The following is a 55,243-nucleotide window of genomic DNA, read 5'->3' on the forward strand; positions in this document are numbered from 1 at the left end:
CATAAAAGCATCTCTGCAAGCCTGGTGGGAGTTTCTTAAAATTAATGGGTCTTCGCTTACTCTTTGCCAAAACACACCTCTCTGGAACAATCCAGACATTATACAAAACAAAAAGGCAATACACTTTCCAACTTGGCATATCAAAGGGATAACACATCTGACACATGTTTTCACAAGAGACAAGTTTACCTCTTTTGAAGAACTAGTGTCTCACTATGAAATCACTAGTGCCAATTTCTTAGAATACCAACAACTAAAGTCAATACTTAATGCAAAAAGTAAGAATACTGCCATCCACATGCAACCACCACCAGTAATAGAGCGATTTATTGATATATCAGGGAAAAGGACAGTATCCAAAATCTATATCTTAATTTCCAATGTAGACCAGACAGTGAGCCTTCCGATCTCTAAATGGGAAGCTGATCTCAATATCACCACTAATTACACGTTCTGGAATAACATATGTTCTAATTTATTCAGAATGACAAAAAATACAAATTTACAACTAATACAATACAAAATTCTTCATAGAACTCACTATACAGGACAAAGGATGTTCCAAATGGGTCTCACAAACTCAAATATTTGCCCTCACTGTACAGATAACACAGCAGATAGATTCCTACATGCATTCTGGTCATGCTCACCTGTGCAGCAATTTTGGCAAAGAGTATGTGAACACCTGTCAACCAAGTTAAGCTATCCAATCCCAGCAGCCCCTGCACTTTGTCTTCTAGGAGATCTAAGTGGGCTTGATCTAGAGACAAACTCATCACACACACTTCTTTCTGCCCTCTGTGTCGCAAAGAAAATCATCCTCATGAACTGGAAAACTAAAAAAAAATTAAGCATTACTCAATACCTGAACAGCTTGTTAGATTATACCACCTTGGACACATTGTCTGCTTCATCAAATCAATGACCAAAACTATACTCTGATTGATTCCATTTCCAGGTAAGGATGCGTGGGGCTCGGGTGCTGCGTCATGTCTGGCACAGTGGTGGGGGGGTGACTGGTGGTTGGTGGTGCCTGCCTGAGGAACCGGAACGGGTTGGTGGACTCAGGGCTGGCCGCATGGGTCCCCTGCGGTGGGGGTGTGGTGGCTGCTGGGACCGGCGGCCCTGTGCCGGGGTGGGACCATTTTGAGGGTTGGCGTGTGCCTGTCTCCGGGGAGCCGGAGGCGGGCCTCCCTGCCGGTGTGCGGGGGCGGACCTGGGGGTGGAGACCTGGGTAACCTGCGTCCGGGGGACTCCCTCTGGGGGTGCCTGCCTGTGCCCGGAGGGGTGTCTCTCCCCTGGGGCGCTGCCCCTGCTCGGGTGGGGCGCTGCCTGCCCTAGCGGTCCGACGCCCTCTGGTAACTGCTCGGGCCTGTTGCAGGGGGGGTTGGCGGACTACTCAGGCTAGAACCTTCATTGGGCCCTGGGCGGAGGCTGGCCCTCAATGCACAACCGCAGAGTATGTGTGTGGGTTTGAGTGTCACACTACACGGGGCGAGCATGGGCATACTTGAGCGAGAGAATGGGTAAGTGTGAAAGAAGGGTGAGGATGGCTCTGGCTGTGCTGCGTGTGGCGCCTGGGCAGTAGTACTGCGGTCCCTGGGTCTCGGCTGTCCCTTCCTGGCTGGGGGTTGTGGGGGGTGGTGGGATAGGTAGCAGAGCCAGTCGGGAACCTGGCTCTGCGGACCCTGGTGCTCTGCTTCCCAACTACATTTCTCCGCATTCATCCACTTAGGTCTGCAAGGGGCGTCCTGCTGATGGAGGGACCAGGGCTACTGGGAAGTGGTTCCGTCCCTTCCAAGTGGGATGCTCTGCAGTTTTAATTGCATTAGTCATACACACTTGTCCAGGAATCTGGGGGCTCCTTCCGGGGGGGCCAGTAGACTTCCCATTGATGGCTCTGTCTGCTGGACCCCCCGGAGAATTGGGTATCTCCCAAAGTTCCTCATACTTAGCTACATACACATACATTTAGGGCCGGGGGTGGGCTCTTTCACTGGGGCCTGGGGCTCAGGCCAGTTGTGGCCTCGGCCACTGGCCCTGATGGAGAGATCACCACCCAGTTTTAACTGCAAAAAGACATTTAGGGTGAGGGGGGGCACTGTCCGGGGGACACACCGTCAGCCAGCGGTTGTGCTCCTGGAGGTGTCACCCACCTTCAGTGCACTTTAGTTCCACACACTCACGTCCAAGCTGGGTTGCAGGGTTCTGGGGTACCTATTTCTACTGCCCTCTGCCTCCCCCGGGTTGGGGGGGTTGGTCGGGGCTCGGGAGGAGCTGCGGTCCCTGCCTGGGGCCACATGGACGGCAGGCCGGAGACCTACCCTCCCCACGAATGTGATCAAGCGAATGGTGTGGGTGGGAGAATGTATCTGAGAGTGCATTGGTTCACGTATGATTGACTAGTTTGTTGTGAGAGAGTCTATGGTGTGTGTGTGTGTTGATGTGATGATGTGTGTTGCACATGTGGATGGGTGTATGCGTCTGTGTTTGTGTGAGTTGGTATGCGTGTGGTGCGGTTGAAGTGTGGGGGGTCCGGTTTTTCGCCCGGGGTACGATGATCGTCTGCCTGGGTGGTCTCTTTTCTGCTGACCCCACCAATTGCTGGCCTTGTGCTGCAGGCCGCTGTAGCGCCAGGGGATGAGGTCGGGCCGATGGGGTAGGCCCCGCTCCGCCCGTGTGGGGGTGGTGGGCTAGGGGCGGGCCCCACTCTGGGCGCGGGGGCATCTTCTGGCGGGCTCCCTACGGACCGTGGGTCCTCGGGCTCTACTCTTTCGGGCCGACCCTCCCGCCGGGGGGAGTGTTTGCCCCTGGTTCTCATGGGGCGGACAGCGTTGACCCCCGGTGGCCCACTCTGGCCTCGGGTGCTGTCTCTGTGGCTGCTGCAGCTCTGCCTGGGGGGCTCTGTGTGGGCGGCTTGGGTCGCAACACCTGCCCTCCTGGAACTGAAGGTGTGTGGGCTCCCTGGCTGCTAGGATTCCTTCCTCTGCTTGCTGGATGGGCGTAGTGGCGGAGCCCCTCACATCACCCTGGCTTCCACAAGTGGCATTGTTCATGCACCAACGTCTGCCTCACCCTTTGGGTGAATAATGATAAGCTACAGCCTTACTAACCTTGTAGTGGGACACTTTCCAAATCCAACTGTAAGTATTATTGATACTTATCACTACCGATATGAATAATGTGTGAATATGGAATTTGTGGTGTTGTATGTCATGACTTTTATTAAGTAGTATGGGATATGTATAATAATGCACATATGTATGTATATTGTATGTATATGTTTGTATTAGTATGTGCACATACCTTAGCACTATTATTGGTATTAGTATTAATCTCCAAGGTAAACCACAGTACAAAAATTGTTTAGTTATGAATGTGTTAGCCTACGGTACATCCATGCTTCTTATTTATTTATTTTTTTTGCTCCGATTATTTGCTTAACGGATTTGCTTGGTTTCAGCAGCTGGTTGCACCCCTTATCCCCCCTCCCCCCCACCCTCCCGCATACACACCCTAAAGCAGAAACCTAACCTGTCCACCAACACAGCAACATCACACACATTTTGGATTAGCTAAATAAACCATTAAATAAACCATAAATCAGGAAGAGTATATATATTCTATATATACTCTTCTTGTTAAAGCAAAGCTGTCCATCACAATATGGCATTCAGCGTAATATATGCTGCTTGCTTAACTGCTGGACAGAACAAAAAAAAAAAAGAAAAAAAAAAAAAAAAAAAAAAAAAAAAAAAAAATAACATTTCAACACTAAAACACGAAAAGGCTGAATGGTTGTTAGGAATGAGGAAGAACATCTAACTGTTGCATTTTTTGAATTGAATGAGTTTAACTGACTTTGACTTTAGTAGACAAGCCTCTAGTAAGTGACACAACCCAACAGAGCAGCTCATTCTCTCTCCTCTTTGCAGTTTCACCCACGACAGTGAACGTCACTGAAAGATCAGATAATTCATTTGAGTGTATGACTGAAGCCAACCCAGCTGCCAGCTTCACCTGGAGCAGGTACGGTGCTGCTGTCTGATCACAAAGAGCATCTTAATAAGTTGCTTTCAGGTGTTTGTGCTACAGGAACCTTTGTCTTGTGTGTTTCAGAGCTGACAAGTCCTGGCCTCAGTCTGGTGTCACTGTGGTCGGACCAACGCTGCAGTTTGTGAGGAACACCGCTGGCGTCGATGGCCTCTACCAGTGTGAAGCCTCCAACCAGTACGGGAGGAGTCATGGTTACCTCTATGTGCATGTGACATCAGGTGAGGCCTGTGCTCCAGGATGCACACTCATATTTGGAGGCTATAAATGTTAGCACAGTGTTTTATTATGCAAAGTAAAGTAAAGGACAGACATGAGGAGCATTTTTCAGTCTTAGGATTTAAAATGAATCAATTGAGACTTAGAATGTAAAGTTTTACGTTTGGTTTACAATATGTTCCTGCTCATTATGTGTCATACAGTAGTAAAGTTATATGTTCGGTTTATAATAACTGTCTTTGGTTCCTGTTTGTTTTGTGTCAGAGTAATGTCAGCTGATCTGGGCTGAAATAAAAACTCCTGCTTTGTCTGTGTCTGTGCTAAAAACGTTAATGGTATTTTCTGTTGTCTTTGCTTCAGACTCTGACCTACGCAGGTCGTTCTTTCTGTCCTGGCAGCTCTAGTCCTCCTGTGTATTTGTCTTACATGTGCTCTGATTCCCTACAGGCTCCTGCACGGTTTGCTGGGTATTATTTAGCCTTTTGCTCGTCCTTTTTTTGTCATTGCCATTGGTCTTGCTGCATGGTACTACCTTTTTTATATTCAGGCCCAAACAAAGGTACAAAATACAGTAATACTGCATATTATACTGGACATTTAATTTAAGTTTATAAATATATAAATTAATTAATTGGTTTCTTTTCCAGCAGAGAAGAGAGCACACCTGCATGGATGCAGCCTGTCCCTACAGAAGAAAGTGAAGCTGTAAAGCTCATGTTTAATGTAAACTCGGCATTACTCAGAGACAAAGTGTCTCATTAACTACTTCCCCAAGTGCAAACACAGTATCAGTTCATGACGCAACAGTTTAATTCTCTGTGACTATTTGAGTACAGTTTTCCTTTTTGTTTTTTGAGTACTTTTGTTTTGCTTTGGCAAGTTTACCCTCGTGCTGCAGGACAGAACAATGAGTGAAGGTGTAACCTGCATCCGTGCAGTGTGTCAATGTGCGAACAGACCTCACCATGGCTCCAATGTTGAAAGGATGCGGGTTTTTTTTTTTTTTCCAACCATCAGCCTTAACTGACGTGATTTTAATAATAGAAGAGGAGCGCTTAGCACATATAGCACATACAAAGTCAACCAGGTTATACTAGCAGAGATTATCTCAATTCTCTGAAGTTAGACACGTTACACATGTAAACTACATTAGTGGTCACTAGAACTTTAAACAATTTAACAAAACTCCAACAAACAAAAACATGCAGCATTCTGCAGCAAAATCATAGGTCTTCAGATCTTCTTAAGTTCACTGTGACAAACCGGCGGCTGACAAAGCAGCGGCCCCGGACTGGGCACACACGGTATTCACACACCAACTCATTAGCCGCCAAGAGCGGGTGCACACGCCTTCGTGCCGGCACCTGGACATTTCACCACCGTTCCACCACTTCCAGTTGTTACACCCTGAACTATTCACACACTTTACACTTTGTTGTAGAGTTGTGACGTTCCGTATCAGGCCTTGCAGCCCTATGGCAGGCGGTATTGCGTAACTGATTCAGGAAGTTGTTCAGATTTTGCCGTGGGCTCCAACACTGGGAGAATCAGAAATACTGTAAATCTATTCCCATTTATGTAAGTTAGCGGTGGCAAAACCCTGTGACGGCTGTATTCCAAAGCAGAAGAAATAATGTCAAAAAAAAAAGATATCGTCTGAGACCTGCCACAGAGGAAAAGCTTTTTAAATAATGAAAAAAAACAATGATGTGTCTCCTAAACCATAATCATTGGCCATGCCCCAACTACCCTCACGTCATTGTAAATAATCATTTCCATTTTCATCTTTTCCAAATAAATATTTTCCATAATGCCTGTATGTATATATGTGTGGACTTCAGCTCTGCCTTTAATACCATCCCCCTTGTAATACTCCACTATAAACTGACCCAGCTCACCGTCCCCAACCCCACGTGCCAGTGGATCAGTAGCTTCCTGACTGACAGGAGACAGCAGGTGAGGCTGGGCAGCATCACATCTGGCACCCGCACCATCAGCACCGGTGCACCACAGGGATGTGTCCTCTCCCCACTGCTCTTCTCCCTGTACACCAACAGCTGAACAGTCAACATGACCGTCATTGGGCTCATTCAGGACGGTGATGAGTCTGCATACAGACAGGAAGTGGAGCAGCTGGTCCAGTGGTGCAGTCAGAACCAGCTGGAGCTCAACACGCTCAAGACTGTGGAGATGATGGTAGACTTTAGGAAGAACTGCCTGCCCCCCCTCACCATCTACAATAACACAGTGTCTACCATGGACTCCTCTCAATCTCACAGGACCTGAAATGGTCCCCCCACAAAGACACTGCCCGCAAAAAGGCCCAGCAGAGGTTGTACTTCCTGAGCTGTCTCAGGAGCTGCTGACCATCCTCTACACGGCCATCATCAAGTCTGTTCTCTCCATCACTGTGTGGTTTGGTTCAGACACCAAGCAGGACAGACACAGACTGCAGAAGGTGGTCTGATCAGCAGAAAAGATCATCAAGACTGAGCTTCCTTCTATTGAACGCCTGTACCTCAGGGACTCAGGAAACGGGCTGTCAGCATCACTGCTGACCCCACACACACTGAACATAAACTGTTTAAACGCCTCCCCTCAACACAATGAATCAATGACTATGTGCAATAACAAAAGTGATATAGTGAGCTGCAGTTTATATTATTTTTTTCTTTATTTTATTTGTCCTGTGCAAACTTGGCGATTAAAGCTGATTCTGATTCTGATGTACTGTAGGGTTTGTCCAAGATGGCGGTGCGTACGGACCCCCACAAATCTTTACCCTTTTATGCTTCTACTGTCTTTTGTATTTGTTTTTTGCCCCATCCTACAACAAATTAATCTTCAGTCGAGAAGATCTGATAGCCATAGAATAGCAACAGAGGTTACTTTGCTCAGACAGGTTCTGTTCAAGATGCGAGAACTTATTTTTTTTATATTATTTTGTCTTATTTTATCTCTCTTTTTATCTGTTCAGTATTTCTTATATAGAGCTTTCATTCTCTTACTATAAACTGCTGCTGAGTGAACCTGTAATTTTTTTGTACCTGTACAATGACAAATAAACTTCTATTCTATATACAGTATAACATACAATATACATGTTTGCATACTTCTTTATTTTGCTGACAGTTTAATTCACAGGCTTTCTCCAAATCGCAACACACTTCAAATGCCAACTGGCAGCAAAGACCACGACAGAGAAAGACTGAACAAGCTGGTGAGGAAGGTCTGCTCTGTCCTGGGTGGTCCACTGGACTCTGTGGAGATGGAGGGTGAGAGGATGTCGGCCAAGCTGACGTCCAGCATGGACAAGTCTCCCACTGTATCAGACAGTGGAGGCTCTGAGCAGCTGCTTCAGTGGCAGACTGATCCACCCCCAGTGGAATTTGGAATTTCCAGAATGTGGGATGAATAAAGATTATCCACCATATGTACTATTACCAGCCACACCTAAATGAGGAAGAACTCAAGACGTTCATGAATTGGCTGTAAGAACAGTTTTAGTTTTTGTGTTCCACTTTGAGCTGTCGGGACAATGGATGGACTGTAAGCAGCTCTATACTCAGAAACAAAGCGATGCTTGTGTTTAAAACGGTACACAAAAGCATCCAACGGGTTTATGGGATTTCTGTCTGGTGGAAGATTCAGTAGAGAGAAGTGACGAAGTAATGAATAATTTAAGTTAATATGAAAGGAATAATCAAGAGCTGCCACAAACAGAGAAAGAGAACCTGAACCCATCGTGCTCCTCTTTTAGTGATAAAAAGGAAGAGGGCGTAGACAATGATACCCTAAAATAACACGTTGTTGTGAGGCGAGAGCTTTGTTTTATTACGACCAGAAAACGGCACCGCGGAGAACAAGTGTTGTGTGTCTACATCTCCTTGTTAGGGCACAACCATATTTGTTGTTTTAACACTAAAATATTATTGAAAAATATGCAACATGACTATATAATCTAGCCACAGGGGTTGCAAGCCAGTGACCTCTGATCCAGTCCCAAGCCTGGATCAATAGAGTGTTGCGTTAGGAAGGGCATCCGGCGTAAAAATTGCCAATAAAAACCATGTGAATTGTCAATAAGAATTTCATAACGGATCAGGCGAGGTCTGGGTTAACAACAGCAACAACAACAACAGGGTGCCGGTAGAAATTGGGCTACTGTTGGTCGAAGAAGGAGAGCAGGCAGAAGGGTGTGTTCTACCATGGTGTGGATAGAAAGAGAAACGGAGTAGGAGTGACCCGGAAGGGGCTGTTTGTGAAGAATCAACGTCTTCACGTGCCGAGCGGTCTCATTCTGTGTCGGCGTAGCGAACGCGAAACGCGGACCGATTGTCTGGAGATATTTTACCTGAATGTCTGTTGAATGTCCAATATCAAACCGCGACGTTCACCAGAACCACGGCTACATGACCGCAGTCTTACACGAGGATAATCATCTATAAAGGATCCCACTATGAGGCGTTTTTTTCCTGGGATCCTGCTCTTCCTGTTGCTGCTAAACCTGAGCTGGACTGTAGAAGGTGCGTGAACAACACTTTTCTTTACTACATTTGTACATGAGGGCATCGGTCCTTTACGTAGGTCAGACCGCTGCATCACCTACAATAAACAACAAAGCAGCAGCTGTTTGTATTTAGAGATAAACTAGGTTATAATCAAATGAAGGTCGCAAAGAACTGCTTCAGTACTGGACGACAGAAGCAATAAAGGCCACAGAGACGATAGAAGATATTAAACTATGTTTAAAAAAGTTAAAATCGAAAAAGAAAAATAGTGAGGTCATTGATTTGTGAAAGTGGAAAGGCGAAGCTCGAGGGAAGATCGGTGTTTTGGAATAACTGGGCTAAAGAATGTAAAGGGGATTTCCCCCCGTAACTGGAAAATAAGATTAGCTTCATTTTATTTTCTAGTTTTAAACTAGAAAGTTTAAAACAAAGGTAACTTTTACTTGACTTAGTTCCTTTTAACAAATGTCCTAGTTGCTGCAAACACATTTTGATAAATTGTAGCATCTGAGGACGTTTGTTTATTGTGTTGCCACAGGAAATTGTTTTGGATTTGGAAATGGCGGAGTCAGGTCAGTGAATGTGCCACAAAGTTTGTTTTTCACGGCCTTGAAAGCGCCACAACAAGCGAGAAAGCTGGACACGGCGCTGAACGGAAAATAATACAGGGGAAGAGACGTTATGGAAGAAAGAAGCAAATTTCAGCTACGGTATTTTTGTTTTGTTTAGCTCCGGTCAAAGTGGCAACGAGATGAAGCTTAATTATGAAGGATAAGATTTTAGCAATTGTCTTGAAACTGTCTATGAAGTCTCGTGGTCACCACCTGATGTTAGTCAGGAATCAAGGTGAGGGACCCGAATGCACAGTACGCACATACAATGACTTCAATTATATTGTTGTACATTGACACAGTATCAATACAGTTTTGCAGTGTGTGGAAACGCTTTATGACGCCTCATCCACCCATCACTGCAGATACCGTTTGTGGAGGTTTAACGCAGGCTCTTGGTCAGACAGGCAGAGGTCTGTACACAGAGTGTCATGGAAGGCAATGGTACAGACAGGGATTAGGCAAAGCGCGCGATCTCCAGGCTTGCTTCAATAACTAAGCAGAGTAAGCACAATGCTGAGGTCTTTACATGTGTGTTTCTCTTACTCTAGAAAAAAGGAAACAGGCTGTTTTAGAATGTTTGATTAAATTGAACCAGTATATTTTTATCCTATAACTCACCACAACAGCTGTGACATTCAGCCTCCACGCCGCTAGAGGCGCTCTTGGGACTTTTGCTGTGGGTCTGAGTTTTAATTTCCTGTGTAATTAGTTGACCCACCTGTTTTGGTTTGTATATAAGGGATGTCTTTTGTTTCACACATTGCTGGTGTGTACGCGGTTGTAGCCAGATGCTACACCAAGTTATGTCTAAAGAGAGGAGAGTAAGTAGTGGAGTTCCTGCGTTTTGATTTGATGTCCTGTAAGGTTTGTGAGTGTCTTATGTTTCATGTTGAGGATTTTTGCCCGTAGTGTACGGAGCGTTTAGTTTGAGATAGTGAGTTAGGTTAATGATCACGTTTACCTGCATCGCAGTGATTTTTAGTTCTTCCTTTTGTGTTGACTGAGTCCTGCTGTGCAGAGAGTTTATGTAGTATTTAAATAAACCACTTTATGTTAACTGTTAAGTCACTGTGTTTGGGTCGTGCATTTGGGGTCTCCCCCCTCTCCTGTGTTTCCCTGCGACCTGGTCTGCCGGTTGCGGCCAGGTGTCTGTGTGAGGGATTACACAGAGCTGTGTGCTGGAAGCACGTCGGCCGTGGTGCCTGAAGCCTCCGCTCAGTGTGAGCGCGTTCTCCTCCCGGCTCCGTGAGAGCCGTAGTTCTCCCCGCTTGGAGCGGGTGCTGTCACCGTCTCTCTCCACCGCATCTCCTCTCCTGCCCAGGGTTCCGTCAAAGCCCCGCCGGTTCGGAACCGACGGGGCGAGTTCGTAACAACAGCTGCTGTCACATGTGTGATACTTTTATTGATGACATGGTTGTAATGTGATCAGAGACAACTTTAAAACACAGTAATTTAAAGTATTGCAGTGCTATAAGTTGTAGTTCAATGTACAAAAATAATTATCTCATTATAATTAGTTGTGTTGTAAGTTCTTTGGTTAATAAACCAGGTATCAGATCCAGACATGTTAAATCCTTTGTTGCCACAATGAAGTAAAGCAGTGGGAACAGACTTTTTTTTTTTTTTTTTTTTCTGACCCTCCTTTTTCACACACCAGTCATTTCACGCATTTCAAGTTGTATTGTTTTCAGGCCTCATTTAAAGGAATCAAATGGACAAGATGACAGCGTTAAATTGGATTACTTTTACAAATGTCTACTGATTTAGCAGATAGTTTTGTAACAGTCACAACCTCCAGAGACTGAAACCTCTTGTGCTTCTGCTCGTGTTTGTTTCCTGACTTTCCATTTGTCTTTCAGCTGTCCGGGTGGTGGGAGGAAACGTGTCGGTGGTTCTTGGAGAGAGCGCTACGTTACCCTGCAACCTCCTTGACACCACAGAGACGCTCACACAGATTTCATGGCAGAGAATGACTAAGGGGAAGCCAGAAAATGGAAATTTCATTACGATTATGGCTGATAAAACACACAACACCAATGGAGCTGACTATCGGTTCAGGAACATTGGAAACTTTACCAAATACGATGGAACCCTCCAGTTATCAGACGCCACGTTGCTGGATGAAGGCAGCTACTCGTGCATATTCACTCTGTTTCCCAGCGGAAATTTCAGGACAGATGTTACACTAAACCTGCTCGGTATGATAAATGTGTGTGTGTGGAGTAAACAGATAAAAGCTGGAGTCCCACACTGACCTTTGACCTGTGTGCTTCCTCTTGTAGTCCCTCCAGTCGTAACGGTGGAGGACGACGCCCCTCTGTTGGGGGGTGAAGAAGCTTCCCTTGCTACCTGTACGGCGGCTGGTTCCCGGCCTCCTGCTGAGGTGAAGTGGATTATGGGTTCTCTGGAGGGCTCGGTCCGTTCAACCACCACCTCCACCCTTCACGATAACGGAACCACCACCACGGTCAGCTCGCTGCTTGGAGTCCCTACCAGAGACGTCAACCAGCGTTTGGTGAGATGTGTCGTCACCAGCGCGGCGCTGACACAAGCAAAGAGCCTGCCCTTCACGTTACAAGTGTTCTGTGAGTATAATGATGTCATACGCTGCACTGGAGTCGGTGGAAATTCTCAATTATCCGGGTGACGTTTTGTGAAGGTTGAATCATTTCAACTGGATTTCTTCTTTTCCGTGGAAACGTTTTACCCTCGATTCAGGTGCTTGTTTTTCTTCAGTCTGAGTAAAGTTGACTTAAATTACAAGGCAGTGGATTTCAAGTGTGTGGTTGAATAGAACCACTCCACCCTTCTGACATTTCAACACATGCCTCCACTAAAACACATGTAAAGGCTAAATGGTTTTTAGGAATAAGGAATAACGTCTAACGGTCACTTTTTTGAATTGAATGAGATTAACTGACTTTGACTTTAGTAGACAAACCTCTAGTTAGTGACACTACGTACGCTGCACTGGAGTTAATATCCGTGGAGATTCTCAGTCATCCAGGTGATGTTATCTGAAGGTTGAGTTGTGTCAACTGGATTTCTTCTTTTCCGTGGAAACGTTTTGCCATTAATTTAGGTGTTTGTTTTTCTTCAGTCTGAGTAAAGCTGACTGAAGGCCACATATTTATCCTTCAGAGAGGTTTCCTCCACTACCTGTAGATGATTGTCTCATTATGTGAGCAAAGAGCTGGGGGCCGTGAGTATCTGAACTGTCAACTACTTATTTCTTGGTTTCACAGTGGACCGAGAAGAGAAGTGATTTGATAGAGGGTTGAGGGAAGAGTGATAAAATATGTACAATTTAAAGCACCCTCCCTCAACAGAGTAGGAGGCCTCAGACACAGTCTGGCTCCCATTTATCATGCTGCTATTTCATCTATTCCTGAGAAGATTAACACACACCACAACCCTGTAACGGTGGAGGAACAGCCAAGTAGTTGAGACTTCACAGCTGCTTACTGATACCTTGCTGTGGGTGGGGTGCTCTGCCTCACAGCAACACATTGTTACATGTCTGGTTGATTTATGGTCCTAAACACCTTAACAGTGTTTTTTTTAAGTGTCTGTGTGGTTGAATGGAACCACTCCACGCTTCTAACATTTCAACACTAAAACACGAGAAGGCTGAATGGTTGTTAGGAATGAGGAAGAACGTCTAACTGTTGCATTTTTTTAATTGAATGAGTTTAACTGACTTTAACTTTAGTAGACAAACCTAGTGACACAACCCAACAAAGCAGCTCATTCTCTCTCCTCTTTGCAGTTTCACCCACGACAGTGAACGTCACTGAAAGGTCAGATAATTCATTTGAGTGTATGACTGAAGCCAACCCAGCTGCCAGCTTCACCTGGAGCAGGTACGGTGCTGCTGTCTGATCACAAAGAGCATCTTAATAAGTTGGTTTCAGGTGTTCGTGGTACAGGAACCTTTGTCTTGTGTGTTTCAGAGCTGACAAGTCCTGGCCTCAGTCTGGTGTCACTGTGGTTGGACCAACGCTGCAGTTTGTGAGGAACACCGCTGGCGTCAATGGCCTCTACCAGTGTGAAGCCTCCAACCAGTACGGGAGGAGTCATGGTAACTTCTATGTGCATGTGACATCAGGTGAGGCCTGTGCTCCAGGATGCACACTTATATTTGGAGGCTATTATTATTATTATTAGCACAGTGTTTTTATTATGCAAAGTAAAGGACAGACATGAGGAGCATTTTTCAGTCTTAGGATTTAAAATGAATCAATCGAGACTTAGAATGTAAAGTTTTACGTTTGGTTTACAATAAGTTCCTGCTCATTATGTGTCATAGAGTAGTAAAGTTATATGTTCGGTTTATAATAACTGTCTTTGGTTCCTGTTTGTTTTGTGTCAGAGTAATGTCAGCTGATCTGGGCTGAAATAAAAACTCCTGCTTTGTCTGTGTCTCTGCTAAAAACGTTAATGGTATTTTCTGTTGTCTTTGCTTCAGACTCTGACCTACGCAGGTCGTTCTTTCTGTCCTGGCAGCTCTAGTCCTCCTGTGTATTTGTCTTACGTGTGTGATTCCCTACAGGCTCCTGCACGGTTTGCTGGGTATTATTTAGCCTTTTGCTCGTCCTTTTTTTGCCATTGGTCTTGCTGCATGGTACTACCTTTTTTATATTCAGGCCCAAACAAAGGTACAAAATACAGTAATACTGCATATTATACTGGACATTTAATTTAAGTTTATAAATATATAAATTAATTGGTTTCTTTTCCAGCAGAGAAGAGTCTCCTGCATGGATGCAGCCTGTCCCTACAGAAGATGAAGCTGTAAAGCTCATGTTTAATGTAAACTAACTCTGCATTACTCAGAGACAAAGTGTCTCATTAACTACTTCCCCAAGTGCAAACACAGTATCAGTTTATGACGCAACAGTTTAATTCTCTGTGACTATTTGAGTACAGTTCTCCTTTTTTGTTTTTTGAGTACTTTTGTTTTGCTTTGGCAAGTTTACCCTCGTGCTGCAGGACAGAACAATGAGTGAAGGTGTAACCTGCATCAGTGCAGTGTGTCAACGTGCGAACAGACCTCACCATGGCTCCAATGTTGAAAGGATGCGTTTTTCTTCTGTGTTTTTTTTTTTTTTTTTTTTTTTTTTTTTGTTCTGTCCAGCAGTTTAGCAAGCAGCATATATTACGCTGAATGCCATATTGTGATGGACAGCTTTGCTTTAACAAGAAGAGTATATATAGAATATATATATATACACTCTTCCTGATTTATGGTTTATTTAATGGTTTATTTAGCTAATCCAAAATGTATGTGATGTTGCTGTGTTGGTGGACAGGTTAGGTTTCTGCTTTAGGGTGTGTATGCGGGAGGGTGTGTGGGGGGTAAGGGGTGCAACCAGCTGCTGAAACCAAGCAAATCTGTTAAGTAAACAATCGGAGCAAAAAAAAAAAAAAAAAGCAGGGATGTACCTTAGGCTAACACATTAATAACTAAACAACTTTTGTACTGTGGTTCACCTTGGAGATTAATACTAATACCAATAATAGTGCCAAGGTATGTGCACATACTCATACAAACACATACATATAATATACATACATATGTGCATTATTACACATATCCCATACTACTTAATAAAAGTCCACAAATTCCATATTCACACTTTATTGATATTGGTAGTGATAAGTATCAATAATACTTACAGTTGGATTTGGAAAGTGTCTTTTTTATTTTATTTTATCTTATTTTATCTCTCTTTTTATCTGTTCAGTATTTCTTATATAGCGCTTTCATTGTCTTACTGTAAACTGCTGCTGGGTGAACCTATAATTTTTTTGTACCTGTACAATGACAAATAAAATTCTATTCTATATACAGTATAACATACAATATACGTGTTTGCATTCTTCTTTATTTTGCTGTCAGTTTAATTCACATGCTTTCTCCAAATCGCCACACGCTTCAAATGCCAAAGCCTCGATACGGAACGTCATCACATCACTAGTAGATACAGTAGGTGGCGGTAATGCACAGTGGTAGGCAAGCTGCCATAAAAAACAAGAAGAAGAAGAAAAAGGAAAAACAGGCGCCATACACAACAAATATCCTGAACCAATCGTGCTCCTCCTTTAGTGATAATAGTGAAGAAGGCGAAGGCTGAGAATCTCCAGTCAATAATACCCTAAAAGTAATGATAAAAGGGGACGTGTAATCACCGATCAGGACCCGTTGTGAGGCGACAGACTTGTTGCGTGTAGTTTTCTAAATTTACAACACACCAGTCTTATTACGAATCAGAATACGGGCACAGTACATTTTTAGCTGGGTTAACGACGGATGAAATAATGACGACTGAATGACTTCGCTACGAGCAGGTTTTCTCTAGGGATCCTGCTCCCGCTCCTGCTAAACACGATCTGGACCGTGAAAGGTGCGTGGACAACACTTTCTGTACAACATCGTATGTGCCCTATTTATGTTAGACCGCTGCAACACGTGTAACAACAAAGTAGCTGTTGTGTGATTGTATTTAGAGATAAACTAGGTTATATCAGACTGAAGGGTGTGGAGAACTCCTTCTAATACTGGACGACAGAAGAAATATGCATATATATGAAATAGAGGCGATGGACTACTTGGAATATTATGCGTTTAAAAAAGCTGATGTCAGGTCGGTAAGAGTGGCTTCATTGTTTTGTGAAGTTGGAAATGTAAATCACATGTCACATAGTTTGACTATTTCCACACCAAGTTAACATGTTTTCTATACACATATACACGTTTCAGCTAGAAAATAAATAAATGTTGCTCAGCAGGTAAGACCCAAATGAAAGGCTCTGTTCATTCAGACAGTGACTGTATTCTTCGTCTTTCTGCTGCTCAGACACGTTTTCTGACCCTCCTTTACATTTTTCCTAACACCAGGCATTTCAAGGAATTCAGCTCTGACATTGACACGATGGCAGAATTAGATTGTTTTAAACTGTATCCTAACTGTAACTGTACCTACTGTATTTTATTTACAGACACCTACCTCATGTCTGTAAAGAACAGACATGAGGAGCCCTTGTTAAGTCATAGCAGGTGAAACATAAATGTAAGACAACATTAAAACCAGCTACATTCATGAGATCTACAGGTGTCATGGCGTTCAAGGCAGCGGACCCACACGCACAGCGGAGACAGGACTTAGATAATGAAGTGTTTAATCAGGCTCATGGTCAGGCAGACAAAGGCTGCTACCACTGTGTGACAATCTGGCACTGGGCTATGGTTGAAACGGTGCTTAAATACAGGACTATGTGAGTAATGACTGATTCCATACAGGCTCCTGCACGGTTTGCTGGGTATTATTTAGCCTATTGCTCGTCCTGTTTGCCATTGGTCTTGCTGCATGGTTCTTTTATAGATCCAGGGTCAATCAGTAAAAGGTACAAAATACAGAAATACTGCATATTTTACTGCACATTTAATTTAAGTTAATTGATAGTTTCTTTTCCAGCAGAGAAGAGAGCACACCTGCAGGGATGCAGCCTGTCCATGTAGTGGACGATGAAACACCTACGTAAAGCACATGTTAAATGTAAAATCTGTATTACTCATGAACTACTTTCCCAAACAAACACGAAAACTGTATTAGTTGATGGTGCAACAGTCCAACTGTCGGTTTTTGTCAGTATTTGAGCACAGTTTTCCAGTTCTCCCATAAGTTCTGTTTTGCTTTGCCAATTTTACCCTTGTGCTTCATGTGTGTGTGTGTGTATATATATCTATATCTCCCTGGAAATACATCCGGCACCTCAGTCCAGAAAAGTGCAGTCCTAGAAACAGCAGAACAACAGAACCCTCAAGCTCCCTGGCCTCTGGTAGAGGACCCAAGCTTAGAAAGTGGATGAGACCACCCGCGGAGGGTGAGAATACAGTGGTATATTTAGTATGTTTCTGCATTAACTTTTTGACTGAAAATATCATTTGATTTAATCTTTTTTACTTTAATTGTTCTTTGCTAGGTTAGAGTTTCAGACTGACAAAGTGTATATATGTGTGTTTATATACACACACACACACATATAGCTCGCTGGATAGCTCAATCGGTAAAGGCGCAGGACTTGCATGCGGGGGGTTCCCGGTTCGAATCCCCCGTTAGGGTGAATAAGCATCCAGTGTGGGCAAGACCCTTCAAGCTACCGCCTACCACATATCATATGAGTTACCGCGTCAGGTGTTGGGAACCCAGAGCATCTTGGCGAGAAGTGGGCTACTGGAACAAGAAAGAAATGGCTGAGATGCAAGAACAAGGCTCTGTTGGAGTGCTACTACTCAAGCAACATGCAAAGAATGTGCGGTGAATGGGAACGGAGAAAACCACATTCAAGACTGACGGCAAAGCAACTAGTAGCTCAGTGTTCCAACATCCACAAACGGCAACTGCTATCACAACTTGAGATTGACGAGATACAACACAAATGCTACGGCAAGGAGGACCCAAGACGCCAGGTCAGAGGGGAGGTTTCACCATCTCCCCAACCGGAAGCGAGGCAGGGACTGACCTGAAAGATAAGATCATGGCGAGATTGAACAGGCAACCCCGAAGACAACTACAACGGCTACGTGAAGTACCATCAGAAAGTCTCATGGAAGATATGAATGCAGCATTGAGAGCGATCCCTACCACAACAATCACAGAAACCAATGAGCTGATATACGCTTCAGCATCAGTGATTAGTGATCCTAGAGGTATAAGAGCAACCATGGGAACCATGAGAAACAATACCCACCATGGAAACGAAGGTTGGAGGCAAAAATCAAGGCAGCTCGGAGGGAAGTGAGCCAAATGACAGAGGCCCAGAGAGGTGCAATGAAAAGACCGATGCCCAAGAGGTACAGACAGATGACCATACCTGAAGCACTCGAAACTGCCAAGCAAAGGCTTGTAGCCAGCCGCCTAAAGAGATACACCAGAGACAACGAAGCCAGACGAATCAACCGGCTGTTCACAACACAACCTGCGAAAGTGTACTCTCAATGGCAGGGTAATAACAACAGAGCAGACCCACCAAGGCTGGAAACTGAACAGTAAGGGATATGGGAGAGGGAGGCATCACACAACAGCGATGCACAGTGGCTGGTGGATCTGAGGGAAGATCACAGCAACCTCCCTGAACAGAATCCAGTGACTATCACAGTGGCAGACATCCAACAAAGAGTCTCAGGTATGAAAAACTGGACAGCACCTGGCCCTGACATGATCCACGCCTACTGGCTAAAGAAGCTCACTGCAATCCATGAGCGCCTGGCAGCACAAATGAACCAGGATGGGACTCACCCTGAATGGCCTAACCGAAGGGCGAACAATCCTGATAATGAAGGATCCCTCAAAGGGTACAGTCCCATCCAACTACCGGCCAATAACCTGTCTCTCCACAACATGGAAGCTCATGTCAGGCATCATCGCAGCTAAGATAAGTGGGCACATGAGTCAATACATGAGCGAAGCACAGAAGGGCATTGGTAAGGATACCAGAGGAGTCAAACACCAACTCCTGGTAGACAGAACAGTCGCCCAAGACTGCAGAGTGCGACACACGAATCTGTGCACAGCCTGGATCGACTACAAGAAAGCCTATGACTCAATGCCACACACATGGATCACTGAATGCTTGGAGCTGTACAACATCAACAGAACTCTAAAGGCCTTCATTGCAAACTCGATGAGGTTGTGGAGAACCACCCTTGAAGCCAATGGGAAGCCACTTGCCCAAGTATCCATCAAATGTGGCATATACCAAGGAGATGCACTGTCCCCACTGCTGTTCTGCATAGGTCTGAACCCCCTCAGCCAAATAATAAACAAGACTGGCTATGGATACCGACTCCGGAACGGGGACACCATAAGTCACCTCCTCTACATGAATGACATCAAGCTGTACGCCAAGAGTGAGCGAGACATCGACTCACTGATCCACACCACCAGGATCTACAGCTCGGACATCGGGATGTCATTCGGGCTCGATAAATGTGGGAGGATGGTGACAAAGAGAGGCAAGGTAATCCACACAGAAGGGGTCTCACTCCCAGAAGGAACAATAGCAGACATTGAGGACAGTTACAAGTACCTTGGAATACCACAGGCGAACGGCAACCTTGAACAGGCAACAAGGAATGCGGCAACAGCCAAATACCTCCAACGAGTAAGGCAAGTTCTAAGAAGCCAGCTCAATGGCAAGAACAAATCCCAGGCAATAAACAGCTACGCCCTGCCAGTGATCAGATACCCTGCGGGAATAATAAGGTGGCCAAAGGAAGAGATACAGACCACAGATGTTAAGACACGAAAGCTCCTTACCATGCATGGAGGGTTCCCCCCCAAATCCAGCACCCTGAGACTGTACGCTAGCCGCAAGGAAGGAGGACGAGGACTAGTGAGCGTGAGAGCCACTATCCGGGATGAAACATCCAAGATCCATAAGTACATCAAGGATAAGGCCCCGACAGATGACGTGCTGAGTGAATGTCTCAGGCAGTGGAGAACAGAGGATGAGATGCTGGAAGAGGGACCATCATGGGAGGACAAGCCCTTACACGGGATGTACCACCGGAACATAACTGAAGTGGCTGATCTCAACAAATCCTACCAATGGCTTGAAAGGGCTGGGCTGAAGGACAGCACAGAGGCACTCATCCTGGCTGCACAGGAGCAGGCCCTGAGCACCAGAGCCATAGAGGCCCAGATCTACCACACCAGACAAGACCCAAGGTGTAGACTGTGCAAAGACAGATTGTTAATTGTCTGCATCTGCATGAGTCATGTGACCGGAAGTAAAGCTCAGGCTAGACCTGGAGCGGCAGTAGCTGGACAAGCACAAAATAAAACAGGAAAAGGAACCAGAAAAAATAACACGAGTCCAGAGTATGACACAAGGCTTCCTCCTAATTAGTCAAACGCTACAGTGTCTCCCAGTGTATTAAAGTACAAAATTCACAACATCTGACACACATGGAATCAGTGTCACAAGGCCTGTGATGGAAATGAGAGTCACAATAACAGCAAACAAAAAAAAACGTTAACAGACTCTTTAACAGTCCAGTTTCTACAACAATCGGAAACATCCATTCAATTGATGATCAGTCAGTAATATGAATGAGAAAAAAATATAAAAATAAATTAAGACATGTGATTTTTTATTTGGTGCGGTGGGTAGCACTGTCGCCTCACAGCAAGAAGGTTAGGGTTCGATTCCCGGAGGCAGCCCTGGTGACCTTCTGTGTGGAGTTTGCACGTTCTCCTCGTGCTTGTGCGGGTTCTCTGGCTTCCTCCCACAGTCCAAAGACGTGCATTAGGTTGATTGGACTCTCTCCATTGCCCGTAGGTGTGAGTGTGTGTGTGAACGGTTGTCTGTCTATGTGTTGCCCTGCGATGGACTGGCGACCCGTCCAGGGTGTACCCTGCCTCTCGCCCATAGCCAGCTGGGTTAGGCTCCAGCACCCCCGCGACCCCGCATGTGGGAATAAGCGGCTTGAAAAATGGATGGATGGATGGATTTTTTATATGGGGATCTGCAGCAGGTAGTTAGTACCGTTACAGTGACATGGTGTGTTCTGCCTGAACAGCTTCAGACGCCTTCTTAAGCAGAGTTTGCATTTCGGGGATTGTCTGTGTCTTCATCCATCACCTATGGGCTCCAGAATGTATGCGTTCTTTGTGGGAAACGAGCAGATAAAGTAAGACGATGAGTGAGTGAGCTCTAAGTGTCTGCAGCTGGGTTGGAAACACATAAACAGGAGTGAGCTGGTTGGAAAAACACATTCCACACACTGAGACTAGTGTTTATCCAGATGGTTTAAAACGAAGGTCGACGTCTGCAGGCTCCATCTGCAGAGATGAGCAGCCTTTTGGGTGAAAAGCAGAACGTTTTCATCTTAATTCTGAAGACTTTTCTCTAATCCGTTAAGACATGCCCAGTTGTTGAAAGCCCAGAGTCTGTGGTAACTTCTGTTGGCTTGTTGCTATAAAAACCCTCCACATACAGCAATTGGCCACAAAAGGCCCGGTCACGTGGTGAGGTTGTTCTGGCCATGTTTATATCATTTAAATTATAGTTAGAGTGTGAAACTATGAGAGCTGTGTAGAATTTGGTACAAAAGTTATAACAACCATGCGAAACAGCTAAAATATATGTAGGTGGCTAATATATTCCAATGGTGGAATAGAGTTATGTTTGGCCCCAAACTCACTCCCATAAATGAGCAAATGTTTCCTGCTTGTAAAATGTTCCACCCAGGAGGATTTTTTTCCAACCAACAGACTGAGTCCAGGAAACATACTGCCCCCCAGTGGTGACATAGGAGATGCACATTGTAGTAATGAAGGTAACAGGATGTGACGTCTGCTTCTGATGACGGAGGCTCAGACACTGAAGGATGACAGTCTGTCATCCTTCAGAGGAGTTTACAATCATTCACCAAAGCAGCATCAACCAGTTGCTGCTGGTGTGGGTGGGCTCTGAGGTTGCTACAACAGAAGGACACTTTTAAATATCAGTAAAAGGTATGAATGTGTCTTGTCCATGCACATTATTTTGAAGGCAGTTAGTCGTAGTTGAATAGTCTATTATTATAAATTATGTAAAGTGGAATAAAACAAAATTTGTGTCCCATCTCATCAACATCCTGCTGATTCATAAAACAAAGAAGAACCACCAACCAAAGAATCCTCTCACTGAAAAAGTGAATGCAGAACACAAACACAATAAGTGAGGATTTGTTTAAGCAGCAAAATGACAAACACTAATGAATAGCTTACGCTTATGGGGTGCCAAATGTAAAAGGAGCACTTATAACTAGTTTTCTCACATTTAACTAAATGACACAACATGTTTTCTCACATTTAGTTAAATGTGCAAAAGTCTAAATGTAAATGTTAAATGTAAATGTTAAATGTTAAATGTAAATGTTAAATGTAAATGTTAAATGTTAAATGTAAATGTTAAATGTTAAATGTAAATGTTAAATGTAAATGTTAAATGCTAAATGTTAAATGTAAATGTTAAATGTTAAATGTAAATGTTAAATGCTAAATGTTAAATGTAAATGTTAAATGTTAAATGTAAATGTTAAATGTTAAATGTAAATGTTAAATGTTGGCCGAGCGTAAAACTGAATATTCATGAATGGGCAAGTAGACTCCATCCCTACCCTCAAACAGCGCTGGTCTCAGATCAGAGACGCGAACTCAATCACCTCAAACAGTGCGCGCAAACCCCGCCCACATCTGATCTGGAAACTTTTGTTTTTAGCCTGGACGTAACTTCGGCTAGCTAGTATAGTTAGCCAACTAATTCTCCACCGGCGCCACAGAAATATTCTTTTTAAACCTACTTGACTTCTCCTTAATGGTGTTTACGACAGAACGGCAGTTTGAAGCGGAGCCTCAGCCCGCACACCTGCCGTTACAGCCCGTTCAATCTCCCCCAACAGGAGGGAGTCGGAGCTGGCGGCCATGATGGCTTCGACTTCAAGCTTCTCTCCAGTATTTTCGTGCACCGATCCAGAGTCAGATGTGGGCGGAGCTATGCGTACTGTTTGACGTGTTTAAGTTCGCGTCTCTGATTTGAGACCAGCGCGAGTTTTACACTCGGCCAACATTTAACATTTACATTTAACATTTAACATTTACATTTAACATTTAACATTTAGATTTAACATTTAACATTTACATTTAACATTTAACATTTACATTTAACATTTAACATTTAACATTTATATTTAACATTTAACATTTAGATTTAACATTTAACATTTACATTTAACATTTATATTTAACATTTAACATTTAGATTTAACATTTAACATTTACATTTATATTTAACATTTACATTTATATTTAACATTTACATTTAGACTTTTGCACATTTAACTAAATGTGAGAAAACATGTTGTGTCATTTAGTTAAATGTGAGAAAACTAGTTATAGGTTCTACTTTTACATTTGGCACCCCATATACGCTCACATACCATAATATTATTTATTTAGTTTTTTATTTGTAGTTAGTAAATCCTAATGTGAAACAACACTGTATCCTTCATACACACTCATCTCTCTCTCTATATAATGTATAATAAAAAAAATGCATTCTACCTGATTGACTGCAATCAATTCGAAGTGTTCCCATATGACATATGTCATATGACATATGTCACTTTCAATTAAACAAAATCGCCACCTAGACACACCACAAATCCCGCAAACACACTGCCTCTCCCCCGTATATTGATAAAAACCTGGCGGTGACGTGAAGCGAAAGAGAAAGTTTAGCTTCAACGAGTCCACTGAAAATCTCCCAGATCCGAACAAAGAGCACGTTGTTGTGAAGTGAGAGCCTTATTGTGTGTAGTTTTAACTACAACATATCACACATCTCACCTTTCTGTGCAAACCGTAGAATGCGGTCGCACTCCGCTCTTTCAGCTGGGTCAACGACCGATGAACTAATGACGGCTGAATGATCGCAGTCTGAAATGGAGCCTCACACGAGGGCAATCATTTCCAACGGACTTCGCTATGAGTGGATTTTCTCCAGGGAGGCTCTTCCTCCTCCTGCTGCTGCTGCTGCTAAACCTGAGCTGGACCGTGGAAGGTGCGTGGACTTTATTTATCTTAGACCGTTGTGTCACCTACAAGAACAAAGCAGCAGCTGTTGTTTGATTGTATTTAGATATAAACTAGGGTATATTACATTGAAGACTGTGAAGAACTCCTTTAACCTTTAGACCCCTGCCGTTTTAATGGGCGACAGAAGCAATAAGGGCCACAGAGACAATACATAATGTTTTACATTTAGAAAAGGTTCTTGTTAAGAAAGAAACGGTGGTTTTGTTGTTTTGTGAGGTTGTAAAAGTGAATCACGTGTCACATGAAGATCAGTTTGTAGGGATGGTTGGATGTTTTGGTCTAAAAAATGTTAAGCGGATTTCCTTAGAAAAGAAGTAAATATGACTATGAGCTGCATAAACAACAATTTTAGAACAAGATAAAGGTTTTTTTTGCTATTATTGAGCAAAAATAACTCTTTCATTTGCATTTGACTTTTAACAAATGTCTCAGTGGTTCCACTCACATTTTCATACATTGTCATTTGTAACACAGTCTGGCTAAACTGTACTGAGAACAGCCTCTCTCATCCAAAGCTTCACATTTTACCATGTCATGTGTAATTGAATCATTTATAGAAGCAGTGATGTCTGTTTCTTCTTATTTTGAAGTTAATTTCCTTAAACAGGTGAGGTCCACATGAATGCTCTATTTATTCTCACACAGGTACTGTACTCTACATCACCACTCATCTGCTCAGACATGTTTCTGAACCTTCTTTGCAGTTTTTCAGCTCACAGGTTGTATCTTTCCAAGCCTCATGAATGATTGGATTACACTGTCCCTAATGGGCTGTAGGAGAGAAATACTCACATGTAGATACAAGCGAAGGTCAAATCATTAAATGAACCAGACTTGTGATTTTAAAAGCGAGGCCTTGAGTGGTGACAGACAGGATGGAGTCAGGCACATTGAGTCCTCCCTTGCTTCGTGTCTATCCAGTTTGGGAACACAGCTGTCTAGTATTATTGCAGTTTTCTATTTCCTTCAAAATCAGCCTTACCACAGTTCTTATAGTAGACACACAAATGTCTAATGATTTAGCAGATAGCTGTGTGACAGTCACAACCTCCAGAGACTGAAACCTCTTGTGCTTCTGCTCGTGTTTGTTTCCTGACTTTCCATTTGTCTTTCAGCTGTCCGGGTGGTGGGAGGAAACGTGTCTGTGGTTCTTGGAGAGAGCGCTACGTTACCCTGCAACCTCTTTGACACCACAGACACACTCATCCAGATTTCATGGCAGAAGATGACTAAGGGGAACCCAGTTAATGGCAAATTCATTACGATTCTGGCTGATAAAACACGCATCTTTAATGCAGTTGACTATCGGTTCAAGAACATTGGAAACTTTACCAAATACGATGGAACCCTCCTGTTATCAGACGCCACGTTGCTGGATGAAGGCAGCTACTCGTGCATATTCACTCTGTTTCCCAGCGGAAATTTCAGGACAGATGTTACACTAAACCTGCTGGGTATGATAAGTGTGTGTGTGGAGTAAACAGATAAAAGCTGGAGTCCCACACTGACCTTTGACCTGTGTGCTTCCTCTTGTAGTCCCTCCAGTCGTAACGGTGGAGGACGACGCCCCTCTGTTGGGGGGTGAAGAAGCTTCCCTTGCTACCTGTACGGCGGCTGGTTCCCGGCCTCCTGCTGAGGTGAAGTGGATTATGGGTTCTCTGGAGGGCTCGGTCCGTTCAACCACCACCTCCACCCTTCACGATAACGGAACCACCACCACGGTCAGCTCGCTGCTTGGAGTCCCTACCAGAGACGTCAACCAGCGTTTGGTGAGATGTGTCGTCACCAGCGCGGCGCTGACACAAGCAAAGAGCCTGCCCTTCACGTTACAAGTGTTCTGTGAGTATAATGATGTCAAACGCTGCACTGGAGTTAATAACTATCCGTGGAGATTCTCAGTCATCCAGGTGATGTTATCTGAAGGTTGAGTCATGTCAACTGGATTTTTTCTTTTCCGTGGAATCGTTTTGCCATCAATTTAGGTGTTTGTTTTTCTTCAGTCTGAGTAAAGTTGGCTGAAGTTACAAGGCAGTGGATTTTATGCATCTGTGTGGTTGAATGGAACTACTCCACGCTTCTAACAACACATGCCCCCATCAAAACACATGTAAAGGCTCAATGGTTGTTACGAATGAGGAATAACGTCTAACTGTTGCATTTTTGAATTGAATGAGTTTAACTGACTTTGACTTTAGTAGACAAAGCTCTAGTTAGTGACACAACCCAACAGAGCAGCTCATTCTCTCTCCTCTTTACAGTTTCACCCACGACAGTGAACGTCACTGAAAGATCAGATAATTCATTAGAGTGTATGACTGAAGCAAACCCAGCTGCCAGCTTCACCTGGAGCAGGTACGGTGCTGCTGTCTGATCACAAAGAGCATCTTAATAAGTTGGTTTCAGGTGTTTGTGCTACAGGAACCTTTGTCTCGTGTGTTTCAGAGCTGACAAGTCCTGGCCTCAGTCTGGTGTCACTGTGGTCGGACCAACGCTGCAGTTTGTGAGGAACACCGCTGGCGTCAATGGCCTCTACCAGTGTGAAGCCTCCAACCAGTACGGGAGGAGTCATGGTTACCTCTATGTGCATGTGACATCAGGTGAGGCCTGTGCTCCAAGATGCACACTTATATTTGGAGGCTATTATTATTAGCACAGTGTTTTATTATGCAAAGTAAATGACAGACATGAGGAGCATTTTTCAGTCTTAGGATTTAAAATGAATCAATCGAGACTTAGAATGTAAAGTTTTACGTTTGGTTTACAATAAGTTCCTGCTCATTATGTGTCATAGAGTAGTAAAGTTATGTTCGGTTTATAATAACTGTCTTTGGTTCCTGTTTGTTTTGTGTCATAGAGTAATGTCAGCTGATCTGGGCTGAAATAAAAAGTCCTGCTCTGTCTGTGTCTCTGCTAAAAATGTTCAATAATGGTCTTTTCTGTTGCCTTTGCTTCAGACTCTGACCTACGCAGGTCGTTCTTTCTGTCCTGGCAGCTCTAGTCCTCCTGTGTATTGGTCTTACATGTGCTCTGATTCCCTACAGGCTCCTGCACGGTTTGCTGGGTATTATTTAGCCTTTTGCTCGTCCTCTTTGCCATTGGTCTTGCTGCATGGTTCTTTTATAAATCCAGGGTCCAGGGATCCATCAGTAAAAGGTACAAAATGCAGAAATACTGCATATTTTACTGCACATTTAATTTAAGTTTATATATATTAATTAATTGGTTTCTTTTTCAGCAGAGAAGAGAGCACACCTGCAGGGATGCAGCCTGTCCCTACAGAAGAAAATAAAGCTGTGAAGCTCATGTGTAAACTCTGAGTACTTTTGGTTTTTATTTTGCAAGTTTACCCTCGTGCTGCAGAACAGAACAATGAGTGAATGTATATATGTGCATCAGTGTATTGGGTCAATGTGCAAACAGACCTCACCACGCACCAGGATGCGTTTCTTTGTTTTACAAGCATCAGCATTAACTGTTCATTATGGAAGAAGAGCGTGTAGCACATAAGAATAAGAAAACCTTTAATAGTCCCGCAGTGGGGAAATTACGTCTCACAACAGCAGTACAGATGAGCGAGAATACAGGTACAGAACAGTATGTGTTGGCACAGTACAATATAGCATATAGCATATAGCACATACCAAGCCAACCAGGTTACTGACAGAGATTATCTGTCATAATTCATGTTTCTTAGTTACATTTCTTAGTTACGTTTTTTAGTCTTGTCTGGTTTTATTTTGTTACTACTTCCTGTTTAGTTCACATCCAGTTAACCCAGCTTCACTTCCGGTCCTTGTTAACCTCACCTGTGTTTCATCAGTAATCAGTTCACTCAGCACTTAAGCACCAGTTCTTGCCTTGCCCAGTTGCCAGATTGTCTACGTTGTTTTCCTGACTAGCATTCCAGCATTCTTTGTACTCTTGCCTTTCGTGATTGACCATGCCTTGCCACTGATTCAGCCTCCGACAATCCAGTGCTGTAAGTCTGACCATTGCCTGTATTTTGACCTTGCCTTCGCCTGCTCCTTGTCGGATCCTGTTTGCTGCCACAACGTTTATGACCTCTGCCTGCTTGAACGTGAATATTAAAACTCTGATCTTAACCAAGCCCCCCCTCACCATCCACAACACAGTGTCTACCGTGGACTCATTCAGGTCACTCACAGGACCTGAAGTGGTCCCCCCACAAAGACACTACCCGCAAAAAGGCCCAGCAGAGCCCCAGGAGCTGCTGACCATCTTCTACACAGCCATCATCCAGTCTGTCCTCTCCATCACTGTGTGGTTTGGTTCAGACACTAAGCAGGACAGACACAGACTGCAGCGGGTGGTCCGATCAGCAGAAAAGATCATCAGGACTGAGCTTCCTTCTATTGAACACCTGTACCGGGCCAGACTCAGGAAGCGGGCTGTCAGCATCACTGCTGACCCCACACACACTGAACATAAACTGTTTAAACGCCTCCCCTCAACACAATGAATCAATGACTCTTCACAGACACAGACATAAATGTGCAATAACAAAAGTGATGTTAATGTGCAATAACAAAAGTGATAGTGAGCTGCAGTTTATATTATTTTATTCTTTATTTTATTTGTCCTGTGCAAACTTGGCGATTAAAGCGGATTCTGATTCTGATGTATGGTTTGTCCAAGATGGCGGTGCGTACGGACACAGCGGCTCGACGTTCTCCACAAATCTTTACCCTTTTATGCTTCTACTGTCTTTTGCATTTGTTTTTGCCCCATCCTACAACAGATTAACCTACAGTCGAGAAGATCTGATAGCCATAGAACAGCAACAGAGGTTACTTATTGTTTGATCAGACAGGATCTGTTCAAGATGCGAGTACTTATTTCTTATTTTATCTCTCTTTTTATCTGTTCAGTATTTCTTATAGAGCTTTCATTCTCGTACTATAAACTGCTGCTGAGTGAACCTGTAATTTTTTTGTACCTGTACAATGACAAATAAAGTTCTATATACAGTGTAACATACAATATACGTGTTTGCATACTTCTTTATTTTGCTGACAGTTTAATTCACATGCTTTCTCCAAATCGCCACACACTTCAAATGCCAACTGGCAGCACAGACCACGACAGAGAAAGACTGAACAAGCTGGTGAGGAAGGTCTGCTCTGTCCTGGTCGGTCCACTGGACTCTGTGGTGGTGGAGGGTGAGAGGATGTCGGCCAAGCTGACGTCCAGCATGGACAAGTCTCTCACTGCATCAGACAGTGGAGGCTCTGAGCAGCTCCTTCAGTGGCAGACTGATCCACCCCCAGTGTAGGAAGGAGCGGTACCACAGGTCCTTTATACCCACTGCTGTTAAACCGTACAACTCAACAGACTCAACTGCACTCTGCTGGACACTTTGCTTACTGCACCCTGTGTGTGAGGTAGATCTGTTACTGTACATGTTTATTTTAAATTCTGCTCAAAATTAAGTCCAGTACTGCATGTGTGAGTTGTACATTCTGTCTTACGTCCTTTTTAATTCTACACAAGATTTTTGCACATTTCCGTTTTCCCAAATGTTTATCTTGCTCTTTTCTTGTGGCTGCTCTGGCAATTGAATTTCCAGACTGTGGGATAAATCAGCCACACCTTCAATGAGGAAGAACTCAGAGCAATTTCATGAATTGGCTGAACAGTTTTAGATTTTGTGTTCCAGTATTTGAGCTGTCGGGACAATGGATGGACTGTAAGCAGCTCTACACTCAGAAATAAAACGGTGCTTGTGTTCAAAACGTTACACGAAAGCATCCAAGTAATGAATAACTAAAGTTAATATGAAAGGAATAATTAAGAGGTGCCACACAATATATAATGGATTGATTAGATCAGTGCTGGATTATGGAACTATTATATATGGATCAGGTAGTATAACATTACTTAAGGAATTAGATAGAATTCAAGATTCAAAAAAATTTTTTGCACACTTTGATTGCTGTCACAGTTGGAGGTATACACAGGAAGGGCAGGAGATATCAGGCTCTAAGGTTATGCTGTGGAGCAGTGTAAGACCACACCAGTATCAGCATTACAGGTGGAATAAATAAGAATGCCATTAGGAGAGAGGAGACAGCAGTTGGCAATCAATTATTGGGCCAATTTAAAAAGGACACAGGGAAAGTCATCCAACAAAGGTAGTGTTAAAGCAATGTCAGGAGAAGACCAGAACAGAGGAAATCTGGAGTTTTGGGTGGGTAATTGGAGAAATGTAAGGAGGTAAGCCCAACGATGCCACTTTTATTACCCCTAGTTCCACCAGGTGTAATAGAAGATGTAGAGGTGAATCTGAGTCTGCTAGAAAGAAAAGGAGAGGAAGGAGTTGGTGCACATAAGGTGGAAGAATACATTGGGTTAAAGTATAGAGGGTATATAAAAATATACACAGATGCATCAACAACAGGTGGGCAAGTAGGGATTTTGTGGTAACAGAGGTTAAGGTAGAGCAAAGACAAAGAATTAGTGAGTTATTGATGTTTACAGTGGAATTAGTGGTAATATTAGATGCACTTAAGTGGGTAGAGGTATGTAGGGCACAAAGGGTGGAATAGGTTCAGACTCAGGTATCTCACTGATAAGTATTAAACAAATGGAATCGGAAGCTAGATAGGATGTGGTGGTGGAAATCTTAAACACAGTGCATAGAATAAGGAGGACAGGGGTGGAAGTGATGTTTGTATGGATACCAACACATATAGGAATAGAGGGAAATGGACAAGCGGACAAACAGGCCAAGAAAGCAGTGTTGATATTGAAATATGGTATAATAAAAGAGAAAGAACAAAAAAAGTGGCAAGAATAAAGGGATAGAGGAAGTAAGGGAAGAGCATATACAACATACAAAGGAAAGTTGGAACAGTAATAGGATGTAGTGGGAATAGGAGGAGGGATGATTTGATGAACAGAATGAGATTGGGACATACAAGTCTTGATAGTACAAAGAAGATACTTAAACGCATGAAACAGGATAGTGTGATATGTGATAATCTATTGCCCAACGTATAGTGTTCAAAGGGAAAGGTTGATAGAGTTCTTAAGAGTAAAAAAAGCAAAGTTAGATTTGAATATAATATTAAATTTTAAAGCAAGTGACATGGGGTATAGAGCTGTTTTTAGGTTTCTAAGAGAAATTATTATTATTGGGTTTTTTTTTTGTTGTAAAGTTAGGAAAGAGAGTAGATGTGTAGATACTAGTGATGGGGAGATGAAGCTTTATGAAGCATTGAAGCCTTTCATCCAATAGGTTCACTTCAGCGCAAAGCTTCTTGAATCTTTATTTGCTCTAGTAGGACATCTACTGGACGCAATATCAGTTGGCATCAATTTGAAGCGTGTGGCATTTTGCAGAAAGACTGTAAATTAAGCTGTGAGCAAAATAAGTATGCAAAACATGTATATTGTATGTTATACTGTATATACAAATACACACACACACACACACACACACACACACACACACACACACACACACACAAACTGGCATTATGGAAAATGATTATTTAGAAATTATGAAAATGGAAATTATTATTTACAATGAGGTGAGGGGGTTGTTTTTTTCATTATTTAAAAACGTCAGTTTTTCCTCTTTTGACATTATTTCTTCTGCTTAGTAGATACAGTAGGTGGCGGTGAGTACGCACGCTAGTACGCAAGCTGCCATAAAAAAAACAAAAGAAGAAGAAGGAGAAGGAGGAGAAGAAGAAAAAGGCGCCACACACAAAAAATAACCTGAACCAATCGTGCTCCTCCTTTAGTGATAATGGTGAAGAAGGCGAAGGCTGAGAATCTCCAGTCAATAATACCCTAAAAGTAATGATAAAAGAGGACGTGTAATCACCGATCAGGACCCGTTGTGAGGCGACAGTCTTCTTGCGTGTAGTTTTCTAAATTTACAACAGACCAGTCGTATTACGAATCAGAATACGGGCGCAGTCCATTTTCAGCTGGGTTAACGACGGATGAAATAATGACGACTGAATGACGCGATCTGGACCGTGAAAGGTGCGTGGACAACACTTTCTGTACAACATCGTATGTGCCCTATTTATGTTAGACCGCTGCAACACGTGTTACAACAAAGTAGCTGTTGTGTGATTGTATTTAGAGATAAACTAGGTTATATCAGACTGAAGGGTGTGGAGAACTCCTTCTAATACTGGACGACAGAAGAAATATGCATATATATGAAATAGAGGCGATGGACTACTTGGAATATTATGCGTTTAAAAAAGCTGATTTCAGGTCGGTAAGAGTGGCTTCATTGTTTTGTGAAGTTGGAAATGTAAATCACATGTCACATAGTTTGACTATTTCCACACCAAGTTAACATGTTTTCTATACACATACACGTTTCAGCTAGAAAATAAATAAATGTTGCTCAGCAGGTAAGACCCATATGAAAGGCTCTGTTCATTCAGACAGTGACTGTATTCTTCATCTTTCTGCTGCTCAGACACGTTTTCTGCCCCTCTTTTACATTTTTCCTCACACCAGGCATTTCAAGGAATTCAGCTCTGACGTTGACACGATGGCAGAATTAGATTGTTTTAAACTGTATCCTAACTGTAACTGTACCTACTGTATTTTATTTACAGACACCTACCTCATGTCTGTAAAGAACAGACATGAGGAGCCCTTGTTAAGTCATAGCAGGTGAAACATAAATGTAAGACAACATTAAAACCAGCTACATTCATGAGATCTACAGGTGTTTAATCAGGCTTGTCGTCAGGCAGACAAAGGCTGCTACCACTGTGTGACAATCTGGCACTGGGCTATGGTTGAAACGGTGCTTAAATACAGGACAATGTGAGTAATGACTGATTCCCTACAGGCTCCTGCACGGTTTGCTGGGTAAATGTTAAATGTAAAATCTGTATTGTTCATGAACTACTTTCCCAAACAAACACAATAACAGTATTAGTTGATAGTGCAACAGTCCAACTGTTGGTTTTTGTCAGTATTTGAGCACAGTTTTCCAGTTCTCCCATAAGTTCTGTTTTGCTTTGCCAATTTTACCCTTGTGCTTCGTGTGTGTGTGTGTATATATATCTATATCTCCCTGGAAATACATCCGACACCTCAGTCCAGAAAAGTGCAGTCCTAGGAACAGCAGAACAACAGAACCCTCAAGCTCCCTGGCCTCTGGTAGAGGACCCAAGCTTAGAAAGTGGATGAGACCACCCACGGAGGGTGAGAATAGAGTGGTATATTTAGTATGTTTATGCATTAACTTGTAATCATAGTGATCTACACTGTCAGTGAAAACTAATTGTATGTTTCCACTAGATTTTACTGACCGTGTAAAAAATCCTGCTTTGTTTGAGTTTTTCCATTAGACAACGTGTCAATAGACATTTATGGTGCTTTAGTTCATGCTTCATGTTTTTCTTTATTGAGGCTCCTCAGAGCCTTTGTGATAAGAAACTGTCTCAAACGGCTGTTGTTTCTACACTGATATGAGCAGTTGGAGGTTGGTGGCGTCTTCTGTCTGTAACCAAGCATTTAATCTACGTCTGTGTCAATAGACCAGAGTTTGCTCAGTGAGCTATTAATGCACAGTAGCCCCTTTGTAAAGCACACTTTATATATTCACTATAAACAATAGTTTTTTCATGATGTGTGCAGTTGAAAAGTTTTTTCCAAAAGAAATGATTAAACCTTTGTGTTATTTTTAGCTTATGTTATCTTAGCTTACAGCTGGAGTCATAGCTATAATTCAAGTTTTCTTTGTATTTAATTAACTTCTCATGTTTATTACCACCATTACAAACTTGATGAAAACTGCAAATTGCTGCTGACAAAATCCACAACATTCAACATATGTATGACACAAAGTGTCTGGAGAAAAGTATTACACTTTGAAGGAAAACGTTTTGTGGGGATGATTTGATGTTTTTCTTCTGTAGCTCTGCTGCGTGATCTGATCATATGACACAATGTGACCAAGGTGTCAGGTGACTTAATATGGCGAACCCACATGCACAGCACTTGAGACAAGTAGGTACCATTGAAGGGCTTTAATCACAAGTTCAGGAATGCAGGTACAGTAATCAGACAAACAGGTGATCAGATCAGGCGATGGTACAGACAGGGTTCAGGCAGAATGGGAGTACAGGCAAGGTTCGGTAACAGGTCAGAACCAGGAGAAACGCTGAAACATGGTGCTAACCCACAACAAACTGGCAGAGGTATAAGGTGAGTACTGGAGACTAAATACAAGACAGATTGTTAATTGTCTGCAGCTGCATGAGTCATGTAAAGCTCAGGCTAGACCTGAAACGGCAGTAGCTGGACAAGCACAAATTAAAACAGGAAAGGGAACCAGAAAAAAATAACACGAGTCCAGAGTATGACACAAGGCTTCACACGTTTTACAAATAAAAGTACAAAATTCACAACATCTGACACACATGGAATCAGTGTCATAGGGCTGTAATGGAAATGAGAGTCACAAGACCAGCGAACACACGCCTGTGAATTACAATAACAGCAAACAAAAACAAAAAACGTTGACAGGCTCTTTAACAGTCCAGTTTCTACAAAAATGGGAATTGATTATCAATTCAGTAATATAAATGTGAAAAAAAATACATGTGATTTTTTATTTTGGGATCTTTATAAATTGTATTGTAGATAAATGTATGAATGTATTACAAAATCCTTATGTACAGAAATAAATTTTAGTTGGTGTTAATTTGCTTCAACTGCACAGCTTCCAAACAACACTTAATGTATGTGACTGTGTCAAAAATCTATTTTTTGCGTGTCAAACAAAACAAAGAGCTGTGTTTTTATTTTAAACATGCTTCAGAGATTCAGCTCCACGCGTATTTGAACAGCACTTTACGGTTGGGATGGGAGGTATGAGTTTTGTGGGGAGGTGGAGGGAGTGGAACATGTTATAATGGAGTGTAGAAGGAAAAGGGAAGGAATGGTGAGGAGTATGAGGGAAGCAGGAGTCAAAGATATATGTTTGAGGAGGGTGCTGGAAGTTGGAGGAGCAGGAAGTGGAATGATAGCATTGTTTAAATTTTTAAATGTTACTGGGTTGGAGAAAAGAATATGAGGGGTAGAGATATCGATAGGTGGCGGTAATGCAACAATTAGGATGCAAGCCGCCGCTAAACTCAGAAGAAGAAGAAGAACCGGAAGAGGAAGTTCAGCTTTAACGAGTCCGTCGCCACTGAACATCTCCCAGATCCGAACAAAGAGCACGTTGTTGTGAAGTGAGAGCCTTATTGTGTGTAGTTTTAACTACAACATATCAGTAAAGATGGCGAAATCGAAGCCTCATGAATCACTGAGCAACTATGACACAGTTGGGCTGAAATCAACACAATGCTCGACACCAATTTGACACAGTCAGAACATCGACATCTGCTGGTTGTGCGTTGGAACTGCATCAAAGCATACTGACCATCAAACCCTCGCTGATACGTGGTTGTTCAGGATCACAGTTTACATGTTTTATTGTCAAATAAAACATGGACTGTGATCTGGATCACAGTCCATGTTTTATTGTCAAATAATCTGGATAATAATAATAATCTGTGATCTGGATCACAGTCCATGTTTTATTGTCAAATAAAACATGGACTGTGATCCTGAACAACCACGTATCAGCGAGGGTTTATTGTCAAATAAAACATGTAATCAAAGGTGAGTAATTGTGTTTCTCTGTGGATAATAATGTATAAGTAGCCTTGATATGGTAAATATGTTCGATAGTTCGATGTTATTAGAGCTGTATTTGGTTCTACTGCAACTCTGTTTATTACTACATTGAGGAGACATATTTGTCATTTAGTTAAATCAAAGACTTTTATTTTTTCACAGAACATGACTTTAATCAGCTTCCCAACACCTCTCCAGCTTTGGAGAAGAGCCGTTTGCACGACACTGATGTCTGACTAATAAAGATATTTTTTTGGAACTGCGACTTGTCAAAATGTAGTTGTAGTCAACAACTACATTTGTGAACTTATCATAAATACATTACAGATATCCGTAATGTGAAACCTGTCTATCCTTTAGATCATCTAACATCTTATAGATCATCTCCGGACCGCTTGCCACGTTTATAAAGCTCTGGCATATTAAAAAAACGTCCATTCAAACTACAGATAAGATGCTCGGCAGTCACGTGACGTATCGACGCCTCTCGCTCTCATTGGTCACGTGATTCGGAACGCGCTCGAGATTCTGCTTACAGACACTTCTGCTTCAAAAGATCGACGCTGAGTCGAGTGGGAGGTCTCGAGTTGGACATCTCTACATATCACACGTCTTACCTTTCTGTGCAAACCGTAGTGCGGTCGCACTCCGTTTTGACGCCTGAATGATCGCAGTCTGAAACGGAGCCTCACACGAGGACAACCATTTCCAACGGACTTCGCTATGAGTGGATTTTCTCCAGGGAGGCTCTTCCTCCTCCTCCTGCTGCTGCTGCTGCTGCTGCTGAACCTGATCTGGACCGTGGAAGGTGCGTGGACAAAACTCTTTACTACATCGGCACTTTATTTATCTTAGACCGTTGTGTCACCTACAAGAACAAAGCAGCAGCTGTTGTTTGATTGTATTTAGATATAAACTATGGTATATTACATTGAAGGCTGTGAAGAACTCCTTAAACCTTTTAGACACCTGTCGTTTGACGACAGAAGAAATAAGGACCATAGAAGACAGTAAATAAGTAAATATATGACGCTGCATACAATGAGCACAACAATTATAGAACAAGATAGTTTTTTTATATATTAATAAAAAATAACTTTCATTTGCATTTCACTTTTAAGAAATGTCTCAGTGACTCCACTCACATTTTCATAAATTGTCATTTGTAACACTGTCTGGCTGAACTGTACTCTGGGAACAAAGCGTCCCTCATCTGAAGCTTTTATGTCATGTGTAATTCAATCATAGAAGCAGGATGAAAGCAGTGATGCCTGTTTCTTCTTGCTAGGAGCATCAACCCTTTTCAGGGAAGCAGCTGTGGACAGCTTCATACAGTTAATCTGAAGGATAAAATTTCAGTCATTGTCTTGATACCACCTGTTTTTCAGGTACATTACTGAGGTCTTTACATGTGTGGTTCTCTTGTACTCTAAAAAACAGGCTGTTAAGAACAGAACCAGAATATTTTTATCCTATAACTCACCACATGCCACAACAGCTGCTGTCACATGTGTGATGCTCTTATTGGTGACATGGTTGTAATGTGATCACAGACAACTGTAAAACATAAATTAAAGTATTGCAGTGCTTGTAGTTTAGCAATGTACAAGTGTAATTATCTCATTATAATAAGTTGTGTTGTAAGTAATGTTAAATCCTATGTTGTCAAAATAAAGTAAAGCAGTGGGAGCAGTCTGTTTTTAAAACATGGTTCATTATTTAAAGAAAACAAAAACCTAATGCAGTGAAAATGAACAACAGTAGATTCTCAGGGCAGCAGGTGTTTCTGGCAGTTAGACCTTTGTCTAAAAAACAAAGAAACAACAAAGAAGCTAATTTACTTAAACAGGTGAGGTCCACGTGAAAGGCTCTCTTTATTCTCAGACAGGTAATGTATTCTACATCACCACTCACCTGCTCAGACACGTTTTCTGAGCGGGTCATTTCAAGAATTTCAGCTTTTAGGTTTTATTTTTTTTTCAGGCCTCATTTAGTAGAAGCAAACGGGCACGATGGCAGAGTTAGATTGGATTACACTGTCCCTAATGGGCTGTAGGAGAGAAATACTCACATGTAGATACAAGCAAAGGTCAAACAAATGAACCACACGTGATTTTAAAACCGAGGCCTTGAGTGGTGACAGACAGGATGGAGTCGAGGAAAGTGAGTCCTCCCTTGCTTCGTGTTTATCCAGTTTGTGAACACAGCTGTCCAGTATTATTGCACTTTTCTATTTCCTTCAAAATCAGCCTTACCACAGTTTTTATAATAGACATACAAATGTCTAATGATTTAGCAGATAGCTGTGTGACAGTCACAACCTCCAGAGACTGAAACCTCTTGTGCTTCTGCTCGTGTTTGTTTCCTGACTTTCCATTTGTCTTTCAGCTGTCCGGGTGGTGGGAGGAAACGTGTCGGTGGTTCTTGGAGAGAGCGCTACGTTACCCTGCATCCTCTTTGACACCACAGACACCCTCAGCCAGATTTCATGGCAGAAGATGACTAAGGGGAAGCCAGTAGATGGGAATTTCATTACGATTCTGGCTGATAAAACACACATCTTCAGTGCAGCTGACTATCGGTTCAAGAACATTGGAAACTTTACCAAATACGATGGAACCCTCCAGTTATCAGACGCCACGTTGCTGGATGAAGGCAGCTACTCGTGCATATTCACTCTGTTTCCCAGTGGAAATTTCAGGACAGATATAACAGTAAACCTCCTTGGTATGATAAATGTGTGTATGTGGAGTAAACAGATAAAAGCTGGAGTCCCACACTGACCTTTGACCTGTGTGCTTCCTCTTGTAGTCCCTCCAGTCGTAACGGTGGAGGACGACGCCCCTCTGTTGGGGGGTGAAGAAGCTTCCCTTGCTACCTGTACGGCGGCTGGTTCCCGGCCTCCTGCTGAGGTGAAGTGGATTATGGGTTCTCTGGAGGGCTCGGTCCGTTCAACCACCACCTCCACCCTTCACGATAACGGAACCACCACCACGGTCAGCTCGCTGCTTGGAGTCCCTACCAGAGACGTCAACCAGCGTTTGGTGAGATGTGTCGTCACCAGCGCGGCGCTGACACAAGCAAAGAGCCTGCCCTTCACGTTACAAGTGTTCTGTGAGTATAATTATATCATAGGCTGCAATAATGTCATAGGCTGCACTGGAGTTAATAACTATCAGTGGAGATTCTCAGTCATCCAGGTGACGTTATCTGAAGGTTGAGTCATGTCAACTGGATTTCTCCTTTTCCGTGGAAACGTTTTGCCATTAATTTAGGTGTTTGTTTTTCTTCAGTCTGAGTAAAGTTGACTGAAGTTACAAGGCAGTGGATTTTATGCGTCTGTGTGGTTGAATGGAACTACTCCACGCTTCTAACAACACATGCCCCCACCAATACACATATAAAGGCTCAATGGTTGTTAGGGATGAGGAATAACGTCTAACTGTCGCATTTTTGAATTGAATGAGTTTAACTGACTTTGACTTTAGTAACAAACCTCTAGCTAGTGACACAACCCAACAGAGCAGCTCATTCTCTCTCCTCTTTGCAGTTTCACCCACGACAGTGAACGTCACTGTAATGTCAGATAATTCATTAGAGTGTATGACTGAAGCCAACCCAGCTGCCAGCTTCACCTGGAGCAGGTACGGTGCTGCTGTCTGATCACAAAGAGCATCTTAATAAGTTGCTTTCAGGTGTTTGTGCTACAGGAACCTTTGTCTTGTGTGTTTCAGAGCTGACAAGTCCTGGCCTCAGTCTGGTGTCACTGTGGTCGGACCAACGCTGCAGTTTGTGAGGAACACCGCTGGCGTCAATGGCCTCTACTAGTGTGAAGCCTCCAACCTGTACCGGAGGAGTCATGGTTACGTCTATGTGCATGTGACATCAGGTGAGGCCTGTGCTCCAGGATGCACACTTATATTTGGAGGCTATAAATGTTAGCACAGTGTTTTATTATGCAAAGTAAAATAAAGGACAGACATAAGGAGCCTTTGTTCAGTAATAGCAAGAGAAGCACAAATATAAGACAACATAAAACAAGATAAATTCATGAGGGTTATGTTGTATATGGGGTGCCGAATGTAAAAGGAGCACCTATACCTAGTTTTCTCACATTTAACTAAATGACACAACATGTTTTCTCACATTTAGTTAAATGTGCAAAAGTCTAAATGTTAAATGTAAATGCTAAACGTTCGCCGAGTGTAAACTGAATATTCATGAATGTGCAAGTAGACTCCACCCCTACCCCGCAAACTCAAACACCTCCAACAGTGCGCGCAAACCCCGCCCACATCTGATCTTTTGAACCTGTCCGGAAACTTTTGTTTTTAGCCTGGACGTAACTTCGGCTAGCTAGTATAGTTAGCTAACTAATTCGCCACCGGCGCCACAGAAATATTCTATTTAAACCTATTTAACTCCCCATTAATGGTGTTTACGACAGAACAGCAGTTTGAAGCGGAGCCTCAGCCCGCACACCTGCCGTTACAGCCCATTTAAGTCGGAGCTGGCAGCCATGATGGCTTCGACTTCAGGCTTCTCTCCAGTATTTTCGTGCACCGATCCAGAGTCAGATGTGGGCGGAGCTATGCCTACTGTTTGACGTGTTTGAGTCCGCGTTACTGGTCTAGGATAATAGGGGGTGGAGTCCACTTAAATATTCAGTTTAATCCTTTAACATTTAGATTTAACATTTACATTTAGATTTAACATTTACATATAGACTTGCATATTTAACTAAATGTGAGAAAACATGTTGTGTCATTTAGTTAAATTTGAGAAAACTAGTTATAGGTGCTCCTTTTACATTTGGCACCCCATAGTTGTGTAGTAATTACCAGAATAAAACAATAGTCTCATGTTTTTGGCTGTGAATGAATAAAACCCTTTAAAACAGTTGTTACAATACTTTAGAAGTTAGAGCTGACAGTTTTTACTTATTGACACATGGGATCATTTGAAATAAGTCCTCAGGCAAAGCTTACAGGCTTGTTCATAGAAAACTGTACAGTTTTAAACATGTTGGCTCTGTATGCATTTTAAATAATGAATCAGTCAAAACTTGTAGTGTTTTTATTTCCTGCTTATTTTGTGTCATAGCATAGTAAAGTTTTATGTTCTGTTTATAAAATAACTGTCCTTGATTCCTGTTTGTTTTGTGTCATAGAGTAATATCAGCTGATGTGGGCTGAAATAAAAACTCCTGCTTTGTCTGTGTCTGTACTATTAATTAATGGTCTGTTCTGTTGTCTTTGCTTCAGACTCTGACCTACGCAGGTCGTTCTTTCTGTCCTGGCAGCTCTAGTCCTCCTGTGTATTTGTCTTACATGTGCTCTGATTCCCTACAGGCTCCTGCACGGTTTGCTGGGTATTATTTAGCCTTTTGCTCGTCCTGTTTGCCATTGGTCTTGCTGCATGGTACTACCTTTTTATATTCAGGCCCAAACAAAGGTACAAAATACAGTAATACTGCATATTATACTGCACATTTTAATTTAAGTTTATATATATAAATTAACTGATAGTTTCTTTTCCAGCAGAGGAGACAGCACAGATGCAGGGAGGCAGCCTATCCTTACAGACGATGAAGAAGCTGAAACACCTACGTGAAGCACATGTTAAATGTAAAATCTGTTTTAGTCACGAGACTGTGTGAAGTGTCTCATGAACTACTTCCCCAAACACAAAAACAGCATCAGTTTATGGTGCAAATGTCCAAGTGTCGCTGAATATTTGAATACAGTTCTCCTTTTCCTTTTTTGAGAACTTCTGTTTTGCTTTGCCAGTTTACCCTTGTGCTTCAGGACAGAGGAATGAGTCAGTGTACAGTATGTCCTGCATCAGTACAGTAGGTCCACAGTAGCACCACAGCTCCAACTGTAAAAGGATGTGGTTTTTGTGGTGACTGAATATTGTTATGGGAAAAATTGTCTCTTCCTTATTTCTATGTGTCTTCCCTACTTCTATGCAGTTATTATATGATTTATGACTTATGTTCTGCAATTAATATCTTATGTTTTGTCTTACTGTATGCATTTGACATTTGACCTACATTGTTCAATGGTTGTCTCTGCCTGATAGACTCTCAACTCTAGCTCCCAAACCCAAGGTCAGGGAGTTGTGTCTCTGTCTGTTGAGACTCGGTGCTCCTTTCTCACAGATAGTTGGACGTCCATGTGATACGACCTCCAGAGACGCATCTGACCTGTCCTGTACAGCACATGTGTCTTCTGGTCCTGATGATAAATTTGAAGAGTTATGATTTCACACACACAAACAAACAAACTGACCTCAACTTCCCTCTTTTGGGATGAACACAGGTCTGCGCTTGCGATTTCTCTTACTAACGAACAAAAAGATTTTTGATGTTTATTCTACAGTTCCACACGTCCCTCTGTGAAAACATGATGGAGACAGACGCAGGACGTGGGTCCTTTCGTACAGATGTCAACGGGGTGGAGACTGGTGAACGACTTGCGACCCCATGTGACGTATTTACCCACATTACATGCTTTTGTTTTTATTTTCATTTCAGAGGACGCTCTGACCCAACACTCAGCCTTACAGGAAGCCCTGCTTCCCTGTGACTCACACACAGACATGATGTAGGTTTGATCAGAGGATGTGAACCAGTGGTCATCACACCTAAATCTGACCACAGACCATGTAAACAACAACACCCTCATAGGGTGTTGGAGCCATAGATGGTGTTACTGCAGACACCACTAAGCTACTGAAACATTGGATGCTACAGGCCACAAAGAGCCTGTCTAAATTACAGTTTGTTCAGACAAAGGTTATTTTCTGGGTCATTGTAATTACAGCTGATGGCAAATCCATCTCACCCAACAGAGTTGAAGCAATTTGAAACCTGCCTAAACCGTGCACGTATAAACAGCTTATGTCTTTTCTAGGTCTTTGTTCTTATTGTAGGACTTTCGTTCCTAACTTTAATGTCTCTGAGGCCCCACTCAGGGTTCTGATGCAGACGTCTTCATCGTCCACTTCTTGTCTCACGTGGACGTCTGAGGCTGAACAACGTTCACTGACCTCATGCTTGCTCTTCAGTTGGCTCCTACTTTGGGTCTCCCTGATCTGACCCTACGCGACCTTTCACTCAAACAGTGGATGAGAAATCAGGTTGTACGACTTCTGTTCTTTTGTCCTCATACTGGATTCTTTTGGAATAGATCACATCTTTCTACAGCCTGATGGCTTAGATGCAACACCACCTGCTCAACATGCTGAACGTTACTATCAAAAGGCCGTCTTGAAGTCTGGCGCTTTGCTAAGACACTACTCTGCTCAGGCTGCAGAGTTGATCGTGTTGACTGAAGCTGGTAAACTAGCAGAAGGAGAGTCTGTTACCATCTACACAGACTCCACAGATGCTCTGTGGAAGCATAGGAAGCTTTTTAAGTCTGATTGCAAACCTATCTCACATCATGACTAGGTTCTGCTTTGCTGGACGCTGTCCTGCTGCCTACAGCTAATGCTGTTTGTAACTGTCCCACTCACAACATCATAGACAACTTTGTTTGTGCCGACATGCAGCTGCAGACGCTGCTGCGAAGGTCGCTGCCCAACAACCCCTCCCTCTCCTGATCCTTGTTCCCTCTCTCCAACTCTCTCTATCCTTTCCTTCCTCATGTCCCTGTGCTTTAAACGTTTTCTACCTCACAGGAACGCTGACTCTGGCTGACGAATGGTTTCACCTGTAGCCACTGAGTCTGGTTTCGGCCTGATGGCAGCCGTGCCGCCCAAACACCTTTTCCCCATAATTCAGATTTACCAACAGGTAAAAACAGTCGACAGGACCACTACACCATCCGACCAGGAGACTGGGCGATCGTTAATGACTTCAGGAGGAAGCATTGGGACTCCAAACGATGGCGAGGCCCCTTCCAGGTCCTTCTGACGACCCACACGGCTGAAAGATCGCAGTGAGAGCGACTTGAAACCACTCCATCTACTGCAGGAAGGTCCCGGATCCGACAGATGACCCTACATCTACATCCCACGAAGAAAACCACCACTGACGAAAAGAATTGAGAAGGACGACCCTCGCTGTGCTCACACACGCACTGAGGCGAGGCTGCGTTGACCGTTCAGCTAAAGGTGTGAGCCAAGCGCCGCCTGAAGCTGCGCCGGTGAATCACACTATCAGACCATAAATCTACACACACGCTCCTGAGAAAACACACACACGAGCAGCCTTGAGTTGCCGACGCTGGACGACGTGTAGACTCTTCACATCACGGGAGTGACAGTGACTCAGACGACATTGGGAGGAAACCTGGCGGTGATAACGAATCCCAGGTGTCTCTGTGATCAGCTGATCACAACCTGAAGAACCCCAACGAACAATCAATACTTCAACACACAGGTTGGAAACAATCTAACGCTACTGTTCAACAGGAAGAAGCAGATTGTTACGAGACATCAATTGTAACCATGCTGTGTTCGACTTCATTTTATGTTACTTGGATTATTGCCTTTATTATATGATGTTTCCATGTAACTTTACACACTATTTTTGAATGAGAAAATTTCACATAATTCACAACACTGAGTTTAAATATCCTGAAGTTAATTTGGTGTTTAATTTGCTCACAATCACTTTATTCACTGCTACAATTAGTTCTATCCTTCATCTACAGATGAAAGACAACACAAGCGGCAATATGCATCCTCATTCTGGTTTAATCCCTGAATCTCGTATTCATTCTAGACGCAAATGTACAATTAAAGATCCGAAAGCATGAAATCTATCTTAAGATTATATGATACAGAACCCCACCGGAAACGTATGGCTATCATACATTAATTGTATTTATTACATTACAATTGAATGGCCGTAGACATGTTGTTAGCAGAGAAAAGAGACGTTTGTGTTATGTTTGGAGATGCATGTTGTACTTACATCCTGAATAACACTGATTCTAATGGTATTGTGGCGAAGGCGCTACACGGCCTTCAGAATCTCAGCTAACTCAGGTATAGATTCCTTCTCTTGGAATTGGCTAGACGAAATGTCTGGAAAATGGAAATCTGTTCTCATGTCCACAGCTGTTTCCTTTATAATTGAGATGCCTGTGATTCTCTTGTTTGGTTTTTGCGTTATCCCACTGGTTAGAGGTCTCATCATGCGTGCGACCTCAGCAACACTCTCGTATGAGATGACACAATGCACTATGTTCAAAACCCCAACTCTAATTTACTTAATGACTTTGACGATGGTCTTAGGCTATCGGATCAAAAATATAATATGATACAAATATGATAATGAGCTTATTTTCTTCACATGCCAATACAGAAGTTATTCTTGTATAACTACCCACCAAAAACAGCTCCCAACCTTTTGTCCCTAAGTTACTTGCATTTTATGTGAAGGTGTATTTTGAATCTTGATGAGTTACTACCCTTATTGTTTCATTTGCAAGGATCTTTTATTATTACAGAATGTGATGTTGACAATTTTTATTCCTTTATGGTTTGATTAATGTGTAATCAAAAGGGGGGAGTGTTATGGGAAAAATTGTCTCTTCCTTATTTCTATGTGTCTTCCTTACTTCTATGCAGTTATTATACGATTTATGACTTGTGTTCTGCAATTAATATCTTGTATCTTAAATGTTTTGTCTTACTGTATGCATTTGACATTTCACCTAGATTGTTCAATGGTTGTCTCTGCCTGATAGACTCTCAACTCTAGCTCCCAAACCCAAGGTCGGGGAGTTGTGTCTCTGTCTGTTGAGACTTGGTGCTCCTTTCTCACAGATAGTTGGACGTCAGCGATGCAGGTGTGAGAATGTAAAAATCTTCACACACACTGCGACAGGGAGGAGATGGTGCATGTAATTTGATTGGGTTAGAAAGACATTCCACCCTAGTCGGACAGAGAAGCTAAAAGGCAGAAGCAACTTGAGGATCGTGGGCTCTTTGCAACACACCTTCGTGGTGTGTGCACTGATCTCCCCAGCTGGTTTTTGGTTTGTTGATGTGCACGATCAACATCCATGCTTTTTATTTGCTTTCCCCATTATTTTTATTTTTTTTATTATTTCAATAAATCGCACAAAAGGACAACTCTCTCATCTACTTCTTTATGGAAAATTTCCACCACAAGTGAGAGCCTTGTTGTGTGTAGTTTTAACTACAACATATCACACGTCTTACCTTTCTGTGAAAACCGTAGAACGCGGTCGCACTCCGCTTTTTTAGCTGGGTCAACGACCGATGAACTAATGACTGCTGAATGATCACAGTCTGAAACGGAGCCTCACACGAGGACAACCATTTCCAAAGGAGTTCGCTATGAGTGGATTTTCTCCAGGGAGGCTCTTCCTCCTCCTGCTGCTGCTGCTGCTAAACCTGAGCTGGACCGTGGAAGGTGCGTGGACAACACACTTTACTACATCATCACTTTATCTAGCTTAGACCGTTGTGTCATCTACAAGAACAAAGCAGCAGCTGTTGTTTGATTGTATTTAGATATAAACTAGGGTATATTACATTGAAGGCTGTGAAGAACTCCTTAAACCTTTTAGACACCTGTCGTTTGACGACAGAAGAAATAAGGACAATAGATACTATTGTACGTTTAGAAAAAGAAAGAAACAGTGGTTTCATTGTTTTCTGATCACGTGTCATAGGAAGCTCGGTTTGTAGGAGTTTGTTGGATTTTCTTGGTCTAAAAAATGTAAAGGGCATTTCCTTAGAAAAGAAGACAGTAAATAAGTAAATATATGACTATGAGCTGCATAAACAACAAATATAGAACAAGATAAAGTTTTTTTCTACTGTTATTAAGCAAAAATAACTCCTTCATTTGCATTTGACTTTTAACAAATGTCTCAGTGGTTCCACTCACATTTTCATGAATTGTCATTTGTAACACAGTCTGGCTGAACTGTACTGAGAACAGCCTCCCTCATCCAAATCATCTATTTATTCTCAGACAGGTACTGTACTCTACATCACCACTCACTTGCTCAGACACGTTTCTGAGCCTCCTTTGCATTTTTTCATTTCAAGTATTTCAGCTCACAGGTTGTGTCTTTCCACGGCTCATGAATGATTGGATTACACTGTCCCTAAAGCGGTTTAGGAGAGAAATACTCATATGTAGATACAAGCGAAGGTCAAATCAATAAATTTATTACGATTCTGGCTGACAAAACACACATCTTCAATGGAGCTGACTATCGGTTCAAGAACATTGGAAACTTTACCAAATACGATGGAACCCTCCAGTTATCAGACGCCACGTTGCTGGATGAAGGCAGCTACTCGTGCATATTCACTCTGTTTCCCAGCGGCAATTTCAGGACAGATATAATAGTAAACCTGCTCGGTATGATAAATGTGTGTGTGTGGAGTAAACAGATAAAAGCTGGGGTCCCACACTGACCTTTGACCTGTGTGCTTCCTCTTGTAGTCCCTCCAGTCGTAACGGTGGAGGATGACACCCCTCTGTTGGGGGGTGAAGAAGCTTCCCTTGCTACCTGTACGGCGGCTGGTTCCCGGCCTCCTGCTGAGGTGAAGTGGATTATGGGTTCTCTGGAGGGCTCGGTCCGTTCAACCACCACCTCCACCCTTCACGATAACGGAACCACCACCATGGTCAGCTCGCTGCTTGGAGTCCCTACCAGAGACGTCAACCAGCGTTTGGTGAGATGTGTCGTCACCAGCGCGGCGCTGACACAAGCAAAGAGCCTGCCCTTCACGTTACAAGTGTTCTGTGAGTATAATTATATCATAGGCTGCAATAATGTCATAGGCTGCACTGGAGTTAATAACTATCCGTGGAGATTCTCAGTCATCCAGGTGACGTTATCTGAAGTTTGAGTCATGTCAACTGGATTTCTTCTTTTCCGTGGAAACGTTTTGCCATCAATTTAGGTGTTTGTTTTTCTTCAGTCTGAGTAAAGCTGAATGAAGGCCACATATTTATCCTTCAGAGAGGTTTCCTCCACTACCTGTAGATGATTGGCTCATTATGTGAGCAAAGAGGCCGTGAGTATCTGTGAACTCTCAACTACTTATTTCTTGGTTTCACAGTGGACCAAGAAGAGAAGTTATTTGATAGAGGGTTGAGGGAAGAGTGATAAAATATGTACAATTTAAAGCACCCTCCCTCAACAGAGAATGAGGCCTCAGACACAGTCTGGCTCCCATTTATCATGCTGCGATTTCATCTATTCCCGAGAAGATTAACACACACCACAACCCTGTAACGGTGGAGGAAGAGCCAAGTACAGTAGTTGAGACTTCACAGTTGCTTACTGATACCTTGCTGTGGGTGGGGTGCTCTGCCTCACAGCAACACATTGTTAACATGTCTGGTTGATTTATGGTCTTAAACACCTTTTGTCAGGCTCCGGGGCTGTATTAAGTTGTATTGTGTAACTCTTCCAGTTACTGTCCATCAGGTTAGTTTTGTTTTGAAAGGACTTAGTTTGTCACCAGCATTTTGGTTTCAGTTTCCTGTTTTATTTTGTAACACTTCCCTTTCACGTCACGCCTCAGCAGTTCCCGCTTTACTTCCGGTTCTCATTACTCGCACCTGCATAGAATCAGCAATCACTCACCTGCATACTTAAGCACCACCAGTTCCCTTAGCCAGTTGCCAGATCGTTATGTATGCTAGTCATCACTTCCAGCGCGTAGTTATCCCGCCTGCATGTCCTGTGATCCTGTTTTGTTTCCTGACTTCCGATTCTCGTCTGTCTCTGAACTGTACTGCCGCCTGGAAAAGCTCTAGAGACACCGACCTGACCGCCTGACGCCGAGATAGCCTGCTCCTTTATGGGGTGCCAAATGTAAAAGTAGCACCTATAACTAGTTTTCTCACATTTAACTAAATGACATAACATGTTGTCTCACATTTAGTTAAATGTGCAAAAGTCTAAATGTAAATGTTAAATATAAATGTAAATGTAAATGTTAAATATATATTTAAATGTTAAATGTAAATGTTAAATGTTAAATGTAAATGTTAAATGTAAATGTTAAATGTTGGCCGAGTGTAAAACTGAATATTCATGAATGGGCAAGTAGACTCCATCCCTACCCTCAAACAGCGCTGGTCTCAGATCAGAGACGCGAACTCAAACACGTCAAACAGTACGCATAGCTCCGCCCACATCTGACTCTGGATCGGTGCACGAAAATACTGGAGAGAAGCCTGAAGTCGAAGCCATCATGGCCGCCAGCTCCGACTCCCTCCCGTTGGGGGAGATTGAACGGGCTGTAACGGCAGGTGTGCGGGCTGAGGCTCCGCTTCAAACTGCTGTTCTGTCGTAAACACCATTAATGAGGAGTTAAGTAGGTTTAAAAAGAATATTTCTGTGGCGCCGGTGGAGAATTAGTTGGCTAACTATACTAGCTAGCCGAAGTTACGTTAAGGCTAAAAACAAAATTTTCCAGATCAGATGTGGGCGGGGTTTGCGCGCACTGTTTGAGGTGATTGAGTTCGCGTCTCTGATCTGAGACCAGCGCTGTTTGAGGGTAGGGATGGAGTCTACTTGCCCATTCATGAATATTCAGTTTTACACTCGGCCAACATTTAACATTTACATTTAACATTTAACATTTAACATTTACATTTAACATTTACATTTAACATTTACATTTAACATTTAACATCTACATTTAACATTTACATTTAACATTTACATTTAACATTTACATTTAACATTTAGCATTTAACATTTACATTTAACATTTACATTTAACATTTAACATCTACATTTAACATTTACATTTAACATTTACATTTATATTTAACATTTACATTTAGACTTTTGCACATTTAACTAAATGTGAGAAAACATGTTGTGTCATTTAGTTAAATGTGAGAAAATTAGTTATAGGTGCTCCTTTTACATTTGGCACCCCATACTCCTTAACGGTACCGTAAACTTTGCTCTCCTGTTACCGAAACTCTGCCTGTCCCCGGACCTGAATCAGCCTGCTCCACCTGTACTGAAAACTGCGATCTCCTGTGTATGACCCGGACCGTCTGGTATATCGATAACTGAATTAAAACCCTTGAACACTACTACCTGTCTGAGGTTTCCGTGCTGTGCATGTGGGTCCTTTCTCTGCCGTTCCGTGATACCTTTTAAGTGTCTGTGTGGTTGAATGGAACCACTCCACACTTCTAACATTTCAACACTAAAACACGAGAAGGCTGAATGGTTGTTAGGAATGAGGAAGAACATTTAACTGTTGCATTTTTTGAATTGAATGAGTTTAACTGACTTTGACTTTAGTAGACAAACCTCTAGTTAGTGACACAACCCGAAAAAGCAGCTCATTCTCTCTCCTCTTTGCAGTTTCACCCACGACAGTGAACGTCACTGAAAGATCAGATAATTCATTAGAGTGTATGACTGAAGCCAACCCAGCTGCCAGCTTCACCTGGAGCAGGTACGGTGCTGCTGTCTGATCACAAAGAGCATCTTAATAAGTTGGTTTCAGGTGTTTGTGCTACAGGAACCTTTGTCTTGTGTGTTTCAGAGCTGACAAGTCCTGGCCTCAGTCTGGTGTCACTGTGGTCGGACCAAAGCTGCAGTTTGTGAGGAACACCGCTGGCGTCAATGGCCTCTACCAGTGTGAAGCCTCCAACCAGTACGGGAGGAGTCATGGTTACGTCTATGTGCATGTGACATCAGGTGAGGCCTGTGCTCCAGGATGCACACTGATATTTGGAGGCTATTATTATTAGCACAGTGTTTTATTATGCAAAGTAAAATAAAGGACAGACATGAGGAGCATTTATCAGTCTTAGGATTTAAAATGAATCAATTGAGACTTAGAATGTAAAGTTTTACGTTTGGTTTACAATATGTTCCTGCTCATTATGTGTCATAGAGTAGTAAAGTTATATGTTCGGTTTATAATAACTGTCTTTGGTTCCTGTTTGTTTTGTGTCAGAGTAATGTCAGCTGATCTGGGCTGAAATAAAAACTCCTGCTTTGTCTGTGTCTGTGCTAAAAACATTAATGGTATTTTCTGTTGTCTTTGCTTCAGACTCTGACCTACGCAGGTCGTTCTTTCTGTCCTGGCAGCTCTAGTCCTCCTGTGTATTTGTCTTACATGTGCTCTGATTCCCTACAGGCTCCTGCACGGATTGCTGGGTATTATTTAGCCTTTTGCTCATCCTTTTTTTGCCATTGCCATTGGTCTTGCTGCATGGTACTACCTTTTTTATATTCAGGCCCAAACAAAGGTACAAAATACAGTAATACTGCATATTATACTGGACATTTAATTTAAGTTTATAAATATATAAATTAATTAATTGGTTTCTTTTCCAGCAGAGAAGAGAGCACACCTGCAGGGATGCGGCCTGTCCCTACAGAAGAAAGTGAAGCTGTAAAGCTCATGTTTAATGTAAACTCGGCATTACTCAGAGACAAAGTGTCTCATTAACTACTTCCCCAAGTGCAAACACAGTATCAGTTCATGACGCAACAGTTTAATTCTCTGTGACTATTTGAGTACAGTTTTCCTTTTTGTTTTTGGAGTACTTTTGTTTTGCTTTGGCAAGTTTACCCTCGTGCTGCAGGACAGAACAATGAGTGAATGTGTAACCTGCATCAGTGCAGTGTGTTAATGTGCGAACAGACCTCACCATGGCTCCAATGTTGAAAGGATGCGTTTTTTTTTTCCAACCATCAGCCTTAACTGACGTGATTTTAATAATAGAAGAGGAGCGCTTAGCACATATAGCACATACAAAGTCAACCAGGTTATACTAGCAGAGATTATCTCAATTTTCTGAAGTTAGACACGTTACACATGTAAACTACATTAGTGGTCACTAGAACTTTAAACAATTTAACAAAACTCCAACAAACAAAAACATGCAGCATTCTGCAGCAAAATCATAGGTCTTAAGATCTTCTTAAGGTCACTGTGACAAACCGGCGGCTGACAAAGCAGCGGCCCCGGACTGGGCAAACACACGGTATTCACACACCAACTCATTAGCCGCCAAGAGCTCTCACGCCTTCGTGCCAGCACCTGGACATTTCACCACCGTTCCACCACTTCCAGTTGTTACACCCTGAACTATTCACACACTTTACACTTTGTTGTAGAGTTGTAACGTTCCGTATCAGGCCTTGCAGCCCTATGGCAGGCGGTATTGCGTAACTGATTCAGGAAGTTGTTCAGATTTTGCCGTGGGCTCCAACACTGGGAGAATCAGAAATACTGTAAATCTATTCCCATTTATGTAAGTTAGCGGTGGCAAAACCCTGTGACGGCTGTATTCCAAAGCAGAAGAAATAATGTCAAAAAAAAAAGATATCGTCTAAGACCTGCCACAGAGGAAAAGCTTTTTAAATAATGAGAAAAAACAATGATGTGTCTCCTAAACCATAATCATTGGCCATGCCCCAACTACCCTCACGTCATTGTAAATAATCATTTCCATTTTCATCTTTTCCAAATAAATATTTTCCATAATGCCTGTATGTATATATGTGTGGACTTCAGCTCTGCCTTTAATACCATCCCCCTTGTAATACTCCACTATAAACTGACCCAGCTCACCGTCCCCAACCCCACGTGCCAGTGGATCAGGAGCTTCCTGACTGACAGGAGGCAGCAGGTGAGGCTGGGCAGCATCACATCTGGCACCCGCACCATCAGCACCGGTGCACCACAGGGATGTGTCCTCTCCCCACTGCTCTTCTCCCTGTACACCAACAGCTGAACAGTCAACATGACCGTCATTGGGCTCATTCAGGACGGTGATGAGTCTGCATACAGACAGGAAGTGGAGCAGCTGGTCCAGTGGTGCAGTCAGAACCAGCTGGAGCTCAACACGCTCAAGACTGTGGAGATGATGGTAGACTTTAGGAAGAACTGCCTGCCCCCCCTCACCATCTACAATAACACAGTGTCTACCATGGACTCCTCTCAATCTCACAGGACCTGAAATGGTCCCCCCACAAAGACACTGCCCGCAAAAAGGCCCAGCAGAGGTTGTACTTCCTGAGCTGTCTCAGGAGCTGCTGACCATCCTCTACACGGCCATCATCAAGTCTGTTCTCTCCATCACTGTGTGGTTTGGTTCAGACACCAAGCAGGACAGACACAGACTGCAGAAGGTGGTCTGATCAGCAGAAAAGATCATCAAGACTGAGCTTCCTTCTATTGAACGCCTGTACCTCAGGGACTCAGGAAACGGGCTGTCAGCATCACTGCTGACCCCACACACACTGAACATAAACTGTTTAAACGCCTCCCCTCAACACAATGAATCAATGACTATGTGCAATAACAAAAGTGATATAGTGAGCTGCAGTTTATATTATTTTTTTCTTTATTTTATTTGTCCTGTGCAAACTTGGCGATTAAAGCTGATTCTGATTCTGATGTACTGTATGGTTTGTCCAAGATGGCGGTGCGTACGGACCCCCACAAATCTTTACCCTTTTATGCTTCTACTGTCTTTTGTATTTGTTTTTTGCCCCATCCTACAACAAATTAATCTTCAGTCGAGAAGATCTGATAGCCATAGAATAGCAACAGAGGTTACTTTGCTCAGACAGGATCTGTTCAAGATGCGAGAACTTATTTTTTTTATATTATTTTGTCTTATTTTATCTCTCTTTTTATCTGTTCAGTATTTCTTATATAGAGCTTTCATTCTCTTACTATAAACTGCTGCTGAGTGAACCTGTAATTTTTTTGTACCTGTACAATGACAAATAAACTTCTATTCTATATACAGTATAACATACAATATACATGTTTGCATACTTCTTTATTTTGCTGACAGTTTAATTCACAGGCTTTCTCCAAATCGCAACACACTTCAAATGCCAACTGGCAGCACAGACCACGACAGAGAAAGACTGAACAAGCTGGTGAGGAAGGTCTGCTCTGTCCTGGGTGGTCCACTGGACTCTGTGGAGATGGAGGGTGAGAGGATGTCGGCCAAGCTGACGTCCAGCATGGACAAGTCTCCCACTGTATCAGACAGTGGAGGCTCTGAGCAGCTGCTTCAGTGGCAGACTGATCCACCCCCAGTGGAATTTGGAATTTCCAGAATGTGGGATGAATAAAGATTATCCACCATATGTACTATTACCAGCCACACCTAAATGAGGAAGAACTCAAGACGTTCATGAATTGGCTGTAAGAACAGTTTTAGTTTTTGTGTTCCACTTTGAGCTGTCGGGACAATGGATGGACTGTAAGCAGCTCTATACTCAGAAACAAAGCGATGCTTGTGTTTAAAACGGTACACGAAAGCATCCAAAGGGTTTATGGGATTTCTGTCTGGTGGAAGATTCAGTAGAGAGAAGTGACGAAGTAATGAATAATTTAAGTTAATATGAAAGGAATAATCAAGAGCTGCCACAAACGGTTTTTTCCTGGGATCCTGCTCTTCCTGTTGCTGCTAAACCTGAGCTGGACTGTAGAAGGTGCGTGAACAACACTTTTCTTTACTACATTTGTACATGAGGGCATCGGTCCTTTACGTAGGTCAGACCGCTGCATCACCTACAATAAACAACAAAGCAGCAGCTGTTTGTATTTAGAGATAAACTAGGTTATAATCAAATGAAGGTCGCAAAGAACTGCTTCAGTACTGGACGACAGAAGCAATAAAGGCCACAGAGACGATAGAAGATATTAAACTATGTTTAAAAAAGTTAAAATCGAAAAAGAAAAATAGTGAGGTCATTGATTTGTGAAAGTGGAAAGGCGAAGCTCGAGGGAAGATCGGTGTTTTGGAATAACTGGGCTAAAGAATGTAAAGGGGATTTCCCCCCGTAACTGGAAAATAAGATTAGCTTCATTTTATTTTCTAGTTTTAAACTAGAAAGTTTAAAACAAAGGTAACTTTTACTTGACTTAGTTCCTTTTAACAAATGTCCTAGTTGCTGCAAACACATTTTGATAAATTGTAGCATCTGAGGACGTTTGTTTATTGTGTTGCCACAGGAAATTGTTTTGGATTTGGAAATGGCGGAGTCAGGTCAGTGAATGTGCCACAAAGTTTGTTTTTCACGGCCTTGAAAGCGCCACAACAAGCGAGAAAGCTGGACACGGCGCTGAACGGAAAATAATACAGGGGAAGAGACGTTATGGAAGAAAGAAGCAAATTTCAGCTACGGTATTTTTGTTTTGTTTAGCTCCGGTCAAAGTGGCAACGAGATGAAGCTTAATTATGAAGGATAAGATTTTAGCAATTGTCTTGAAACTGTCTATGAAGTCTCGTGGTCACCACCTGATGTTAGTCAGGAATCAAGGTGAGGGACCCGAATGCACAGTACGCACATACAATGACTTCAATTATATTGTTGTACATTGACACAGTATCAATACAGTTTTGCAGTGTGTGGAAACGCTTTATGACGCCTCATCCACCCATCACTGCAGATACCGTTTGTGGAGGTTTAACGCAGGCTCTTGGTCAGACAGGCAGAGGTCTGTACACAGAGTGTCATGGAAGGCAATGGTACAGACAGGG

At 42.8% G+C, this 55,243-nt stretch overlaps 4 protein-coding genes and 1 pseudogene across 16 annotated transcripts in view; all 5 read left to right on the forward strand.

Annotated features, from left to right (window-relative positions):
- The window catches only part of LOC129603517 (nectin-4-like), a 12,400-nt gene extending 5,030 nt beyond the window's left edge, over nucleotides 1-7,370 (forward strand). The window contains exons 2-5 of the mRNA XM_055505112.1: nucleotides 3,936-4,029; nucleotides 4,120-4,274; nucleotides 4,720-4,831; nucleotides 4,920-7,370. Of these exons, the coding sequence (XP_055361087.1) occupies nucleotides 3,936-4,029; nucleotides 4,120-4,274; nucleotides 4,720-4,831; nucleotides 4,920-5,034 (476 nt within the window). The 3' untranslated portion in view covers nucleotides 5,035-7,370. The remainder of the gene's footprint in view (nucleotides 1-3,935; nucleotides 4,030-4,119; nucleotides 4,275-4,719; nucleotides 4,832-4,919) is intronic.
- LOC114847083 (nectin-3-like) overlaps nucleotides 1-17,061 on the forward strand; it is a 23,784-nt gene extending 6,723 nt beyond the window's left edge. Inside the window, exons 2-7 of one of the 7 annotated variants that reach the window (XM_029136439.3) lie at nucleotides 11,257-11,595; nucleotides 11,680-11,982; nucleotides 13,167-13,260; nucleotides 13,351-13,505; nucleotides 13,950-14,055; nucleotides 16,876-17,061. In XM_029136439.3, the coding sequence (XP_028992272.1) occupies nucleotides 11,257-11,595; nucleotides 11,680-11,982; nucleotides 13,167-13,260; nucleotides 13,351-13,505; nucleotides 13,950-14,055; nucleotides 16,876-16,942 (1,064 nt within the window). In that variant the 3' untranslated portion in view covers nucleotides 16,943-17,061. Of the gene's footprint in view, nucleotides 1-11,256; nucleotides 11,596-11,679; nucleotides 11,983-13,166; nucleotides 13,261-13,350; nucleotides 13,506-13,949; nucleotides 14,056-14,139; nucleotides 14,831-16,875 lie in introns of those variants that run through there. The other 6 variants (XM_029136441.3, XM_029136437.3, XM_029136438.3 and 3 more) reach the window with 6 other exon arrangements.
- Nucleotides 17,062-23,659: 6,598 nt separating this feature from the next.
- On the forward strand, nucleotides 23,660-52,221 carry LOC121201913 (nectin-3-like; annotated as a pseudogene).
- Nucleotides 23,817-29,048, forward strand: LOC114847080 (nectin-4-like). Its single transcript, XM_041068864.2, has 7 exons — nucleotides 23,817-24,010; nucleotides 25,161-25,499; nucleotides 25,582-25,884; nucleotides 26,304-26,397; nucleotides 26,488-26,642; nucleotides 27,087-27,198; nucleotides 27,281-29,048. Exons 1-7 carry the CDS (start codon nucleotides 23,935-23,937, stop codon nucleotides 27,360-27,362), a joined length of 1,161 nt encoding a protein of 386 aa, XP_040924798.1. The 5' UTR covers nucleotides 23,817-23,934; the 3' UTR covers nucleotides 27,363-29,048.
- A 1,811-nt stretch (nucleotides 52,222-54,032) lies between the features above and the next one.
- The window catches only part of LOC114847081 (nectin-3-like), a 9,320-nt gene continuing 8,109 nt past the window's right edge, over nucleotides 54,033-55,243 (forward strand). For 4 of the 7 annotated variants that reach the window (XM_029136432.3, XM_029136433.3, XM_029136428.3 and 1 more), the window contains exon 1: nucleotides 54,033-54,191. In XM_029136432.3, coding sequence (XP_028992265.1) covers nucleotides 54,101-54,191 — 91 coding nt within the window. In that variant the 5' untranslated portion in view covers nucleotides 54,033-54,100. Of the gene's footprint in view, nucleotides 54,192-54,577; nucleotides 55,023-55,243 lie in introns of those variants that run through there. The other 3 variants (XM_029136435.3, XM_029136436.3, XM_055505102.1) reach the window with 2 other exon arrangements.

The sequence above is a fragment of the Betta splendens genome, chromosome 21, assembly GCF_900634795.4.
Source record: "Betta splendens chromosome 21, fBetSpl5.4, whole genome shotgun sequence".
In the NCBI taxonomy this organism is placed as follows: Eukaryota; Metazoa; Chordata; class Actinopteri; order Anabantiformes; family Osphronemidae; genus Betta; species Betta splendens.

What these genes read in the sequence shown, in the direction of transcription:
- LOC114847080 (XM_041068864.2), top strand. Translation starts at nt 23,935, where the DNA reads ATGAGTGGATTTTCTCCAGGGAGGCTCTTCCTCCTCCTGCTGCTGCTG. An exon ending in TGTTACACTAAACCTGCTGG is followed by an intron (nt 25,500 to 25,581) that starts GTATGATAAGTG and finishes TTCCTCTTGTAG; the next exon opens with TCCCTCCAGTCGTAACGGTG. An exon ending in CTATGTGCATGTGACATCAG is followed by an intron (nt 26,643 to 27,086) that starts GTGAGGCCTGTG and finishes GATTCCCTACAG; the next exon opens with GCTCCTGCACGGTTTGCTGG.